This window comes from Choloepus didactylus, chromosome 13, assembly GCF_015220235.1.
Source record: "Choloepus didactylus isolate mChoDid1 chromosome 13, mChoDid1.pri, whole genome shotgun sequence".
In the NCBI taxonomy this organism is placed as follows: Eukaryota; Metazoa; Chordata; class Mammalia; order Pilosa; family Megalonychidae; genus Choloepus; species Choloepus didactylus.
In genome coordinates, this window is record NC_051319.1 from 55,790,113 (window position 1) to 55,862,201 (window position 72,089).

The 72,089-nt window shown below is 39.9% G+C and overlaps 1 protein-coding gene across 1 annotated transcript; it reads right to left on the reverse strand.

Annotated features, from left to right (window-relative positions):
- Positions 1–12,752: 12,752 nt before the first annotated feature.
- On the reverse strand, positions 12,753–50,297 carry TICAM2 (toll like receptor adaptor molecule 2). The gene is made up of 2 exons (XM_037801159.1): positions 49,836–50,297; positions 12,753–15,430 (listed from the first exon to the last, which is right to left on the reverse strand). Exon 2 carries the CDS (start codon positions 15,370–15,372, stop codon positions 14,665–14,667), a length of 708 nt encoding a protein of 235 aa, XP_037657087.1. The 5' UTR covers positions 15,373–15,430; positions 49,836–50,297; the 3' UTR covers positions 12,753–14,664.
- Positions 50,298–72,089: the final 21,792 nt, after the last annotated feature.

The window sequence follows — 72,089 nt, forward strand, 5'->3', positions numbered from 1 at the left end:
TGGCAAAGATCAAAAAGTGTAAAGACATACTGTCGGGACAGATCTTGGGGAACAGGCACATACAAAATTGATGCAACCTTTGTGGAGAACACTTTGGCAATATCCAAAAAAATTTCATATGCACATACTCTTTAAGTCAGCAAGTTCATGTCTAGGTACGTAACTTATTGATACAGTCATTCATATATGTGCAAAATATCACACATAATAAGCTTATTTGTACAGCATCATTGTAGTAACAAAAGATAGGAAACAATCTAAATGTCTATCAAGAGTGCCTGGTTAGGTTGAAACTGACTGTGTTTTAAAACTTCAACTTCCATATGAGACCAAGGGAAGAGATATCTATTTGGTACAGGATCTAAATTTTCTAAACACTACAACTCTACAGTCGATTTGTTCAACCACCACAATTGCATGGAACTTTGAATAGGAAGTGAAATACGGTAGGTTAGTATAGGCTGGAGTGAAATAGTGACACATCCCAGAGTAATTTGGGCAGATAATAAAAAATATATTTACAGCCTCCCCCTCCCCAGCCCTGAGGATCCAGGGGAAGGTGCATATGTGTTGGACATCCTCACCTGGACTGGTGTTGATGTTGTCACAAACATCGGGACTGGCGGTTTGATGTGCTGAGCCCGTGATCATAGGACTTGCCCTTATGAAGCTCGTTACTGCAAAGGAGAGGCTAAACTTGCATATAATTGTGCCTAAGAGTCTCCTCCTGAGTACCTTTTTGTTGCTCAGATGTGGCCCTCTCTCTCTCTAACTCAGCCATCTCGACAGGTGAACTCGCTGCCCTCCCCACTAAGTGGGACCCGACTCCCAGGGTTGTCAATCTCCCTGGCAATGCAGAATACGACTCCTGGGGATGAATCTGGACCTGGCATTGTGGGACTGAGAGTATCTTCTTGACCAAAAGGGGGTTGCAAAATGAGACGAAATAGTTTCAGTGGCTGAGAGATTTCAAATGGAGTCGAGAGGTCACTCTGGTGGACATTCTTATGCATTATATAGATAACACATCTTAGGTTTTAATGTATTGGAATAGCTAGAAGTAAATACCTGAAACTACCAAACTCCAACCCAGCAGTCTGGACTCCTGAAGACAATTATATAATAATGTAGATTACAAGGGGTGACAGTGTGATTGTGAAGACCTTGTGGATCACACCCCCTTTATCTAGTGCATGGATGAGTAGAAAAATGGGGATAAAAACTAAAGGACAAATGGGGTGGGATGGGGGGATGATTTGGGTGTTCTCTTTTCACTTTTATTTTTTATTCTTGTTCTGGTTCTTTCTGATGTAAGGAAAATGTTCAGAGATAGATTGTGGTGATGAACACATAACTATGTTATCATACTGTGGACAGTGGATTGTATACCATGGATGATTGTATGGTGTGTGAATGTATTTCAATAAAACTGAATTTAATTAAAAAAAAAAAAAAGAGTGCCTGGTTAAAATAAATTATGATACCTTGAGACATGGATGACATGGATGACCTCTGAAACAGATAGGCATAGATAGATCAATGTATAATATATGCAGATATGCACGTGTTATTGATTGTATATGCATAGAATCTCTTTGAAAGAACCCACAGGGAACTGGTAATATTAATTTGATTTGAGAATGGAAATTGGATTGCTTCATGGTACTCTTTCAATTTTAAAAAAATTTAAAAATGGCTCTTGCAACCATAGAAAATAGCTTTGGTCCTAATGAGATAGTCCAAAGAAAAAGAAAAGAAATATGTCAGCAAAGGGCTAATAACCAGGACCTATTTTTTCCCTAAATCCCATGATGTCAGGTAATATGAATTATCTACTTCCCGAGCCAACCATGCACCAACTGATAACAGAATTTCCCCAGCAGCTGAAATCAGGCCGACAGCTGCCCTCACCTCTCTCTTTTCTTGACACCAATGGAGAAGCTGCTTCAGCACACACTTGGAGTGACTAATGAATGAATGGATGGGACCCTTCTAGTTCATTAGCAACTATAAAATTCAGTGAAGTAAAGAAAGTACCGGGGTTGCTGGGGTCAGGGACACTACAGTTCCTTATGTCACTTCTCCTTTAGAACACAACCTCTGAGTTCTCTTCCTTGGCTTTGCGCCTGTAACTGGATGTCTGGCAGCATCAGTTAGCCAGCTGTGGCTAGAAGGAGGCATATAGATGAGGCCCACCATAAAGTGGAGTTCATCTTTGCAGACAATGTTTTTTAGGTTAAAAGCAATAAACCTATTCTTGTTTAAGTAGCAGATGGATTATTCTTGGCTTATCAAACTTATCAGAGAACAATGAACCCATATGGTCTAGAAAAGAAAAAATAGGGCAACTATCAAGACTCAGATTAAATTGCTTAGCAGTCAACCATGAATAATGAATGGGCAAGGTCAAGATGAATGTGACTTCCTAGAATGACTTACTCCCCCTGGTTTAAGTTTTCACAACAACTCTAAGAGGTAGTCATTATTATGATTTCCATTTTACAGATGAGGCAACCAAAGCACGGAGAAGTTAACTAATTTGCCCAAAGTTATCCAATCAGAAACTAGAAAATTGTGATTGAGCCCAGATAATATGTCTCCACAAGCTACACTCTCATCAAACACACGGCACTCTCTGTCATAGTCATTTTACGTGTAGTATGACCTAAATCTTGAAAAATATTTTTTGTTGGTGCTATCCCTTCACAAAACGAATGGATCAGAGTGTAGGGGATGTCTATATTTGTTTCCCATAGTCAATGTTTCATAGATTGCTGAACAACATTTTTGTTTTGAAAATACAGAAGAACACATAGTTACATGGATCCTGGAGTTTTCAACACTAATTTTCCTGAAATAAACACTATTCCCACTTATTCTATCTACCCTGATTTTCTTCCTCCATCTGAATCAAAGCAGTATTCTATTTAACATTTATAACATCTAGTGTGAGCAAAGAAGGCAAACAAAACCAAGCAAAAGAAAGCAGAAGTCCTAAGCAACTCTCTAAATTACCAAGCTTATTGGAATTCTTGTTCAGAGCTAAATACACTTCCATCCTCTTTTCACCCTACACCTTACTAAGGCAGCATCATGTTTACAACATAGACATTTCCAAAAGTCATGGAGTTGGTGAAAGAGATGTGTTGAGTAATGCTTATTCAAAAGCTTAAGTGAAGAAAACACAATGAAAGAAGGAAAGTGTTTTAGAATTGGTAGAGACTTTAGTTCTTAGAGCTCAAAAATAATCATATGGCTTCTCAATTAGGAATTGCTATTGTTTTGTCTTTGTACTACCGACCTCTCTTAAGATTCTCCACCGTGGAAGAGGATCACCGAGAAACAGCATTATGGAGCCCAAGACTCACCAGGCTTTGGAGACAGACCACTGGATAGTCTATTGACTCCATAACTACCAGCCCGTGATCTCAGGCATATTATTTGTGTCTCCAGCTTCAATTTCCCAGGACTAATATTGGGCATGATAAGACTAATCATGCAGGAATTTGGGGGAATATTGGAGATAATTTAAGGTAAGTGCCTGACACAGTAGTTGCTCAAAGATGAGATCTATTATCAACAGCATATGTATTAGTTAGGGTTCTCTACGGAAACAGAATCAATGAGAGGTGTCTCCGACTATCAAATTTGTAATAGTGACTCACACAACTGTGGGTATGCAAGAGTCCAAATTCTGTAGGGCAGTCAGCAAACTGTCAACTCCAAGGAAGATGTCCGATGAACTCCTCAGGAAACGAACCGGCAACTTTGACAAACTCCTCAGGAAACGCTTCACTGGGCAGCCGAAGAAGAAGTGAAGGTCCTCTATCTGTCTCGCTTATAAGTTTTCAACTGATTAACTGGATTAAATCCAGCCAATTGCATTCTCTCATTGTGGAAGACATGCCCTTTGGTGAGTCGTCAGTCACAGCTGCGATCAATTGACTGATGATCCAATAAACCTGCCTGTTGGTTTATTAACCAGCCTCAAATGTCCTCACAGCAATTGTTAGGCCAGTGTTTGCTTGACCAGACAGCTGGGTACTATCACCTGGCCAAGTTGACGTATGAACCTAACCATCACAGCATATTTTTGCCTCTGATTGATTCATCTGTTGACAGTTTTCCTATTTTTTCATTCCTAAAATCACTGCACAGGTAAGGAACTTCCATAGCACTTAATATGACTATAAGGGTATGCTGACTTAAAAAATGATTATGAAATATTTCAAACACATAGAAAAGCATGAAGAATAATAAATCATCACCTTTATATGTATACGTTAAAAATACCGTGCTGTCTTTTATGTTTTTAAACTTTATATAAATAGTATAAAATTGTCCATATTATTGTGCAACTTGCTCCCCCACCTCCAGCATTATGTTTTTGAGGTTAATCCTTGTTGAAATATGTCACTCTAGTTAGTTTTTTATGCTCTATGATATCTGATTGTATGAATACACTATATTTCTGCATTCTCCTATTAATGAACATTTAGGTGGTTTCCAGTTTTTCACTGTCCTCCTCATGTGTGCCTCCTCAGGTAACTGTGAGAGACTTTCTCAAGGTAGAAATCCAGAGGAAGAATTGCTGGGTTCACAAGATATGCCCGTCTTCATCATTACTAGCCATTGCCAAATTGCTTTCCAAATTGCTGTGATACTATTTTATTGTTGTTTGTTTTTTTGTTTCTTTTTTAGATTCATTCTTTTTTTAAAAAGCAGTTTTAGTCACATACCATATAATCCATCCACAGTTTACAATCAATGGCTGTCAGTATAATCACAGAATTGTGCTTTCATCACCACAATCAATTTTAGAGCATTATCATTGCTCCAAAAAAAGAAAAAACCCAAATCCTCATATCCTCCTACTGACACCCAGCCTATTATTGACACTGGTACCTTTGTTACAGTTGATGGAAGAATATTATAATATTACTGTTAACTGTAGCCCATAGTTTGCATTAGGTGCATTTTCCCCGTATACCACCCTCTTAACACTTTGTAATAGCGGCATATGTTTGTTCTAGTTCATGGAAGAACATTCTTATATTTGTACCAGAAATCATCGTTATCATCCACATCAGTGTTCACTATATGATACAATCCCATGTATCATCCTTTAGCTTTTCTTCTAGTGACAAGCACGATCCTAAACTTCCTCTTTCAACCACAATCACACACTTTTTCAACCACAATTCAGTGATGTTAATTACACGCACAATAATGTGCTACCATAATCTCTCTCCATTTCCAAACGTTTACAATCAACCTTATTAAAAATTCTGCACAAATTAAGCATCAGCTCCCCATTCCCTAATCCAATTTTATCCCCTGGAAATCTATATTCCGGATTCGAACTCTAGAAGTTTACTTATTATAATTAGTTCATATAAGTGAGATCACACAACATTTGTCCTTTTGTGCCTGACTCAATTCACTCAGTGTAATGTCCTTGAGGTTCATCCATGTTGTCACACACATCAGGACTTCATTCCTTTTTACACCTGAATAATATTCCATTGTGTATATATCTCACATTTTGTTTATCCATTCATCAGTGGATGGACACTTGGATTGTTTCCATCTATTGGCAATTGTGAATAGTGCTACTATGAACATTGGTTTGCAAATGCTTTCAGTTCTTCTGAGTATATACCAGTAGCAGGATTCCCAGATCCTACAGCAATTCTACACTTAGCTTTCTGAGGAAGTGCCAAACTGTCTTCCACAGTGGCTGAACCGTTTTACATTCCCACTCGCAGTGAATGTGTTCCTATTTCTCCACAACCTCTCCAACACTTGTAGTTTTCTGTTTGTTTGTTTTTTTTTAATAGTGGCCATTCTAGAAGGTGTGAAGATATCTCATGTGGTTTTGATTTGCATTTTCCATAGCTAGTGATGTTGAGCATCTTTTCATGTGTTTTTTAGCCATTTGTATTTCCTCTTTGGAAAACTGTCTATCCAAGTCTTCTATCCATTTTTTAATTGGGTTGTTTGTCTTTTTATTGTTGACCTAGGATTTCTTTATATATTCTGGTTGTCTTTTCACTTTCATGATAAAGTCCTTTGATGCACAATAGTTTTTAATTTTGATGAACACCCATTTATCTATTTTTTTCCTTTTCTGGCTTGTGCTTTGGGTATAAAATCTAAGAAACCATTGCCTAACTCAAGATCCTAATGATTTCATACTGTCATTCAATTCCCTGAGACCCTGCCCAAATTTTCCCGTTCTTTTCTCTATATGTTCTTTTATCTGCTTGATTTTGGATATCCTGTCTTCTAGGTTGCTAATCCTTTCTTCTGCCTGTTCAAATCTGACGTTGTATGCCTCGTGTATTTTTAATCTCATCTATAGTGCCTATTATTTCCATAAGTTTTGTTACCTTTCTTTGCATGATTTGAAATTCTTCTTTATGCTCACCCAGTACCGTCTTAGCACCTGTTATCTCTTTACCCATATTTTTCTTGCTCTCCTTGAATTGATTTAGGAGATTTGAACATCCTTGATTGGTTGTTTCAAATTCTGTGCCTCCAAATACATTTTAATGTGTTCCTTTGACTGGGCCATATTTTCCTGTTTCTTATTATGGCCTGTAATTTTTTACTGATATTTGGGCATCTGATTATCTTGATGAGATTCTTCTGAAGGTTGGTTTCTCTCTCTTGCCTAGGATTTTGTTATCAGTTGGGTTTGTGTTAAAGCTCTTCTTTGACTGTCAGTTTGTCAGTATCTCCCTGCCAAAACAGGGTCAGGGACCCATGCTGCAGGCACAGATCAGTTCCAAAGGGCCCTGGGGAGAAGTCAGGAAAGAGGCCGAAAGTATTTCAGCACCCCAAAGGTGCGCTTTCCTGTCCTACCAAGCAGATGGCAGTCTTTGGCAACCTATTCCCTGCAGCTCTAAGAATGCAGGGTATTGTTAGCCCTCTGGCAGCTCTGTCTCTAATGTGGGTCTAGACAATGGCACAGTGGGCATCTGTCTGGGACAGGCTAAAGTAGCAGGACCCAGCAGTCTAAATTTGCTGGCCGATAGCTGGATCAGTACTGAGCCGTGTGCCCCTCTATTCTTGGGGAGGAGGGCTTCCATGGCCCTCTCAGTCCACAGCAGTCCTCCAGGCAGGGACCAGGCCAACTGGAAGTTGCTTGCCTTGAGGGTGGGGGGTGGGCACCAGGAACCTCAGTTGCATGAGTTACTCACAGTTTTTCACCACAGTTTCTCAGTCTCTTAGTCCCACTCATCCCTGGGTGCTGGGCAGTACTCCCCTGGTCTCCAAGCCCTAGAACAGTTGTTTGGACTGTTTCTCCCTGTCTATTAGCTGTTTTTGAAAGAGGAGTGAGCCCTGCAACTCCCTATTCTGCCATCTTCCCAGAAGACTGTTGAGTCTTTATTGAGATCTATTTCACAAAAATTTACCTATTTAATGCATGCAATTTGATAGTTTTTAATATATTCTCAGGGTTGTACAAGCCATCACCACAACCTAATTTTAGAACCTTTTCATGTGATGGTGTTTTATTTATAAATATACTTAAGAAATCTGCAAAACTACTTAAGTGCCTTGTTTCAATTATACATGGAAACTCCATGGGAGGAGCTAGTTTGCAGAGATTTCCTGGTTTTAAACCTGCTGTTTGAGTAAGTAGCTGAAAAGAACATTCTTAATTAGATCAGAAAATGGCTGGAAAGTAGGTTCCTGTTATTTGCTAATAAAAGCATCCCTATTTATTTACTTCAGAGTAAAATGACTCAGAGCTAACTCTATTTGAAGAGAATGGGAGGAGCACTATGCCAAATAAAGTCCCCAAGAACAATTCTTGCCCATGCCAGGAAGGAAGGCAGGTGTGAATGAGTATAGATTTTAGAGTAAACAGTTGTAAGAGCCAGTGCACTGACAAAGGAGAAGAAACAGCAACCATCTTTATCTTTTTTTTTTTTTCACAAGTTAACTTATTGAGCTTTTTGGCATATAATTTTCATGCTGAGATCTTAACTGATGGCACTTTCAAGCACTACCTACCCCAATTCAAACTTAATGATTTAATTGACAGCTAGGGTTGCCAAATGTATCTTAGAGTAAAAATTTATATAAGGTTATTGTTCTTATGCAGTCACCAATGCTCAAAATCTAGTTAGGTTTTCTACTTGGAATGTCTAAGGAACTCTAGGTTCATGGATAACAACATCTACCAATCAGCTCTCCTGTATTAGCTCATTCCTTTAAAAGTCACTGGCTTAAGGATGTCAATTTTCAGATGCTATGGTTTCATTTCCCCAGCTGCTTGGCAGTTGTCTGGAATTCCCTCCGTGCCACTCAGACCATTTCACCAGTGCCAAGGGTACAGTCATGTTCTGTGTTGACCCAGCAGGTGCCAAAAGACTGGGAGGAGGAGGAAAGGCACAGCTGCAATGCTGACTGCCCAGGACGAGTACACTAAATCCCACCTCCCCAGAAATGCAGTCATAGCAACAGCTCCTCACAAGCCCCAAGTGCAGCACCACCCCAGCCACTGGTCAATAGGCCTTACCTAAAGCGGGAAACAGTCTTACTCAACAGTGAAGTGTGACATGTGATTTCTTTACCTGCACTGAGATGATTCTCCTGAATTGGATATTTATACTGAGTCACCCTAAATCCTCAGCAGCATTGGCCCAACTCAGATATCTCTGCAATGTGTTTGTGAAAACTCCTTTGACCTCTTTGTTGCAGGGTCCTCTGCTGTGCATGGAGATGGCTTGGCAAAATCACATCTATGTATGTATGAATTTAGTATTTCCTGCCTGATGATGAAATGATTGGCTTTTTTAGGCTTTGAAACAACCCCAACAATCAGCAACTAGGCTTAGATTAGGGATGAGCTATAGTAGAGAAGACTAAGGGTACTCGTTTCTTTAACTAGTTCTGTCATTCAATACACAGTGAGATCTGGGGCCTTTAAGGAGGTTTTGCTTCCACCCCTAAACCCCACTAATACCTTCCATCTGCCAAGGTGAAGGACAAGGAACCGAAGGAGAAAATAACCCTGACTTGAATGAGAAAGGATTAATTCCAGAAAGAACCTGTTGAATTTGGGGTAGAAATCAAAGTTAAGAAAGGAAGGAGAACAGCAGATTAGTGTTTCTCTTACTGCCCTCTACCCTGACCCCAAGCGGGAACAGTCTCACTAAACTTCATCCAGCCTCTACTCCTAGATGAAGCAAAATTATCTGGGAGTTGCTGAGTCCCAGAATAGGGATGAGTTAAATGGATTTCCCCCCTCAAACTCAAATGTATGCCAAAGTAAGATAAGAATCCACCACTGCAGAAGTCATCCACAGCTGGGCCACTCCCTGAACTGGCTACAAGACTGGGGCTCTTAGACTCTGCTTTCCTGCTTTTCTAGTTTATGTCTCAACTTTCCTAACTCGTTAGAGTAATGGGGCTATACTCTTGCATCCTCCCACCCATCAGCTCCCTCTGCATCCACACCCACGAGTAACAGCTCATGCATCTCTTGCTGATCAGAGGGCTCCTCTCACTTTTTTGGAACCCTGATAGAAACTTCTGCACATGGAAACAAGGACCAGCATCCTTTTTTCTCTTTGTTGAAAATCTATTCTCTACAAGTTGCAAGGGTTCCAAGAATAGGGTTGTGGATAAGCTTGACTTGCCCTCTCCCCCATCCCATGTTGCTGATTAAATGTGTGTAGGCAACAATAATAGTTTTAGTAGCATAAGGATGTAATAGCTGTGTGTGAGGCACAATTTGAGCACTGCACATGTATTACCTCATTTTAATTCTCAAAATAACCCTTTTAGGGAGGTATTATTATTAACACTATTTTTAAATGAGGACACTGAGACACAGAGTTAGGAGTCTTGCTTAAAGGCACAATTATAGAGGACAGAGACGGAATTCAAATCTACTGATGTAATTCAAATCAGACTCCACAGCAGCAGTGTTCAGGGGGGTGGGTTGGGGTGACTGTAAGAGAAGACCACCTTGAGTGCAGGTAGAGAGAATTTAAAAAAAAAAATAGAATCAACTAGAAGTCAGTTGCTGTTTTATTATCACCAGGTATCAGCAATTTTACATAATGAAATGAAAAAAACTATTTTTCTCTACTAGGGTAGGCAAGTCCAATCATCTTATTATGCTGGACACTGTCATGTCTGTATATAGTGCCTGACACTGAAGCAGCCGTGGCACAACTCCAGTGGGCGCTCAACTAAAACCCTAAAGTTGGCTGATCAGAGAGACGGAAAGAACCTGGGATTTTAGTGCACCTTTGAGCCTCTATACCTTGGGAGACTTCTTGTGAAGTGAGATAATATTATGGGTTGACTTCTGTCCCTGAAAAAGATATGTTGAAATCCTAACTCCTGGTACCTGTGAAAGTGTTGTTATTTAGGAATAAGATCCTTGCAAATGAAATTAGTTAAGTTAAAATTAGGTCATACTGGAGTAGGGTGGCCCTTAATCCAAAATAACAGATGTCCTTGTAAGAGGGAATTTGGACACAGACAGGCAGAGAAAATAGCCATGTGATGACAAATGAAGCATTTCAGTTATACCACAAGCCAAGGAACACCAAAGATTGCTGGCTGTAAGCCAGGAGAGAGGCATGGAACCAATTCTCCCCTACAGATTTCAGAGGGAGCATGGCCTTTCCAACACCTTGACGTTGGATGTTTTGACACCAGAACTGTGAGACAACAAATTGCCATGGTTTTAAGCCACCCAGTTTGTGATCAGTTGTTATGGCAGCCCTAGGAAACTAAGACAGATAATGAGTTTGTGTTATGTTTTAGGCCATGTGGCATTGGGTTTTCTATATTTTACGGCTGAAAGCATCTGTTTTCATTTCCTTGTTGCTAAAGCAAATACCATGCAATGGTTCGGCTTAAGCAATAGGAATTTATTGGTTCACTGTTTTGAGACCAGGAAAAGTGCTAATCAAGGCATCATCAAGGCGATGCTTTCTTCCCAAAGACTGGCATTCTGGGGCTGGCTGTCAGTGATCCACGGTCCTTGGCTTTTCTGTAACATGTCAGCACACGTGATGGCATCTACTCCTTTCTCTTCCAGATCCCGTTGACTTTGACTTCTCATGACTTTCTCTTTGTCTGAATTTCATTCTGCCTATAAAGGACTCTAGCAATGGGATTAAGAACCATTCTGAGTGAGTTGGGGCACACCTTTACTGAAGAAACCTCATTAAAAGGTCCTTCTTACAATGGGCTCACACCCACAGGAATGGCTTAAATTTATGGACATGTTTTTCTGAGGTCTGTAGCTCTGAACCACCACAACATCCTAACCACTATGTAAGGCACAACTCAGATTCTTCTGTGTGCAGCTCCAGGGTGGGCATTAAGGCCCATAGAGTATTTAAAATGGAAGCTCCTCAGCATGTGGCACAATTTTCAAGAATTTCCCCCATGTTTCTGTGTGTGTGTTTTGGTTATCTATATTATATACATGTACATATGTACACACACACAAACACATGACTAAGCCCACACTTTTACCTCTCATCACTCTCAGTTTAACTATTTTAGTAATACCCTGCTATAGTTATTCATTTCAACATATGCAGTTATTCAGGATTTAAGATTTTTCTTTGTCAAAAATCTTGAACTCCATTTTGGGCAGAAAATTAAAAAAATTATTCAAAGTCCCCTTGAGGGACTGGGGGGAAATGTGGAAATATTAAACTTCCCCTCTTGGGGAATTCCTGATATTCTTTCAAGCATTAAGGACTCCGAATTTAATAAATCAAGCCCTTGATCTTGGGGCTTGCCCTTATGAAACTTATTCCTGCAAAGGAGAAGCTAAACCTACTTTTAATTATGCCTAAGAGTCACCCCCCTAGAGAGCCTCTTTTGTTACTCAGATGTGGCCTCTCTCTCTCAGCCAACTCTGGAAATAAACTCACTACCCTCCCCCATACGTGGGACCTGACTCACAGGAGTGTAAGTCTCTTTTGCAACGTGGGACATGACCCCAAGGGATGAGCCTGACCCTGGCATTGTGGGATTGAGAAAGCCTTCTTGGACCAAAAGGGGGAAGAGAAAATGAAACAAAATAAAGTTTCGGTGGCTGAGAGATTTAAAATAGAATTGAGAGGTCATTCTGGAGGTTACTCTTACGCATTATATAGATATTCCTTTTTAGTTTCTGGTGCATTAGAATAGCTAGAAGGATACCTGAATCTGTTGAACTGCAATCCAGTAGACTTGATTCTTGATGATGATTGTATAACTATATATCTTTTATCATGGGGCTGTGTGATTGTGAAAACCTTGTGTCTGACACTCCTGTTATCCAGTGTGTGCACAGATGAGTAATAAAATAAAGACAAAAAATATTTATAAATTATGGGGGTGGGGGATAAGGGGTATGGAATGTTTTGGGTGTTCTTTTTTAGTTTTCTTTTTATTTTTTTCTTTATCTTGGAGTCATGAAAATGTTGTAAAATTGACTGTGGTGATGAATACCCAACTATATGATGATAGTGTGAGCCACTGATTTATACTTTGGAAGGATTATACGGTATGTGAATATATCTCAATAAAATTGCATTTAAACAAAATATATCTAACTCCAATTCAGGTGAGACATAATGTCTTGTGCTCTGTGGAGGAGTACATATTGATGCTTCTTTTCAAAACAGTTTTTCATAATCTTCATTGGAGCTAAAATAATTAAGTTTAGTCAAGGGTAAGGAACAAAAGCATTTATTTTAAAAAATACTATCCATCCTCAATTGCTTCCAGTTTGGCAGACATGAAAGGTGAGTAATTTAATGTTTTATTAGTACACAAGATTTAAGATACAGGAACATTATGGCAAAAAAAAAAAAGAATATTTATTATTTAAAACTGAAAAAGAAAAGTCATAGCAAGCTACAATGACAGAAAATAACTTGAGGTCAAGAAAATGTAACATGCAATAAAAACAATCTCCTTCATTAAGAAGAACTAATAGAGTACAAGGTTTTAACTTATTTACAGGATTTGTGGAAAGTGTTCCTCATGGAACATTTTGGCACATGGCTATTAAGAGGTGGACAGCAGAAAGATGTGTGCAGACCCCAATACTTGTAGGATAAGAAGTAGGGATGAGGGGAAAGAAATGGTAGGGAGAATATCTTTGCTCAAAGTTCCTTCTAAAAATGTATTCTTAAAAAACCTAAGTAAGCATGTATTATAATTCTTTTCTGAAACAATAAGATTGTAATGGACAGGATTAAAAATCAACTATGCTGTTAAATACATAAAACTAACATTTCATTGTAAACATATAAAGCCTCTTGCCATTATCATATTATATATCACATTATACAATTCTTTCCATTTTGCTTGTTCCCTTTTCTGGTTCCTAGTTTTTCACATTCTGGGAGAAGACAAAGGCCCTCAGAGAGCCATCAATCCAACCCTTTCATTTCACAGATAAAGGAGAATAAGTGGCTTGTCCACAGTCACATTCATCCTCAGTGGCAAAGATTGGACTGGAATCAGGTCTCCTGACCCCTATCAGGTGCTTTTCCCATTACAACATAATGTGACTCACACTCCATCCCATCCCCAAACTGTACTTGATGGTGTTCTCAATATCAGATGGGGCAAAAGGACCAGCAGGGAAAGGGACCCTTCTGACTTGTTATGAGTCTGGGGCACTAGAAGAGGAGGTGATAAAACACATTGCCTACTTCTATCTCAAGTCTTTAAAAAATAATCCACAACACACACACACACACACACACACACACACACACACACACACACACACAGAGTCAGGCTATTCTAAGAACCTAGATGGGAAATATTTCCTTGGTAGACCATTGTGTGTGAGAGAGACTTCTTAAAGGTTGCCATAATAAGAGAAGTTATTGATTTTAAAGGAGAGCATCTGGCTAATCATACACAATCACACACCTTTCACAAGCTCTGCAAATAAAGCCCTGGCTACAAAGATGACTAACATAGAGAGCATCAGCCTCCAGGGGACATTTCAACACCACTCCTTGGAATCCCTAATTTATAGGCTATAAAACAGGCTGCTAATCAATGGTGGGAATTGCCTCTAAATGTGTAAATTCCAGCAGAAAAGAAAACACTTTTGACTGGGTTCTTTTTAAATGCCCAACATCCTAAACTCTACTTCTGATTTCAAATTCATCAATATTCAGTGTTCTAAATTTCATTTCTGGCAATCCATATTTCTGAGTGCCTATACCGGGAATACTTTATTGCAACATTGATGAAAGGCTCTTCAAGAGGAAGGGTGGTCAGATCTCTTGGCACCATTTTCTCCTGCATTTGCTTTGAGAAGAACAAAATTCAGAGATGGAAAGCATTATCACAACTTAAAAATGTTTTTGTTCAAGGTTCAATACAAGACATATCAATTGATTATATCCTTTGCCATATCCATAAACTATGAAAACTGTGAGAGGAAAGTCCTCGAAACTCCGACAATCTTGAGTTTACTGAAACATCAAAGAGTACCTCAATTTTACTGGTTTTCTTGCAGAAATGTATCTTTCCTTTGTTCTGTAAGTTTCTGTAAGAATAAGGCCGTTATTTAAACATTTCCTAGAAATTGCTATCTCAAGTTAAGAAAAGAAATGTATTTTACAAAATAAGAGCCAGCCATGTGTCGGATGCGTCATCTTAGCCAATAAATTGCCTTTGCACCATATTTCTTGTCTCTCTCCATATAGTTTGTTGTGTCTTATACACAGACTCCTGAAAAATTCTTTCTACTTGGGTAGGAAAGCCACGACTTCCTTCCTCCAGGGCATTGATGGTTCGTAGCGCAAAGGGAGTCCTCTCTCGGGGAAGGGGATTGTTCCGCGGCCGCAAGGGTATAACCGAGTTGTACTTGTGCTGCCTGTTAACAGAGTTCATTAGGGACGTATAGAACTGGAACTTACACCAGGTATCTCTTAAAAAGTTTTCAGTCAATAATAAGATTGTCCACGCAGACCCATTTACAGCATCATCTAGATTTTGTAAATGCTGTCTACCACAGGGCATCTCAGCAAAGATTATCCCAGGTTTGACACCAAAGTCATTTTGTAGCAGATCCTGAACCCTGAGGGCTTCATTTATGTCATCTTCTGCATGCAATATCACAAATTTGAGAAACACCTCGTCTTCTGCTTCCTCCTCAGGCATCTCTTCCATTCCTTCATGTCCCTCCTGCTTTCCTGCTGGCTCCTCCGTTGTATTGTTATGCTTGGCTTGATCATGCAGGGAAATTTCTTCAGATTTCTTGGAATCTGACTTATGATGTCTTTGACTTGCATTCACACTGTGGTTTTTACCCCAAGAGGGGGAAAGAGGGCATGGATCTATTTTAGATTTCCCAACACCCATGATAAATATCCAAGTCACAAGAGGAGTGCTTTATTTATTTCTCAGCACTTGTTTCATTCTAAAAGAAGAAATAAAAATAAAGCAGATGAATATTGTAATTTTAATTTGTAAATATAATCAAAACATTAAAAATGGAAACTTTCATTCAACCTGAAAAGCTCAAACAGATTATAATATAAAGGTCCTAAGAAAGAAATGCTGAATAGATAACTGGAAAGCCAAATCACTTGTCTTTTGTGAGCCTCACAAGGGCTACCACAGGCATTCCAAGGTAAGTTAAACAGAAGACCCAGTTTAACATGACAGTAGACATTTGGAAAATTTAAGTATTATATTAGCATTATAAACCTCCAGCTTAAAATAAATTACTTTGGTATTTTAGTGAAAAGGTACCATACCACTCTATCCCTATGGAGTTTAAACCCAACTTCTCCATTAGCAAATGATTGTGTAGAGTAGAAACAAAAAACATCTAAAGAGACAGCATATTTAAATATCAAATATGATTTTTTAAATAAAAAACACATACAAAACAAAATAGAAATACCCTAAAGATGGCTGGCAGCAGCTCTATGGACTCAGCATAAAGAAAAGATCCAAAATGTCAAATGAAATGATGTGTAGGGTTTACTGGTTCAGAGCGTTTTGTTAGTCTGGGGTCAAGCAGTGTTGTAGGATGGGGGCTGGTGAAAAAGAAATTATAAGGGTGTGTGAAAAGTTAGAAGTATCTTTTCCAGATAATCCTGGAAAAACTGAAGAAAACATATGTTAATCACCTAGGAAAAAATTAACATCTCAGTTTAGAAGTGAATTCTGGAAACAAAGGCTTGTGATTTTCTCTAGTGAAACCAACAAAATATGATTATAATTACTCATTCTTTTATTTTAAAATTTCTAAATTCAGAGTTGAAGAATTAGATCAGCTGTAGAAGAAAGGTTCCCTGGGTGAATCTAATTTAATAATTTTCAGATAATGTTGAAGTGTTGCTAATAATATATATTATTACCTATGAAATATGCAGTTTCCAAGAGGGACTCTTATCAAAAGACAGAAAATGTAGAATAGATAAACACAGGTTCCATACTTTCATATATGTGTCCACAGTCTATATTCCAGAGCATTTTATGTATTGTTTATGAACAGTAACTAGAGTCCAAGAAGACTAATTATGATGACATAATTAACATAGCTACAGCTACATGCCTAAATAATTCAGGTTAGGAAGCTGTTCAGCAAAAGTGGTGAGAAAACTTGTGGGAAGAAAAGATAAGGAAAAACATGTAGAGAATTTCATTCTAACATATATAAGGGATGAAAGGATTTGCTGATGCATCTGAATTGTGAAGGAATTTTTGGCCACCACCTGTCATTCATTATGCCTGTGCTTTAGGTTCCAGCTCCAGGGTATATTGTGCTAGTTACCAAAAGGTATTTTAAAGCATAATAACTCTAAAATGCTACATTCATACATCTCAAATATTAAAAGAAAATTAATTTGGGCTCCCTTCATTGGTGGCCATTTGGTTAGGAATAACTGCTGACTTTTGTTATTGCACTATGAGAAAAGGTTTTGCCCTGCAAAGTTGCAGAATGAATGCTTCCTCTGCATTAGAAAACAGTTGTTAAGCCATTCAGAGGCACCTGTTTACTGTTTCAATTAAAATAATCTTCACTTATTCATTGAAATAGGTTTGTTGAATCAATGTAGCCTCATTATCTTAATCGCCCGCTGGAGAAGATAAGTGCAATTGAGATAGTGTAACAGATATTCATAAAGTGTCAAGAATTTCTGGGGTAAAATTGTGTGTCAAGCCAGATCACAAATCTTTTGAAATAAATAAAAACAAACACACAAAAATAAAGAATTACATTATGTCTTATTTTTCTTAAATAACAGTCAACAAAAAAAAGCAAAAGATTCTACAAATCTATGATGTGCTGTTCTAACTTCTAAGAATTCCTACCCACTCCCACCCTAATCATACCAGAGGGAAAAAAATTAGCAACAATGTCTGAAAAACTTCACTATAGCTTTCTTATTTGAAGAGAGAAAGGAAGGGTATAGCCAAGGGAAAAAGATGAGGAAAACCGTGTGTTACAATATCTGCCTTTTCCACCATGTGATGGTTAAGTTCACAAGTCAGCTTGGCTAGGTTATGGTGTCATTGTTTGTTTAAGCAAACACTGGCCTGATTGTTACTGCAAGGGTATTCCATAGATGGATTTGTATCTATAAGCAGTTGATTGCATCTGTGGCTGATTGTATCTACAATCAACAAATGAGACTGTCGGTAGCTATGTGAGGAGACTCCTCAACCACTCAGTTGGGGATCTTAAAAGGCGGAATTTAGGATTTCAGAAGTCAGAAGGAAGACAAATTCAATTTCACTTCAGCATTTTCAATTTCACTTTCATTGGAATTTCCATCTCACAACTTGCCCTACGGAGTTTGGATGTGCCAAATTTCACTTTATTGGAGTTTCCAGGCTGTGGCCTGCCCTGAGGAATTTAGACTTGCCAATCCCCACTGTCACATGCACCAATTCCTATAATAAGTCTCTTAATTTCATATCTATATCTATATATATACACATGCACATATATATATAATTATATATAATAAAATATATAAAATAAATATATAATGATATATACGTATATGTCTATATATCCTGTCAGTTCTGTTTCTCTGGAGAACCCTAATATATACCACCAGAGTGATTCAGAGATGGGGAAATGGCCAGGATTCTTCACTGTGGTTCTTGGGGCTGAGAGAAGTTGAGAGACTTATGAAATATCACGTTCACTCTCAGCCAATTAACTCCATCAATAAAGAGGGCTTTACTAGAACAGAAGAAAGGTATGGAATGTTGGTGAAAATAGGTTGGGATGAGGGCAAAAAAGAATACTGGAAAGCTTCATTCGAAGTCCTCTTACCCATCAGAGATAGCACCAATGTTAAAACATTTAGGCTTCAACTCTTTCTTCTTTTCCCTAAGCTAAATGGGAGGAAAGAGTGGCAGCTGCGGAGAGCCCTATGAAGTCATTGTTCACAAAAACAGAAACATGTGTATATGCATTTTCCACTTACTTTTTTAGAAAATGTAATGGTTGAATCACCTAATAATTATGAAAAGATCCTATTGAAAAGTCTCATTCCCACCCTTGTCCCCATCCATCCTGTCACTTACCCCCATGAACTGCTACTGGTAACCTCTTTTATTAGTTTCTCCTATATCCTTCCAGTGTTTCTTTAAGAATATATATTCTTTTTTCCTCTCCTTTCTTTCAAAGGAGGTAGCATTATATAGATATACCAAACAACAGCAGAGTGTGTGTGTGTGTATATGTATGTGTATATATATATATATATATATATATATATATATATATAAATATATATATATATATGGAGAGAGAGAGAGAGAGAGATTCCTTTTTACTTTCATACTATAACCTCAGAGCCTTCCGTATCAGCATATACAGAACTTCCTCATTTTAGTTTACAACTGCATAATCTTCCAGTGTGTGTATGTACTGTAACCATGCCTGTTCTTAAATATGTGAGTTGTTTCCAGTTTACTACTAATATGAACAATGCTGTGATGAATAACTTTGTACAAAAGTCATTGTGAAAGTTCATATGTAGTATAATCCCCCCAAATGGGATTCTATATCAAAAGACAAATGCATTTTTAATATTGATTGATTTGGCAAAATTTCCCTCTGTAGGGCTTGACCAATTTTTTTGCTTTTAACTAGATGGAATGACACACATAACTTCCACCTCCTACGTCCAAAAAAGGACTAAGACCAAAGCTACCAATTATTGACCACAGTCCAATAGAGCTACTCATATTCCCCCAGGCAACAGGAATGTGGAAAAACATAATGTATTAGAATGAAGCCCTTAAATTATCATCTGAAGGGAAGAACAACAGGTCTGAGGTAAGAAGATTACAGACTTTATCCACTTTATATCTAGGCAAAAGAGAGTCCCAATAGAATTCCCCTATTAAACAGGAGTGAGGTTAGAAGAACAGCATGGTAAATGTGCCATAGCAACTATGCAAAAATATTACATGAAATAAAAAGGAGGAAACATAGCATGCAAAAGATGAATAGAAAATTCCATCTTCATTAAGACTATGCACTCTGGAATCAGACTGCCTGTTTTACAACTGAAAATCCCAGACTTGCTATAAATAACTGTGTGACTTCATACAAGTTACTGAATATCTTTGTGTTTTGATATAATAATAGTACCTACCTTTAGGGTTTTTATGGAGATTAAAGGGTTTAGAACACTGGTACTTAGAACACTGCTGCATAAAAAGCTTAGCACATAGTAAATGATCAATAAATATTATCAGCTATTATTAAATTCATAGCAAAGAAACTGAAGAAAAATTTACACAAGAATGGCTTATGCTTTACAACAGTGCTACTCAAAGTGTAGCCCAGGCACAGGTTGCCAGTCTGTGAACTGTTTGTTGAGGTAAGGTATTGCTGACAGGGAGACGCAGGAATGAGACACGGACACAAAGCTAAGAATTAAGGGAGCAGGGGGCCCACTTGCATCTTGTGCTAAGTGGACTGTGGAAAGCCGCCTCCCGAATCGGGCCTAGCGTATGCGCTGCAGCCTGCTCTAGAGTTACCCCCGCCCATCGAGTGAGCCAAGATGGCGCCTGCATCCTGTTTCCGCATAGTGACGCATGTATCCGCCACCCGCTCCTACCAATCGAAATCCTGTATACGCGATACTAGCCTAGAAGCTTATTGGTTGTTAATTGTGTATAAAAGGTCTTACCCGGACGGGGTAGGGTGAGACAGCCCACAAGGAGCCGTGCCTGACGGCCACATCGAGGCTGCTCTCCCACGAGGCGCCGTGCCCCGTGTGGGAACCAGTAACACAGAATGTTCATCTAGCTGTAGTAAAGGGCTTGCTTTCACAACTGCCGTGTGGTTCGAGTCGTGATTCATGACCAGGTTAGTTCGCGCAGTCTGCATCTCTCTCTCTCCTTCCCTGTTTCCCCTCGCCGGCCGGGAACCGGGGACCAAGCGGGGCAGCGCCGGACAAGTGGTGGCCCGTACGGGGAAGCTCCTCCTCCTGCCTCGCTCTCGACGGTCCCTCTGTGAGGAGAGCAGCGCTGCGCGTCGAGCTTACGGCGGACTTCCCGCGCCTGATCAACGCGAGAAGGTGAGTGCGTCTTATTACATGATAGTTAGGGCCCGTGGGTTTTCAGGTGACCCCGGGGGACTCGGAAGAGCTCTCCGAGTGACTGAAGTATAGTGCCGACTGCAATCATGGGGCAGTCCGGAAGTTCACCTCTCTTAGCTCCCTTAAAGAACCTTTTGAAACAACGGGGTATCTCGGTCAGGAAAAGCTCCCTTCAGCATTTTCTTGATGATGTTGATACTTTTGCCCCTTGGTTTGCCTGCACCGGCAGCCTTAGCCTACCCTCTTGGATGAAGCTCGGTCGCGACATAGACCGAGCGCGCCAGACGGGCGTGTGTATGGACCCGATTCTAGTACCCATATGGGAGACCGTCCGTGCGGTCCTTGAACTAGAATCGGCTACCGGCCTAAGCCCGTCCTCTGTCTTGCAAGAAGCACGGTGCGCGCTCCAAGAAACCCAGTCAGTTTCGTCAGCGGACGGCTCCTGTAAGGGCAAACCGCCGGAGTCCAGTGACTCTGACTCAGAGTCAGATAGCGATACTGACGAGAAGGCGGAAGCATCCCCGCTAATTGAGTGGGAGGAGCCTCCCGCCACACCCGTGCGGCCTTCCGCCCCGCCAATGTCTACCGCTGCACCCCCAGGGACACCCCAGCTCCCAACTGACGCCTTGGGCGGTCCCACCAAAGGACCTTGCCGAGAGCTCCCTCTAGTGGCCATGCCCAGTAAATGTAATTATCCTTTGCTGCCAGACCCGGAAACCCCGATGGGTCGGTCAGGGGAGGGGCAACCTTTGCCGTACCCCCCGCCCGAGTATACAGGCCCTCAGGACCCTTTGCCATTAGGTAGTGGTGGGAGACATTTCTGGAGATGGAACCCTTTCACAACATTTAGACCTTTTGGCATGCTGGGTGGCTACCAGCCACTTGAGCCGCAGCCAGTCTCAGAAATGTACCCGGTTATTATCAATCCCCAAGGTGGCAATCGGCACGAATCATATGATTACAAACTATTGAGGGAATTGAGGCAGGCCGTCCATCAGTATGGCCCCAATGCCCCTTATACCTTGAACATGATCGAGAACCTCTCTGCTCTAAATCATACACCCGCAGATATTTTTCAGCTAGCCCGTGCTTGCTTGCCGTCAGGCCGATTCATAGATTGGAAAGCATGGTTTGAGGAGTTAGCTGAAGAGCAGGCCGCAAGGAATGCGGCGGGGAGACGTGGCGGGTGGAATGCTGACATGCTGTTGGGGAGAGGCGCCCATGCCCAGAACCAAACGGGTTTCCCACAAGAGGTCTATGCCCAGATCTTCCGCTGTTTTGTGGGTGCCTGGAAAAAGCTAACAGGTGAGGGAGAGGCTCAGGCCTCACTCAGCAACATACACCAAGGCCCCACAGAACCATTTGCGGATTTTGTAGCCAGGATGCAAACCGCAGCTGAGAGAATCTTCTCAGATCCAGGAGTAGCAGAGACTGTGGTTAAGCAAATGATTTTTGAGCAGTGCAACAAGGAGTGCAAAGTTATCCTGGCACAAAACAGAGCAAAAAATTTGACAGAGTGGGTCAGGCTCTGTAGAGATGCTGGCAGCCCTTTAACTAATGCAGGTCTAGCTGCCATGCTAGCCAGCTCCCTACAGGTGGCTACAAAAAGCCCGAGAACCTTAGGGGCAAAGTCTAACGGGTGCTATGGCTGTGGCCAATCAGGGCACTTTAAGAGAGATTGTCCCAATAGACGTCAACCCCCTGCCACTCAACGGTTTGGCGAACCAGGTGCAGCAACCAGGCCGTGTGGCCGTTGCCACAAAGGCCCCCACCGCGCAGAAGACTGTAAATCGGTTTTCGATGCGCAGGGTAGACGCCTCTCTGGCCGCCCCGAGCAGATTCCAAAAAACGGGAAGAGGGGGTCCGCCCTTTCGACGGACCCCCTTGCATGCCATTCGACAACACAGGATCCGATCAAATTCGTGCGTCCCCCGGCTCAGCAGGACTGGACCTCTGTGCCACCTCCAGACTCGTACTAACCCCCTCCATGGGTGTCCAGTTAGTAGGGACCTCCTTCAAGGGGCCCTTACCGGCTGGTACTGTAGGGCTCATATTGGGAAGAGCATCCACGGCCCTGAAAGGATTAACAGTTATACCAGGACTTGTAGATTCAGATTTCACAGGCCGTGCCCAAGTTATGGTTCAATCTCAGCGGGGCACCTTAGTCATTGCAGAAGGTGATAAGCTGGCGCAGCTCCTGCTCTTACCCAGCTTACATGCAGTCTTTCCAAGCAGAATCAGACAGAGAGGGGAAAAAGGGTTCGGATCCAGTGGAGCGATTTTTGAGGGACTCCATATGTCCCTGGAGTCTCGACCTATGCTAACCATTAAGGTGCAAGGCAGATCTTTCTTGGGCCTGCTCGATACAGGGGCCGATCGGTCTATCATAAGACAACAAGAATGGCCCCCCACCTGGCCAACGAGCAGGGCGGAAGAGCCCATTAGAGGAATAGGCCAAATTTCAGCGCCCATGCTCAGTGCAGCTGCCCTTCATTGGGCCGATGAAGAAGGACACCAAGGCAGTTTCCAGCCTTATGTATTAGCCCTGCCTGTGTCTTTGTGGGGAAGAGACATTCTGACCCAAATGGACGTTACTTTAATTAGCGGCTACTCCCCAACCTCTAAGCGACTGCTAAAAGAAATGGGGTATACCCCCGGCAAGGGTTTAGGAGCTTCACTGCACGGACGTGCGGAGCCTATACAAGCTGCCCCCAAGTCTGACAGACGAGGCTTGGGTTTTTCATAGGGGCCACTGAGGAGAGATTCCCACCCACACCTATAAAACTAAAATGGAAAACCGAGGCTCCGGTGTGGGTGCCTCAGTGGCCCTTGCCACAGGAAAAACTTGCAGCGTTGCACGCCCTAGTATCAGAACAACTAGAAAAGGGCCATATCGCCCCTTCCACGTCACCGTGGAACACCCCTATATTCGTAATAAAAAGAAATCTGGTAAATGGAGACTGCTACATGATCTAAGAGCTATTAACGATTGCATGGAGCCTTTAGGGCCCGTTCAGATGGGACTGCCCCTCCTCTCGGCATTACCGGAGCACTGGTCGATTTTCATCATAGATCTGAAAGATTGCTTCTTTTCTATTCCGCTCCACCCTGAAGACACCCCTAAGTTTGCCTTTACTGTGCCCTCTAGTAATCAAGAGGAGCCCTGTCAACGCTTTGAATGGACAGTCCTGCCCCAAGGCATGGCTAATAGTCCTACCATGTGCCAGCTGTATGTCGCTGCGAAGCTAGCTAGCACTCGGCAGCAGTTCCCTCAAGTGAAAATCATCCATTATATGGATGACATTCTCTTAGCCCATAGAGACACAGATCTTCTTAAAACAGTTTTGTCACATTTAGTCCTTAGTCTTAGAGAAGCTAACCTAGAGATTGCCCCTGAAAAAATCCAAATGACTGACATTACCACTTTCCTGGGGGCGAAAGTCGCACCCACTCATGTTTCCCCCCAAAAGGTGTCTCTCAGGCTAGACAATATACACACTCTCAATGATCTACAAAAACTCATGGGGGATATCAATTGGATCCGTCCATACCTAAAAATACCCAATGTCAAACTAACACCTTTGTTCGACCTGTTGAAGGGGGATTCTAATATAAACTCACCTCGAAGCTTCACTCCAGAGGCAAGGCGAGCACTATGCCAGGTGGAACAGGCGCTCAGTGGCGCTGCATTGAAGAGAATAGACCCTGATGAGCCTTTTGAAGCCTGCGTGCTGCCGACAGAATTACAGCCCACTGCGGTACTGTGGCAGCGGGGGCCGCTGCTCTGGGTCCACCCTGGAGTTTCCCCCAAAAAAGTCCTAGAGCACTATCCTACAGCGGTTGCAGACTTGGCCCTAGAATGCATTAAAAGGGCTGTGCAGCATTTCGGTCAGCAGCCCAAAAATCTCAGGGTGCCTTATTCTTCCCAGCAGCTTGAGATACTCACCGGATGCATAGATCAATGGGCCATTCTCCGGTGTACATTTCTTGGTCCCATTAACAATCAGTTCCCTAAGGCTCCTCTCTTGCAGTTTGTCACCCGGCACCCAGTGATTTTTCCCAAAGTAACCTCTCCTAGGCCACTAGCAGGCGCCCCCACCGTATACACGGACGGCTCCAGCTCCGGAACAGGGGCGTATTGTGTGGAGGGGGACACTCCTAAAACAGTGCTCTTCCAACCACAAAAGCCTCAATGGGTAGAACTGCAGGTTATCATTGCAGTCCTGGAAAGCCTTTCCAAGCCCTTAAATGTCGTCTCGGATTCTGCTTATGTTGTGAACTCTGTACAAATTTTAGAAACGGTGGGCATTGTTAAACATTCCTCTACAGTAAGGACGTTCTTTGCCAAACTACAGGAGGTTATATGGACCAGGCAACACCCTTTTTACATAACCCATATTAGAGCCCACACAGGTTTGCCTGGCCCTATGGCCCAGGGGAACCATAGCGCAGATGTAGCCACTCGACAGCTGCACATCTTTCCGACGCTGGTACCGTATCAACAAGCCCGAGAATTCCATGCCAAGTTTCACATCAATGCAGGTACCCTAGCTAAGCGGTTCAGCATACCACGTGCAGCTGCTCGAGATATTGTCCGAGCCTGCAACAATTGTGCAGAGCAGAGAGCAGTCCCCTCGGTTGGGGTCAACCCTAGGGGTCTCACCCCAGGGGATACTTGGCAGATGGATGTCACTCATCATTCAGAGTATGGTAAGATCAAGTACTTACATGTGTCGGTGGACACATGCTCCCAAGTTTTATTTGCCTCTGCTGAACCAGGAGAAAGAGTCTCCCACGTCATTGCACACTGCCTTGCTGCATGGGCAGCTTGGGGTAAGCCAAAGACGTTAAAGACGGATAACGGGCCTGCCTACACTAGTAAATCCTTCCAAAAATTTTGTGACAACATGGATGTCCAATTAAAACATGGCATCCCCTATAACCCTCAGGGGCAAGGAATCATTGAAAGAGCGCACAGATCTCTCAAAGACTTGCTTAAAAAACAGAAAGAGGGTATAGGCCACGGCCTGTCCCCAAAAGCTCGACTGTCTGTAGCCTTGCTCACATATAATTTTTTAAACGAAAATTCACAAGGAATGACACCTGCCCTGCAACACACCACCCCGAGTCCTCCGCATAGAGGTCTAGTCCGTTGGAAGGATGTCCTGTCGGGGCAGTGGAAAGGCCCTGACCCGGTGCTCAGCTGGGCCAGAGGCTCTGTTTGTGTTTTTCCCCAGGAACCAGGACGTCAACCAGTGTGGGTTCCGGAAAGACTGGTGAGAACCGTGACATCACCTGAAGAAGCCAAGGAACAGCTGTCAGAAACGCCAACGAATATACAACCTGAACCATTAGACCAAGCCTCCGACCCTGCTGATGATGGCGACGACCGACAAGACGATAATAGTAGGACTGACCACCCCGCGGTTGCCCAAAGAGAGGATCGGTAACTCTGTTCTTTGCTCTCCTATAGCAATCCTTCTAATCTGCCTTTTTCTTTTTAGTGGAACTGTGGTAGCGCAGGAGAGTGGTCTTTGGGGCCTGTGGCATCATCCCCCGACCCTGGCCCCATTCTCTGCTGGGTCTCCCGCTTCTCCTGTGTTTTTCACTCGTACCCTGTCTCTAGGTCTCCACCACCTGCCTTCTGACAGAAATATTTCCTCCACAAGCTTCAACGAGTCCTTCCCCCTCACCAATGACACACTGATCCTCTCTTTTGCTAACCTCTCTGTCAAGGTTGTCAACACCACAGTTGCGGCGAATGCTACTTGTGAAACTGGTAATGGCGAGTTAAGTAAGGGAGTCTTGCTTGAATTTCTTAACGTTACAGGGAAGAGCCGCCAGTCTTGTGAAGGGATCTTGAGTAAAAAGGAGACTCAAAGGTGCCTTTTCCTTCCAGGGCTTGCTCCTACAGTCTGCAACCGTTCCAAAGACCCGGATGCCTCGCCGCCCCGCTATCCTAGTGTATCGCCCAAGTTATGTCTGGCTCCCCGTCAAGGCAACCGACTGGGTTGGCCCTGTTTCTCAATTTGTTTCACTTAACAATATCCCCTTCTCTAAGTCTAGGCGTCCAAGAGGCATAAAAGAATGGCTATCGAATGCTGCCAGTGTAGCTTCCTCTTTGTTTGTCCCAACGATCGGGCAGGCTGTGCTACAAGCATGGACAGATCGGCAGCTCGCCATAACGATGGAAACGGTAAATGGCTTGGTCAACCTTACCCGAGACGTGCTACGCCGCCACAATCAGATGCTGAACTTAAATTTCCAGGCCATTCAGAAACTCCAAGCGGAGATAGATGAACTTGGACTGGAAATAGATGGACTCTGGAGAGTGCTTCAGCAAACATGTGACACCCGGTGGCTTACGGTTAAACTCTGTGTCACTCCTGTCAGGGCCAACGTGACCGGAAGCATTTCCAGAGTCTCTGATTGGCTGAAAAGGTCATATTTTCCTGAATTTGTTAATCTCTCCCAACAGGTGGAATCTAGTTTAGACACAATTGGGGGGATCAAGTTAAAACCCGTTAAAGTCGATCTCTCCGGGTTAGGCGAGGTTCTACAGAAACTATTGCACAGTGTTTCTTCCTGGTTCTCTTGGCCCAATTTAACTAATTGGATCCTCATTGCAGTGGGATTATTGGTGGGATTAGTCGTTGTTAAATGTTTGCTAGAACGCCTGTTTCAAGCGCAGCAGCAATTGCGTGTTACCACTATGATGGCTATGACTCCCACCTCTGTTACCCCCGATAGTGACCGATTTATTAACCATACCCCTTCCTGGTCGCCTCAGGTGGGGCGCTTTGGAGCAAAATTTGTAGCGAATCGCATGGCTGTTTCTCGGGTGTAAAAGGCGACACCAGTAGTCATAATTTTGTCTCAGGTGGGTCTCTAGGGCAGAGTCCTAGTTGTGGCCAGACTGGACCCTAGCCATTGCACAGAGACACCTAGTGACACCCCCGACTCTGGTTACTGCTGTTCCTGCCCCCGTCGTTGTTCCCCAGTTGCCAGGCAAAGCACTGCAGGGAGAGTCACGTTGCTTCCAGCTTACGGACTCTCCGGTCTCCATATGACGTGAGCATTCTGGTTGGTGCTAGAGGCTCCGCCGCTGGATGGCTGAGGCCTAGTCCAGACTCCCCAAAGCACCAAAGAGGTTGTGAACCATTTGGGTTCACGGGAGCACGCTCATCACTGGAGACACTGGGTCAAAAATAAATAAGAAAGGGGGAGATGTGGAAAGCCGCCTCCCGAATCGGGCCTAGCGTATGCGCTGCAGCCTGCTCTAGAGTTACCCCCGCCCATCGAGTAAGCCAAGATGGCGCCTGCATCCTGTTTCCGCATAGTGACGCATGTATCCGCCACCCGCTCCTACCAATCGAAATCCTGTATACGCGATACTAGCCTAGAAGCTTATTGGTTGTTAATTGTGTATAAAAGGTCTTACCCGGACGGGGTAGGGTGAGACAGCCCACAAGGAGCCGTGCCTGACGGCCACATCGAGGCTGCTCTCCCACGAGGCGCCGTGCCCCGTGTGGGAACCAGTAACACAGAATGTTCATCTAGCTGTAGTAAAGGGCTTGCTTTCACAACTGCCGTGTGGTTCGAGTCGTGATTCATGACCAGGTTAGTTCGCGCAGTCTGCATCTCTCTCTCTCCTTCCCTGTTTCCCCTCGCCGGCCGGGAACCGGGGACCGAGCGGGGCAGCGCCGGACAGTGGACAACAATGCAGCCTTGCTCTAGCTATTTATTTCAGAAGATCAGGTGTATATGCTAAAGGTGCTCAGGTGGGGGAGAGCCCACCAGATACCTATGTTTACATCAGGTGTATACAATCTAGGTTTACATCAGGTGAATACAATCTAGGTTTAAGACAATGGAAGTCACAAGACACACATCTTTACAGGGCGGACCTGCATGGCATTCTATGCAGGCCTGAGGCTCAGCATTCTAAGCCACCACCCCAGATATGCCTCAGGCAACATGGAAGACTCAGTTCGCCACAGTAAGGAAATTATGCCAGGATGTAAACTGACTACATCACTAAGCATACTGTTTAGTTCAGCTGCATTTTTTTTTGTAAGCAGACATTCTCAATGAAGGAAGCAGAATGGTTTACATTTTGGTGCATGCTTCTTACATAATCATGGACAAGCACTTTGAGTAACACTGCTCTAGATGACAGTAAAGAGAATATGTAACCGATGAGACACAAATATAAAAATATCAAAGATGACATAAGATAATAGAATTAGATGAAAAGGGAGATTGCAGACAAATTGAGTAACCAAATACCACCATTAGTAAAAAATAAAACAGCAAAGAATGGAATAAACTTGATCCAAAACCAAATCAGTTAAGCATTGTAGAAAAGTTTAAGAAAAATCAGAATATGCAAAGGAAAAAAAAAAAGACAAAGAAAATAAAGAAATTTGAAAAAAGATACAGCAAAGGACATCAAAAAACAACCTATTTATGGAAAACTGATGCCTCTGAAATAGAAAGTCCAATGAATGTAACAAAAAAATTCATAGATGTAATAGACTCACCTTAACTCAGTGATCAATCTTAGTATCACTGATACAACCAGACATCATGTGCCTCCTGATACAATGTATACAGCATAATATATGAAGTATTCTTGCCAAAAATGTTCAAATTGACTCTACTCAAGTCTTTAGATATAATTTCCAGTTTAGAGAAACAAAGAATAAAAAAGATGTCCATCAATAGGTGAATAGAGAAAAAAAATTGTATATACTGTGGAATACTACTTAGCAATAAAAAGGAACAAAATATTGCTAGATACAATAACAGATGAATATTGAAATAATTATGTTGTGTGAAAGAATCCAGACACACACAAAAAACAGTAAATACTATATGATTACATGTATCATTCTGAAATCCAATCCAAAATCCCGAGAATGCAAACTAATCTACAGAGGAAGAAAGCATTCTTTTAGACATGCTTAGGAAGCAGCTGTATCACTTCTCTCACTTGCAGCATTTATATTTTTTTAATGTGACATTCTTGAGAAATAATTTGTACTTTATTTTTAAAAATCCACATTACTTTTAGATCTACGTTCTGTTGTGGTTCTCCTGAATTCTAAAATTCAGATTGAGTTGGGATCTAAAAAATGCAAGCAAGGTCCTTGCATAGGTGCCTATTTTTCTTAAGAATGAAAGAAAAACATCTAGCTTGATAAGCAGTACTAAAAAAGGCACCATCTGAATTCACTCATTCAACACATATTTTTTGATCACCTTTGATGTTCTAGAAGCTGAAGTTCAGCAGTAAACAAACCAGAAAATTATCTTTGTCCTAAATTCTGGTAGAGAGTGATAGACAATAAAAAAAGAAAATCATATATTATCTAGTATCTTATATAGTATGCACACACACACTTATATACTATATGAAAAGGTGGTGTTATGTGAAAAAAAATAGAGCAGAAAATGGTAATAAGGACTTAAGGGCCATAGGAGAGAAGTTTTGTTTGTGTGTTTTTAAATTAGGTTCTCAGAGAAGGCCTCAATAAGGGTTGACATTTGAATAAAGACATCAAGGAAGGGAGGAAGGAAGCCTTGCAGATATCAGAAGGAAGAGAATTCTGGGCAGAGAATAACACATTCACAGGCCCTGGAGAATGTCTGGTGTGTCTGAGGAACAATGCCAGGTGTGGGTCACACTGGAGCTGGAGTGAACAACAGGTAGAGTGGGAGACAGGGGAGAAGAGCAGCCATGGGAGAGTTTTGAGCAGAGGGGTGAGATAATCTGACTGGAGTTTTCATAGGATCACGCTGGCTGTTGTGTTCAGAATAGACTGAAGAGGGACAAGGGTAGAAGCAGGAACACTAGATAGGAGGCTGTTGCAAAAACCCTGTGGGAAAATGATGGTTGCTTGGTCTAGGGAGACAGCAGTGGAAAGTGGATTTGGGATGTATTTTGAAGGTAGAATTCACAGGATTTGCAGATAGATGTTGAGTAGGTATTGAGTATAGAATCTGGGGTGTGGGGGAGAGGACCAGCCAAGAGATGTATATTTGTATAGATAAAGGAACATAAGAAAGAAGGCAAAACTAAATCGGTATGGATACGAGTAGATCGCAGGATGTGTCAGTGGGCGCCTGCAGAAGTTCTCTTCTGACTGCTTCACTTTTCTCGGTAAAGGAAGCAAGACCTAAGGACTGGAGCCAGTGGGGTGACAGCGTGCCGACAGCCTATTATTCTTTCTCAGACACAACACTGATTAGTCCCTGCTGGTCTTTACCCCAACAGAAGACCTCTGTGATGACAGGAAAGCGCAAGAGAGCACACACAGTCGGTCCCATCCCAGACCCGCCTCTCTGCCTGCAGAAATTTCCCAAGAGGTTCCTCTGGTATGATTACAGCCACCAGCTCTCTCATCCCTGTTCATACCAAAAATGAAACATCAATGTGAATTTCTCTTTAACAGTAAGTTTATTTTCCTCACCTAGATGCTCCTTAAAAGTTTGTTGTGCTAGAATTAAGAGAAATTGGTTGCATTTTTTAAAGATGAAACAGTTGCATTTTTAAAACATGTTGACCACCAGGGAAGAAAGGCTCCCAAGCGGTAAGTAAAATAATTATCAGTAAAAATTTGGTAATAGAACACATATACATATACCATTTTTAGCCTGTCCATGTGTTTACCACAGAAAAAAACTTGCATATTTTATTCATTGCCTTTGAAATGCAAATTTAAAATCATGGCATCTAGCCCTCATAACTCTTCAGCCTTGGAGAGCCTTTATATTTTCTTTCATATTTGAACAGCACCATCTTGTGGCAAACACAGGTAAAATCAATTAGTTTTTTCAATCGTTAATTGTTTAATACATACACAGATTTTGTTCTCATTAATAAATAAGTTTTGTTGAAAAATTACTCTGCCCCATGACTTTCTAGGTTATAGGGATGTGAAGCCAGCATATGTAAAAAGACAGTTATGACTCATTGCACTGGTGCTTTAGGCAGAACAGGCACCATGAAAGCCCTCGGGAGGGGCACCTGCAGCAGGGAATACTTTGCACTAGCAAGGCTGAGAGAGGCAGACATTCTCCAGGCAGTGGGCACAAAGTTTGCAAAGATACAAAGGTACCAGAGGGTAGGATATGTTAGGATCATTTTTCACTGAACATGTATATGGCTCAAGTCCATGCATGTGGGAGGGGAGAGGGATAGTGGTGAGGATAAGGATGGAGAGGCAAACAGAATTAAGAAAGCTTAAGAGGCCTAATATATTATGCTCAGGACTTTGGGTTTGATTGTGTAGGCAAAAATAGAGAGACCCTGGCAGGTGCTAAGTGGGGAATGACATGATCTGACTTGTTTTAGACAAGCTAAACTGGCAGTTATTAAGGAGACTAGGTTAAAGGACAGCAAGGCCCTACACTGAGAGAACACTAAGTTGGGAGGCTGTTGCAGTCATGTAGGCGAGAAAACAGAGCCCTGAAAGAAGGAACTGATAGTGGAGACAGGGATATATGTAGGGGACAACAGGGGTAGGGGGTGGAGGGGGTGGAGGTGGTGACAAAGAGGGAAGAGTCAGAGATGCTTCCCAAGCCCGTGCCTTGGCGGATGGTGGTGTCACTCACCAAGAGAAGCAACATAAGGAGGGTAAGAAGGAGATGGCGGTGACCAGTTAATCCAGTTTTGGACATATGGAGCTTGTGTCTTTGGCACATGGACATGTAGTCTGGGGTTTAAGAAAACATCTTAGATGGGGGCTAAAAATTTGGCACAGCTTAAATCATAGGACCACCCAGGAGACTGGGCAGAGAAAGCTGAAGAGAGAACCAGTGCCAGAGGGGTATCTGGAGGGAGCAGGACCCATTAAGGAGAGGAAGGAGTGGCAGAGGAGCAGCAGGAAAATCAGACCCAGAATGGTACTGGGAAGCTAAGGAAGAAGAGTGCTTCAAGCAGTGGTCAGCATCCAGGGCTGACTAGGGGTCAGTGCCCACTGTATTTGGCACCTGGAGAGTCATTGGAGCAGTTTCAGAGGAATGGTGGGGGCCACCAAAACCAGTAGGTAGTGTGCTGAAGAGTCAGCAGGAAATGAGGACCGGGTAGGGGATTGGGGGAGAAAAAGGAAAACAGAGGCCAATAGCTACAAATGAATATAGGGTCCCAGAAGAAGATTTCACTAAAAGAAGAGATGCTCAGAATGTTTAGAAACAGAAGGGAATTCACTAGTAGAAAGAAAGAAGATGGGAAATACGGGTAGGAGTTTCTGAGAGTTGGGCTGTTATCCTGTTGGTCAGTTGGCAGTCTTTGTCTCTCTCCCCCTCCCCCTTTCCCTATGACAGGGGAGAGGCCACTTAACTCTTGAGTGTGCTAGGTCTCCAGGTAATGTTTGTGACAAATACTGCAGAACAGTGACCTATGGGACTTTGGGTTTCACCTGTTAGGGAGATGGTGAGTGCACTTTTGTTTGTATGAGGGATAGTTGCGTTATACTGGGAAAGAGCATACTGTTGCTATTGTTGTTGTCTGGAAATTTAAGCATGGAAAGCAGGGGTTTGAAAATGTTAAGTAGCCAGAGGGGTGTTCTGTAATGGATACTGCAGATTGGTTCACTCAACATATATTCCAACCTCTTTTTAGTGTACCTTCCTATACTGCAAGAGGTTGGAAAACTAAAAAGAGTATTTCCCAGTTTCTCTTGAAGCTAGGATTCCAGATGCAATTTAACTTCCACCAATCAGATATACTTACATGTCTGAGTTAAATATAAAGGGAAGCAGAGCATGAAGCACCTATTTTGCTGGTTAAAACCCTAGCAGAGTTGGCATGGTTCAGGGACAGCCAGCTTCCTTGATGTGGCAGGAAGATTCCTGGGTGTGCCAAGAGCCCCACCTCCAATGTACCCGTTAGCTATGTGGCTTTGAGAGGTGTTTCTGGAAACTCAACCTGGAGTCTAGGTCTTCTACTTTTCCAATGATACTGGAAGGCTTTCAATACCCTGTAGTATATACCTTTTTGCTTAAACTAGCTAGAATAGATTATTTGCTGCAACTAAACACTAATTAATATAACATCAAATTCAGGATAAGAAACTTTAGCAGAGGTCAGCAGCAAAACATGGCCCACTACCTGTTTTTGTAAATAAAGTTTTATTGGAAGACAGCCAGACTCCTTTGTTTATGTATTGTTTAGGGCTAAATTCACACTACAGAGGCAGAGTTGAGAAGTTGCAATAGAAAACACATGGCCCAGAAAGTATAAAATATTTACCATCTGGCCCTTTACAGAAAAAGTTTGCCGACCCCCATACTACATTGGAGGGCCAAGCTTTGCCAGACTGCCAGGACACAATGAAACAGACCTGTGTCACCCAGATAAAGAACATGTGGACTTTTCTTTGACTTCTCTGTGCTGGAAATGTTTAAAAATCCCAACTAAACAAACCCATGTTTATGGGTTGAAAGATTCAAAAAATGGCAAAAAAGTCAATTCTTTCTGATTCAATGCAATCCAACCAAAATCTCAACAATCCTTTTTTGTTGTTGAATTTTACAGGTTCAGTTCCAATATATCTATGGAAATATAAAGAGTCAGTGTAGTCAATACACTCATAAAGAAGACTATGGGAGGACTTGCTCAATCAGGTATCTTTCCTTAGTATAAAGCTACAATAACAAAGACAGTGTATTATTGGCACAATGTTAGACAAATTGCTATTGGAATGGGACAGACAGTCCCCAAACAGACACACCCAAATATGCTCACTTGATTCACAACAAGGGCAGCAGTCAGAGTAGTGGGAGAAGGATAGTCTTTATAATATATAGTGCTAGGAAAAATGACTGTTGACCGGAATAATGATTACATGGAAGTTTTCTTTTTTATTTATTCAACAACATACTTTGTTCTGTGTAGCTTTCTATGTAATATAATTATTAATATATTTTACAAGTTATTTTTTTATGTCACTATGATGTTTGACCCTCTTCTCTTCCACCATGACTCCCAGCCGTTTTACAGCTCTGTAACTTCACACATGCCTGAAATGTGTTCCCTCCGATTGAAGTGATCTGCTTATCCTTTTTTTAAAAACCTGCTAAAATTAAAATACATAACAATATTTATAGTATAATCCCAATTCCGTGTTAAAAAAATTATGGACTATAGTTAATAGTGCAATTATAAAAATGTTCTTTCATGAACCGTAACATGTACCACATTAATGCAAGGTGTGAATAATGTGGTGTTTTATGGGAATTCTGTATTTCATGCATGATTTTTCTGTAAACCTACAACTTCTTTAATAAAAAAACACTGAATATATTTACATATGTTTGCTTAAAGGGTGTGTGTATGTATACATATATATTCATACACAAATATCTAGTTTTGTGCTGTCCTATGCAATATCAACTCATGAGAGCAGTTTGTCTTAGATGTTCTTGTAATATATATATTCATAAATACATATACATATATGAATATACACACATACATACATATGTATATATGTGTGTGTTTAAATCTGTGACAATAACAAATGTCAGAATTGTTATACATTTTTTCTCTAGTGGATCAATCAGGAGACTCAGCTCTACCACTGGCTCTCAGCCAATAAGCACAAACTTGTCTAATTTACTGAGCTTTCCTCACTCTGAAGGCAACTTGACGGGACTTTTTACTTCTACTGTGTGCCAACATCTTCTTCTCTGGCAAACAGTGTTGACACATAATGACTGATTAAATTAGTACAAGTGATAGTGCTGGACTTGATGCAAAGAAATATGATGGATGTTAAAACCCAAGTTTTTGGCTTCTGGATGACCAAGAGAGCAGCGTAAGATGTCCCGGGTACTGTTCCCCCACAAAATCTTTGAACAACAAGCAAAAACTGGCAGAGCCAGTTCCTCAAAACTCTGGAATACAGTTAAAGGAAGGGTTGAAGTAACTGGGCAAGGGCTGAAACAAAAAAAATGGAGCTTTAAAAATTCTTCTCGCCAATGGCACCCATGCTGGCCCTCTTCCCTCTCCCCAGCATGATGTAGAACCAGTCTTCACTCCTACTGCAGGTCCCTGGCCCTGTTCTGGAGGTAGCAGAGTAACCAGTCTATTGGGTTTGCCCTCCCAGGACTTGCCCTGCAGGCAGAAGTAGTTTGTGGACAGCTAAAGAGCAGTACAAGAAACAATTAAGGCAAAGTGGCCTGGGAGAAAGGATTACTGCTTTAAGTTACACAACAGAGTACCCCAGAGAGGGAGACAGCCTATTTCATAGAGAGAAGAGGGGGCATTTGAATTCCTATAAATGGGGGAATTCCTAAGGCCAGAAGTAGGCATGAGCCCTGAACAAGAGGCAGTCTCAGAAATACTGGAGAGGACTCTGCACTTTGTATTTACTTGGGCTGATCTTCTTGATAGGAGGACTAAACTCTGAAAGAGAGCACCAGCCAACACAGAGCCAATTTACAAAGGCTGTGAAAGGTGTTTTTTATTTAATTATTTATTTATTTTGCATTGATTTTTTTGTTTTTATTAGCTCCTGACAGGAAATCTCTGTCATCTCTCTAGCTGGATACAATTTAAGGAACAGACAACTCAGGGACTAAATCCCAGAGTTAACATTTTAAAATACTAAAATGTACAGTGGCAGAAAAATATTACAAGACAAACAAAGAAGCAGGAAGTAATGGTCCATCCAAAGGTAGAAGACAAAAATCCAGAAGCAATCAGTGAAGAATACCACCAGACTTTGGACATACTGGACAAAAACTTTAAAAAAATGATCCTCAGTATGCTCAAGGAGATGAAGGAAAACACAGAGAAAGAACTAAAATATATCAGTAAAACAATGAATGAACAATATGAGAATTTCAGTAGAGACAGAAATTTTGAAAAGAACCAAACATAAATACCAGCATCAAAGACCACAAAAATTGAAATGAAAAATTCCGTAGAGAGTTTCAATAGCAGACTGGAACTGGCAGAAGAAAGAATTCAGGACCTAAAATAAAAGACAATTGAAATGATTCAGGGTGAGGAACAGAAAGAAGAAAGAATTTTAAAAAGGGAACAGAGCCCAAGAGAGATATGGTTCACCATCAAGAATACCAATATATGTATTATGGGACTCCCAAAGGAGAAGAAAGAGGTAAAGGGGCAGAATGAATATTCAAAGAAATAATGGAAGAAAACTTCCCAAATTTAATGAAAGACATGAATATGAATATTCAAGAAGCTCAATGAACACCAAACAGGCCAATCTCAAAGAGAACTATGCCCAGACACATAGTAGTCAAACTGCTGAATGCCAAGAGAAAGAAGAGAGTTCTGAAAGCTGCAAGAGAAAAGCAATGTGTTATATACAGGGAGTCCTGATAAGATTAAGTGCTAATTTCTCATCAGAAACTATGGAGGCAAGAAATCAGTGGGACAAAGTATTTAAAGTGCTGAAAGAAAACAATTGCCAACCAAAAATTCTGTATCTGATGAGCCTGTCTTTCAAAATGGCAGAGCAATTAAGACATTACCAACCATTGATTTATATATATATATCGCTGATAATTCTACACTGTCTTAGTTAACCTATGTCTATTGTAAGTCTTAAAATTGGGTAGAGAGCAATGCTAGTGGTCAATAAGAAGGCAAGGTAAGGGGTATGGGATGTTTGGGGTTTTCTTTTTACTTTTCATTTCTTTTTCTGGAGTAATGCAAATGTTCCAAAAATGATCATGGTGATGAATACACAAATATGTGATGATACTGTGAACCTTTGATTGTATAATTTGGATGGATTGTATGGTGTGTGAATACATCTCAATAAAATTACATCTAAAAAACATTTTAAAGCCAAAAAAAAAAAAGACATTATCAAATAACAAAAGCCGAGGGAGTTCATCACCACTAAACCTGCCCTACAGGTAAGGCTAAATGAAGTTCTTCAGGCTAAATGGGAAGGAGAGTAGACAGTGGATCAAAGCAGCATACAGAAATAAGGATCTCCAATAAACGTAATCATATGGGTGATTATAAATGACAATACTACGCACTGTATTTTTTTGGTATGCAACTCCACTTTTTATTTCTCACAGATTCTAAAATACAAATTAATAAAAAGTAACCACAAATTCATAGCTTTAGACATATGATGTTAAAGATATAATCTGTAACAAGCACAACAAAAAAAGGTGGAGGGGTAGAGGCATATAGGAACAGTATATGTGTATGCTATTGAAGTCAAATTGGTATCAAATCAAATGTGATTGTTATAGACTTAGGATGTTAAATTTTAGAACCAAAGTAACCATGGAAAATATATGAAAAAACATATACAGAAAGAAATGAGAAGGGACTCAAAATAGTAAAATACAAAAATTGAAATAGTTTTTATTTAGGAAGTAGGCATTAACAGAAGAGTTGAGGGACAAAAAGGCATAAGATTTATAAAGACCAAATAGCAAAATGGCAGAAGAAAGCCCTTCATTGTCAGTAGTTACTTTAAATGTAAATGGATAAAACTCTCCAGTCAAAAGGCAGAGATTGGCAGAATGGATTAAAAAAATAAATAGCATAACTATATGTTATTTACAAGAGACTCACCTTAAATTCAAAGACACAAGTAGGTTGAAAGCGAAAGGATGGAAAAAAAAACATATCATGCAAATGTAACCCAAAGAGATCTTAGGTAGCTATATTAATATCAGATAAAATAGACTTACAGTAAAAAACTGTTATGAGGGACAAAGAAGGTCACTATATTCTGATAAAGGGGTCAATTGAACAATAAGATATAACAATTATAAATACATAGGCACCTAATGGCAGAGCCACAAAATATATGAAGCATATATTGACAGACTTAAAGAGAGAAATAGATGGTTCTAACAATAATAGTAGGAGACTTCACTACACTACCTTCAATAATGGATAGAACATTTAGACAGAAGATCAATAAGGAAATAGAAGACCTGAACAGTACTATAAACCAACAAGATCTAGCAGATATCTATAGAATACTCCATCCAATAGCAGCAGAATGCACATTCTTCTCTAGTGCACATGAATCATTCTCCAGGATAGACCATACTTTACATCACAAAACAAGTCTCAATAAGTTGAAAAATATTGAAATCAAACAATGTATCTTCTCTGTCCACAAAGGAATGAAGCTAGAAATAAATAACAGAGTGACAACTGGAAAATTCATGAATATGTGGAAGTTAAATAATGTACTCTTAAACAACTAATGAGTCAAAGAAGAAATCACAATGGAAATTAAAAAATATCTTGAGATAAATGAAAATGAAAACACAACACACCAAAACTTATGGGATGTAGCAGAGGCAGCACAAGAGAAAAATTTATAGCTCTAAATGCTTACATTAAAACAGAACAAAGATCTCAAATCAAAGACATAACCTTAAAACTGGAGGATATAGAAAAAGAAGAGCTAACTAAATCCCAAGTAAGCAGAAGGAAAGAAACAACAAAGATCAGAGCAGAGGTAAATTAAATTGAGAACAAAAAACAATTGAGAGAATCAACAAAACCAGAAGTTGGTTCTTTGAAAATATCAATAAACTTGACAAACCTTTAGCTACACTGACAAGGAAAAAAGAGAGGACACAAGTAAAAGAGAAAGGAAAGGAAGACTTTACTACCAACCTCACAGAAATAAAAACAGGATAATAAAAGGATAACGTGAATAAGCGTATGCCAACAAATTAGATGACCTAGATGATATGGACAAATTCCTGAAAACACACAACTTACCTACACTGAATCCAGAAGAAATAGGAGATCTCAAGAGACCAATAACAAGAGATTGAATCAGTCATCAAAAACCTCCCAACAAAGAAAAGTACAAGACCTGATAGCTTCACTGGTGAATTTTAGCAAACATTCCAAGAAGCATTAACACCACAAGAAAATTACAGACCAATATCCCTATGAATATAGATACAAAAATCCTTAACAAAATATTGGCAAACTGAATTGAATAGCACATTAAAAGAATTATACACTGTGATCAAATGGGTTCTATCATAGGTAAGCAAGGGTTCAACATAAGAAAAGCAATTAATGTTAAACACCACCTTAATGAATGGGGAGAAAAACACATGATCATCTCAATCAACACAGAAAAGGCATTTGACAAAAGCCAGCACCTCGTCTTGATAAAACAGAAAACTAGGAATAGACGGAAACATCCTTAACATGAAAAAAGGGCATATATGAAAACCCACAGCTAACATTATACTCAATGGTGACTGAAAGTTTTCTTCCTAAGATCAGGATCAAGACAAAGATATTCACTGTCACTGCTGTCATTTAATACTGTACTGGAATTTCTAGCAAGAGCAATTAGGCAAGAGACAGAAATAAAAGGCATCCAAATTGGAAAGGAGGAAGTAAAACTTTCCCTATTTGCAGATGACATGATCCTATATACAGAAAATCCTGAAAAATCCACTACAAAGCCCCTAGAGCTAATAACTGAATTCAGCTAAATGGTGGAGTACAAAGTCAATACCCCAAAACCAGTAGTGTTCTAGACACAAGTAATGAAAATCAGAAGAAAACAGAAAAAAATCCCATTTACAATAGCAACTACAAGAATCAAATATCTAGGAATAAACCTAACCATGGATATAAAGGACTTGTATACAGAAAATTAGGAAACATTGCTAAAAGAATCAAAGAAGACCTAAATAAATGGAAGGACATTCTGTGTTCATGGGTTAAGAGACTAAATATTGTTAAGATGTTAATAATACCCAAAGCAATATACAGATTCAACATGCTGCCAATCAAAATTCCAACAACCTTCTTTTCAGAAGTGGAGAAAACTATCATCTAATTTACACAGAAGGGTAGGGGGCCCCAAATACCCAAGGCCATCTTGAAAAGAGCAAAGTTGAAAGAACTTACACTTCCCAATCTTAAAACTTATTACAAGGCCACAGTAATCAAAACAGAATGGTACTGGCAGATGGACAGACATGTAGACCACAGGAATAGAATTGAGAGTTCAGAAATAACTTATGGCCAACCGATTTTGACAAGGGGGCAAAGATCATTTAATTGGGAAAGAACAGTCTCTTCTACAACTGGTGCTGGGAAAATTGGATCTCCATATGCAAAAGAATGAAGGTGAGTCCCTACCTCTCACCACATAGAAAAATCAACTCATAATGGATCAACGGCCTAAATATAAGAGACAGAATTATAAAACACCAAGAAGAAAAGGTAATGAAGGAAGCATCTTCATGATCTTGTGTTAGGCAATGTGTTAGACTTTACACCCAAAGCACAAGCAACAAAAGAAAAAATAGATAAATGGAACCTCATCAAAATTAAGAACTTTTGTGCCTCAAAGGACTTTATCATAAAATTAAAACAATGACCTACACAATGGGAGAAAATGTTTGGAAACCACACATCTGATAAGGGTTTAATAGCCAAAATTTATAAAGAAATTCTACAACTCAACACCAAATAGACAAACAACCCAATTTAAAAATGAGCTAAAAACTTGAATTTATAATTTCTCTAAGAAAGTAATACTAACTGTATATTAGTGGCCAAAAGGCACATGAAAAAATGCTTAACATAATTAGCCATTATGGAAATGCAAATCCAAATGACAGGGAGATACCATTTCACAACCACTGGAATGGCTACTATTAAAAATTAAAAAATAGGAAGTATCTGAAATGATGGATGCAGCCCTGATTCAGTTTTGCTCTTGTTTCCAAAAGGAATTTCCCTCTTCAGATTTTTGCTTCCAGCACCCCTGGCTCTCTGCACTACTCTGACATGCTTTCTAATGGAGGCTGGGCCACAAGAACAAACACAAGTGGCAAACACCATATTGGGCTTTCTTACCGGGTCAAGCCAAAGTATCTGGTTTATAACAGGTACTCAATAAGAGCTTGTAGGATGGCTGGATGGCTGGATCAGTTAATCTGTCAGTCAATTAATCTTTCCTCCTCAATCTGCTCAGCCTCAGATCTTCCAGATCTTAGAATAATAGTAACATACTATTCACCTACCAAGAAAGAAATCAGTAAATCATTCTTACATTTTCCCCCCTCATTCAAACCAATCCCCTCACACTTCCACCCAACTAAGCATTAAGTCCTAGTAATTATTGTTTCCTAAACTCTTCTCATATCTTTCCCATTCTCTCCATGCCCCTGCCTTTCTCTTAATTCTTCATCTCTTCTTTCCTTCTTAGATTACTATAAATCCCGTAAGAATTTGGGAGAATTCATTGCCTCCCAGAATCCTTCCCTCTGCACTATCTCCAGAGAGATCTTTTTGCAATGGAAAACTGATCCTGTCATTATTTTGCTTAAAGATCGCCTTGATTTTACCCTATTCCTTCAAGAAAAAATTCAATCTTATTAGAATAACATTCCAGGCCTCCTGTGATCTAGTCCCTTCTTTTACAACATCTGCCTCTACCAGATCCCCATGTATGCTCTTCAGAGCTTTGATATCCAAATATGTGCAACTGTCAAGATATTTCTTACCTCTGTGTTCTACCTGCTTGGAATATACTCCTCTCTACCCCAGCTGTCTAAATCAATAGCTCCTTTTATGTTTAAAACACAGCTCAAGGATCATATTTGTCAAAAAGCATTTCCTTTTATCTCCAGGCTGAGTTATGCCCTCATATGCCCAAAATATCTCACAGCACTCTTGTCTGCTTTGCTGACCTGTAGCTTCAGAAGGCTTCCACCTCATTTCCCCAGACTTCTCCAGCTCAATAAATTGGCCAAGTTACTACAACCAGAAACCTGAGACATCACTGACACTTCCTCTCCCTCTTCTACCGTCACTTCTCAGCTATCACCAAATCTGGTCTATTTCAACCTCCAAAACACATCTCGAATTGTTCCACTTTTCCTTTCTACCACATTTCCACCCTAAATTGACATCTTTCACCTGTTCTACCACACTGCCTCCTAACTAGTCTCCTATTTCCATTCTTAGTCAGTGTAATCTATTCTCCACTCAGCAGCCAGAATGATTTTAATACATACATCTGATCAAGTTACTCCCTTTTACAACTCTTCATTGGCTTCCTGTTATACTTAGAATCAAAATTTCTTAATTATGACAAATAATTCCTTTCATGATCTGTCTCCTTCAGCTCCAATCTCATCTCATGCCCTTCTCCTCTTTGCTCCCCTGCTTTCCTCTCAACATGGGTCTTCATGGATCTTTTTTTAATTTTTCAAACTTGCTCAGGATTCTCCTACTACAGGATCTATGGAAAAATTCTATTGCAGTTTTGAAGTATGTGTTAGATGACAATCTTTTCTTATTATTAGAGAACTTGTACGTAGTATCATATACTAGCCAAAATTCTAGTTGATGGACAATGGAAATGCCCCCAAACTGGGGAATAACAACATATGAATCATAGTCATGTGATTGATATGATTGAATCCTATGAAATCATCAAATATAATGAGTAATTTTAATGACATGATAAAATACTCCATAATAACTGAAATAGTAGATGATACAACAGCAAATATAAAATGATCTCAGCTTTGTAAAATAATTATTTTTATTTGCTTAAAATATACATTTTTAATGATTCCATAATCATTATAGAAAAGGATATATATATAGGTATACACATATATACATTCTTATACATCTATCATCTGCTCATAACTAATTGCTACCTTTTTAGTATACTTCTTGCTACTATACTTCTTTCTAATCTGTCTTCTCTATACTTCTCAGTACCTACAACAGGTCCTTGAACATAGTAAATGTTTAATTACTAAGGAAAAAAAAAAAAGAAAGCAAAAACAGGACAAAACAAAACAAAAAAGAATGAGGGGGAAAGTGCTTCTATCAGGTAGAAAAACACAAATACACAAACGGAACCTCACCTGGCACTTGCTTTTTTATCTTGCGGTCCCCATGTCTCTACCTGATTGCCATGAAGATAGGGTTAATGAATGCTCTGCCTTTGGCCAACATACATAACCTTATGGTAGGTATTTAATATTAACTTAACTCTCCTACTCTTTATCTTCCCTTTGTTACATATTTCAAATCCACTATTTATTTTACTTATTTTATTTTACTTAAACTTATATTGTACATATTTAATTGAGCATCTTAAATCCCAATTCTGAGGTGATAAGAATTTTTTTTTCTTTCTTTTTAAGGAGGGGGAAGTAGTACATATGCTACTGATAACATAACAGAACCAGTTCCTAGGGAATAAAAAGAGAAATTAGCCTTCTAAATTAAACAGCTTTTATTCCCCAAACAGCTTTTCATGAAGATGAAAATACTGTTTTTCACTTCCATTCACACATATTTTAAAAAAGAGAACTGAATCTTGCTATAAAATTTTGACAATTCTGATAATAGTTTTAGTCACTGTACAGTTTTAAAAACTGTAGAATATTCTTTGAACCAGCTCCTTAGTTTTTCTTCTTCCCATTTACACTGTAACTGGTATCATTCAAAAAGTCTCCAAATAGAGGACTATTGCTTTGTTAACGAATTGCCAAGAAACCCCAATTTACTGCATAGTCCTTTCCGTAAACTGGATGATATTTTTCTTTCATTTTCTATATTTAAAAATGAGAACTGGGTGGAAATCTGGGTAGCGGGGTATGTTGGAGTTCTAGGCATTGCTTTTTTTTTTTTTTTAATTTTTGCAAGTTTCCTGTAAATTTGAAGTAATTTCAAAACAAAAAGTTAAAAAGAGAGAGAAAAATTAAAAAGAGAAAGAAAGAGAGAGAAAGAGGGCAAATTTTCTTCAAATCAGGAAGAGATTTTATAAAACATACAATTTAAGGGCAAACTGTATATGTTATCAAAATGAGATTCAAGAAAAAGATGGTTGTACATTTTTAAAATTAAATGGTTCTAACAACCAACAACATTTTAAAGGGGCCATAAACTACATGGTATACTAGAGAAGGCAGTTAGTATCTAACAGCACCCCACCCCAAACAGGACTATGGCAGTAAAGCTGGGCTCAGCCACGAAGTGACGTGTCAGTACACAAAGGTCCTGTAATCTGGAGTATTTAAGTCAGTCTGATACATTTTGATGAGTCAGCATGACTGTGCTTCTCTCCCTCCCCACTCCCCACCACCACTTACCTCCTTTTTTCCCCTTTCTCCTTAGCTTTCTTAAAATATGTGTATCTTACCTCATTCACAAATCCTCTGAAACAGATTACAAAAAGAATAAAAATACACAAGTGAGGGAAACACAGTGAAAGGAAGATAAGGACAGAAAAATAATTATGCTAGAGGTTAGATTAGCATACAAATATGTTTGTCTCGAAGTCCTTTATTGTCACCTGACATGGGCTGCAAATTGGGCTCTATAAGCTTCTTAGGAGCTAAAGACTAAAAGGGCAAGGAAATTGGTTATAAGATTCACAGGGCACAAAAGATAAAAACAAACAAGCTATTTAGGAGCAGCACAGCTTTTCCTGCAGGGAGACCTGGAGACTACCACACCCATCTTAGTATAGAATGTATCTATTCAAAGGTCCTCCCTTTATTTCTATACATTTCTGGCCTAAATAATCTATGATCAAATGATGGTGATCACAGGATCCACCAACTTTAAATAAAAATTTTATAATGATAGTTTTTTAGTTATATCTGACTCCATATTTGAGGAACACTAAAATAAGGAAATAACACTTTTTTTAGCACAAAAAGAAAAGAAATGGGAAGCTTGCCAAAGTATTAGATAGAACTACTCATGAGTCAATTTCCACATTCTCTATGAGGCCATCTATGATGGCCTTACTCCCTACTCTCCACTCTCACCAAACTCAACGGCGACTCAGTTTTATCCCCAGGTGCAATCTCTGAACTTTTTGTTATCACACTTTTTGATTCCTATTTATAAAACTTCTGATATTTGTATATTTACTTAAAACTTGTACTAACGTACTAATCCATTAAATATTAATCATCCTCAATTTCTTCCTCTTTTTTTTTAAGGTAAAAATTAGAAATGGAGGTTCTATTTTCTTCCCTCAAGCCAGTGTCTCATTGTGGAGATCCGTGTCCCAAAGCACCACAGACAGTACCTTGCACATCGTGAGCACTCAGTATACATTGACTGACTGAAAGACTGCTGTGTGGCATTTAACGTTCACTCTACATGGGCCAGTGCAGCAGGGAGGGTTCCCCTCTAATCATGAACTTATCAGAGTATCACACCCCCCCACATCTTGAGTTAGGCATGGCTGTATAACTTGCTCTGGCCATTGAGATAATATGAGTAGAAATGACATGTGTCTCTTCTGAAGAAGTCTTCATGTACCCTCCCCCTTTGCTACAAGTAGTTTCACTTGAGTTGGTGGAGCATCCATCATCCAAAGTCTCAAAGTGAGGGCAAAGCGGAGCAGAGGCCCCACCTATCCATGGTAGACATTCAGCATGAGCAAGAAATAGATCTGTTGTATTCTAAGCTACTGAGATGACAGGGTTATTTCAAGAGCACAATTTAACCTACTTGACTGATAAACTCTCCTAAAGGAAAACAGGCAAATTACATATATCCCTTTATGCATAAAGATGTTCATTCTTGTGTTTCATTCTGACAGCGTAACAGAACCTCCATATCCAACAATAAGAAAGTTTAGAAAGGGTTTATAATATTACGTGAAAAAAGGCAGGCTCTAAAACTGAATGTACAACATCGACATTACTATAGAATAAACAAATAACAAATTATCTACAGCAGTTTTCTTAAGGAGGGGAATAGGACTCAAGGGATTTTTGTTTTGTTTGTTTCAATTATCTGGGTTCTTCCCAACCTAAGTTCTCTACAGTAAGCATAAATTCCTTTTGTGATGCAATAAATTAAATTTAAAAGCAGATGGTCTTGTTTCTACACAAGTTACTTGTATTCCACAACACCTTACTAAAATAACTTGTTTTGCTTTATGTTAGTCCAGTGTGGAAAACCACAGAAAACCACATCTCCTTCACAGATGCAAAAACTCAGGTTTTCCTCCAGGCAGCATAACGAGTTTATCATAGTGAGACTTTCTGATTACCCCATCGTAGGAGCAGTATCAACCGTGAAAAGCACATGAGCTGTTTGTTTGAGTAGATTTGTATGTTATTTATAATGTATTCATGACTCTGAACCCCTACACTCCCCAGTTCTTTCCTTTGATGTTTCTGGCTTCTGTGGTTTCTCAACAGCCCAGCAAATAGGAGGGTTCAAGGCAGAACAAGTGCTGAAGCAGAAATCTGGAGATGTGAGTTCCAGCCTGGGCTTTGTCAGGGATATCCTCAAGATCTATATCTGTGAAATGGAAGAAGTAAGTCCCTATTTCCCTCACACTTGAACTCTGGTATATATTATTATAGCACTCTACTTATCCCCCATGACACCTAACACAACTGCAATTAAATAACTTTATTTAATTATTTCTTTCATTACTGGCCCCTACCCTTATATTAGGCAGGGTCTGTGCTGTCTTCTTTGCTGTTATACTTCTAACATCTAGCATTATAAATATTTTATTGATTCAACAAATATTTACCAAGATCCTAAAATATGCCAGGCACTGATCTAGGCAATGAGGATACAGTAATGAACAATCCACAGTCCTGTCCTTATAAATCTTACATTCTAGTGGGAAAGACAGACAATATTTAATATATCAGAAAGCAATATGTGCTAGTAAGGAAAATAAGAGGGCTTGTTGTTGGTTGAATAATGGCCAACCAATGATATCCAGTCCTAATATCTGGAATTTGTAAATGTTACTTTATTTGGAAAAAGAGTCTTTGCAGACGTAAATAAATTAAGGATTTTGAGATGAGGAGATTACCCTGAATTATCTGGATGGGCCCCAAATGCCATCAAAAGTGTCCTTATAAGACAGAAGGAGATAAGAGAACACACACACAGAGGAGGCTATATGAAGACAGCAGCAGAGATTGGAAGGTTGTGGTCATAAGCTCTTGAATGCCAGAGCAGCCACAGAAGCTAGAAAAGGCAAAGAATGGATTCTCCCCTAGAGCCTCCGGAGGAAGCATGAACCTGCCAACACTGTGATCTTGGGCTTCGGGTCTCCAGCACTGTGAGAAATAAAATTCTGTCATTTTAAGCCACCAAGGCTATGGTAATTTGTTAGTGCAGCCTCAGGATATTAATACAGAGCTAATGGAACAGAGAGGGAACTGGTGGGGGGGAGTTAAGGGTGCTATTTTAGATAGGGTGGTCAGGCAGGGTGCCTCTGAGGAGGGACGAGAACAGGGAAGTGAGGAAGTACACCCTGTGGTGGTCCAGCAGAGGCCTGCCACAGGCAAGAGAACGGAAGCAAGAGCAGTGTCGCTGCAGTGGGGTGAGAGAGAGGGAAGGTAGGAGATGAGATCAGAGAGGTAGTCAGAGGCTAGATCATGGAGGGCTTGTAAGAGTTTTGTTTTTATGATTCTGACGAAAAGCCACCAGAGAGGTTTGAAGAGAAGTGAAAGTAATGATTATGTTTGAAAAAAAAAATCACTGTTGTTTGGACAAAGACTATAGTGGAGCAGCGTAAGGGGCAGAGAGAATAAACATGAGATGTTACAGTCATTTGATGAGAGGGGACTGTGGTATGGGTAAGATAGGGTGGGAGGTATAGTCAAATCTGAGATATCTTTTTAAGTTAGCATCAACAGAATTTTCAGGATGTTTGGATGTGATGTCCGAGCTAAAAAGAGGAGTCAAGGATGAGTCCTTGAATTTCAGTCTGGTTGAATGATGGTAATGTTTTTGAGATAAGGAAAGTAACAGAGGGAGAAGCAGAAAGGAGGAGTGAGTGGGTTTGGTATCAGTAATTTTGTTTTGTACAAATTAAGTTTTAAATGCTTATTAGATTTCCAAGTGTAGATGTTGAATAAGCAGTTTGATATATGCATCTGGGATTCAGGAGAATTGTAAAACTAGAGATAAAAATTTGGAAGTCAGCTTACAGATGGCATTTATAGCCATGGAATTAAGCATGGCGTATGGCCTAGGGAAAAAGTATGGCTAGAGAGAGAATATGGCACTCTAACCTCTGGTGGCTGAGAAAAGCCAGGGGACACAGAAAGAGAGACAAGTGAAGTGGAAGGAAATGCAGGAGGATGTGGTGAGAAACCAAGTGAAGGAAGAATATCAAGGAGCAGGGAGTTATTAACTGTGTCAAATGGTCCTGAGGGGTCAGGAAAGATGAGAACTGGATACAGACACTGGATTTGGCAAGATGGTCATTGGTGACACTGACAACAACTGAGGGGTAATGGAGACAAAAAGCCTGAGATGAGAGGAAAGAGGAATGGATAAGCCTAGAGAGGCAAGTCTTTCAAAGAGGTATTTCTCTAAAAGGGAGCAAAGAAATAGGGTGTGACCTTAAGGGGATATGTGATCTAGGGGGGATTATTTAAAGACAAGATTCATCAGCAGATATTTATTAAATGAATAAATAAAAAATTCCATGAGGGCAAATGACTCAATAGTATTAACATGGTTTATACTTCAAGTTCCATACAAAGGGACATATAAGTAACATCATTTTCTTTGCTTCAAAAGTAGGTAAGTCATTCTAGTCATTCTACACCTGCTCATCTATTTCCAGATTTGGGGATAAAGAATTTTCTTCTTTACTATTAGAAGCAAGATTTTTTAAAATGAGATATAAAATGAAGTCAACTCCATTTACAAACCATATACTGCTTATAGAGTCAAAATGTAAAGACCATGCTTTTTAAACTTTTTTTTTTTTTTTTTTTGGTTTACTGCTGTGAAAATCTGAAGAGGTCCTAACTAATGTAATACTAAAAGTAGCTCACAGGTGTCAGCCCAAATTAGCTTTTGGACAAGAAATCAAACAAGACATTCAAGTCAAAACCTTCAGCATTGGTTCTGCGTGTCTGGCTGAGGCTCATGGAGCACTTTTAAGATACTTAAGACTCGGGGCTATTTGCTTACGGTTCTGAGGTTTCTTTAACAAAATAGGTTTTCTAGTCAAAATGAAACCTAAGAAAAATCAGATAGTTGCCTGGATTTTCCCTTCAGAGCATGGCAGCTGACTAAAAGGATGAAGGTGGGCCTGCCCCAGACCCTCTTAGACAGCAGCGCCCTCCGCGCGGGACCTCCGGTGCGCCAGACCCTGGTCGCCTGGATCGGGTTGCCTGGGGATACCCCGCCCCTGAGCCCACCTGCTGATAGCGACCACCGCTCCCGCGCAAGCTCAGGGTACTTGCCTGGAAAGCGGGCGGCGCGCGGTCAGTCCCGTGGCTTTTCTTCTTCCCTTCCACTGAGCGAACCCAGTGGGTGTGTGACTTCCCCCAGGCGTCGGGAGGCGGGGTTGTCCACTATGTGCTGAGCCGCCAATCCCGTCCCAGCAACCACAGCCCCTTGTGCTGACTGTCCGACAGGCCAGGACGCGCGGAAGTCGGGGACTGGCGAGTCCCCCACCCATTGGAGACGCGCCGACACTTAACCCTCCGAGGTCGCCGCTCGCCAGGAGACTCGCTGCATCCGGCCTGACAGGCTCCGCTGCTCCCGAGGGGATGCCACCAGTCAGGGCGCAGCGAGACTGCAGGCTCGGCCTGAGACGCCGCGATGAGGGTGGAGGCGGTCTGGCGGGTGCCAGTCAGAGGTTAACTTGGTTGGACTGCTTTCCGCATAAGGAAGAAGCCGGGCAAGAAGGCGGAAGAAAGGATATCGTGATGGGGCACTGTGCACGGAAGGAAATGTGGGCTCTACAGAGCTTCTTTTTTGTAATGTCCCTCAGAAGCCCCGACTTCGAGGCCCAGTGGGGAAAGGAAATCCACTGTGCTTCGCCTTACAGACCTGGGTGCAGGGATAGGGGACTGCAACCTCCGCGCCTGCCCGACGCCTACCAACACCGGGCGGGCAGCAAAGCCCGGTTTGCTATTCGATAGTCCTCCAAACTCTGCAGGGAAGGAAGCAGCCAGGCTTACCCAAACAAACACTAAACCCTTCCAACGTGTTTCCATTTTTCCGGTTTCCCAGGATGGTCCCTTAGGCTGTCACTGAGAACTGCTGTCAACCACACCCCTGGCTAGGGGTGCAAGGCGCATCACCCCTTCGAACAAAAAGCCTCCCTGAGAAGGATCCCTTTTCTCAGTTTTCTACTCTCTTGTCAAAGGTGGGGACTTCAGAGACCATGGATAATAAAATTGTATTGAAGGTCCATACCCGGGTCTTAGTGACAAGTTATTTACTCCTCCTTTCCCGCCACCAGGAAGGATCATTGGAGATAGGCACTGGCAAATAGTAATTACTTGGTGAACCCGTTTTGTAGTGAAAAATACAGTGCTAAGCATTAGTATTAATAGCATAAGTATTAAGTATTAAATAAATGTCAACACTTCATTATCCACTGACAGTTGGTTTCCCTTTATCTCACCTTCCCAACAATTCCACTTAAATTTCCTCTGTGCTGCTAAATCCAATTAATGCTTTTGTTGCCCTTATTTCCCTTAGGGATCTCTCTTTGGCAACTGACAAAGTTGACTGTTGCCCCTCCAAATAGTCTATTTCTTTGATGTAAGTAACCTCATTTTGCCTTTACACTCATCCTACTTTTTAAAATTCTTCTCTTTCACACTCATTTACTTGTTCTTCTTCCTCTAGCAGCCCTTCAAATGAGCACTTTTCAAACTTTTGCACTACTCATGTACTACACATGAATGAACCTAAAGACACTAATGTCAAGGGCAAATTTATTTGAACTGTTCCATTTTATCTTTAAAATTCATCCAAATTTTGCATTGTTCTTCATAATATATTCATGTGTTGTACTATAAAAATATTTTAATTGGTTGAGTTAAATTACTTAACATTTCCTCCCTAAATTTTTAAGTATATATTTCAAAAAAATGCACCAATTCCTTAATCCATGAATATCTAGAGTGCCACCTATGTGCTAGGCATAGGGATATAATGTGAACAAGATAGATGTGGTCCCAGTACTCAGGAGTCAGACAGTAGACATAAAAAGGCAAGATAATTTCAGATCCATTTGTTGATAATGAATGATAAACAAATGGATGAATGAATAAATGAATGAACCAAAGCAAAGAAAGTGGGAACAGTGCAAATTGAATTTTAGAAGAGATGGATTCTCTGAGATGTAACATGTTTTTTCCTGTGGCTTCACGCCCTTGAAACCATAGCCAGATTATTTCAAGGTCCTTATCTTTGGTCCTCTTCAGCTTATTCTACATTTTCCCTGGATATGTTACATATGCCTAAGCAGACAAATAATGCAAATCAGTAAGGATATAAATGACTTGAACATGATTAATGAATTTGACCTGCTTGACATACATAACCACAGCGAACACAATTTCAGAATACATACTCTTTTCAAATACACATGGAACATTAACAAAATTTGACTGTGTTTTTGACCTTAAGGCAAGTCTCAAACAAATTTCAAAACTGAAATACTACAGAGTATGTTGTCTGACAGCCTAGGGATTAGGCAGAAAGTAAAAAACAAAAAGATACCTTTAAAAATCTCCTAAATACTTGGAAATAAAGAGACACATTTCTAAATAACCCATGGGTCAAGAATAAACCACAACTGAAATTAATAAAATATTTTGACCTGAATGATAGTAAAAACACTACATATGAAAACTTGTGGAACATAGGTAAAATAATAATTAGAGGGAAATGTATAGTCTTAAACATATATTTATTTTTGATTCTCAGAAAACAAAGTCTGAGAATCAATTATCTAAACAGCCACCTCAAGAAATTAGAATGAAAAAAAATTAAATCCAAATAAAGTAAAAAGGAGGACATAAAAATAAGATCAGGAATTAAAGAAATAGAAAAAAATTAAAATAAAGACCAACAGGAACACAAACTCTCTCAGAAAACTGAAAAAAGAGGATATACTTCTAAACTTTTATAATGAAGCCAGCATAACTTTGATACCTAAATGAGACAAGGACATAAGAAAGATGCCACTTATGAACATATATGCAAAAATCCTTAACAAAATATTAATAAATCAAATCCTGTCATATATTAAAAGGATATATTACTATCAAGTTGTTCCAGTTTGCTAATGCTGCTGGGATGCAAAATACCAGAAATGGATTGGCTTTTATAAAGGGGGGTTATTTGGTTACACAGTTACAGTCTTAAGGCCATAAAGTGTGCAAGGTAATGAATCAACAATCAGGTACCTTCAGTGGAGGATGGCCAATGGCATCCAGAAAACCTCTGTCAGCTGGGAAGGCACATGGCTGGCATCTGCTCCAGAGTTCTGGTTTCAAAATGGCTTTCTCCCAGGACATTCCTCTCTGGGCTTCATCTCCTCAAAAATGTCACTCTTAGTTGCTTTTGGGGCATTTGTCCTCTCTTAGCTTCTCCGGAGCAAAAGTCTGCTTTCCAAGGCCGTCTACAAAATGTATCTAAGCTGAAGCTCCTCTTTCAGCTCCTGTGCATTCTTCAAAGTGTCCCTCTTGGCTGTAGCAAGCTTGCTCCTTCTGTCTGAGCTTTTATAGTGCTCTAGTAAACTAATCAAGGCCCACGCTGAATGGGCAGGACCACACCTCCATGGAAATTATCCAATCAGAGTTATCAACCATATTGGGGTGGGGCACATCTCCATGGAAACAGCCTAATCTAAACATTCTAATTTAATCAACACTAATATGTCTGCCTCCACACTATTGCATCAAAGAAGATGGCTTTTTGGGGGACACAATACATCTAAACCAGCACACAAGTTGAGCTTACTTTAGAAATATAAGACTAGACTAGGAACCCAAGAGTACCTTCTTAATTGGATAAAAAGTATATACAGGTAAATGGGTATGTTGGAATGTATCTAATACGTGCAACTTGTTCAGCCACCTCCCTGCAGTATCCCTGAAAGAACGTAAAGGACACTCCCTTCATTATGTATTGGTTGAAGATGGGACATCAGCATTTTGAAGGACTTTTCCCCATGTAGGCTGGAGATAATGGGGATGCTGTAATAGAATTGGGTTCCTTGATCCCAGCTAAGGGGGTGTTGAGAGGTAAAGAGCAGGTGGCAGCACTTAACCATCAACAATAAGGGGGGCAATTATTTTATAATAAATAGCAGGCACAGAATACTGTTTTAACCTCCAATAATCTGTGGTGAAAATGTTGACAGTCTCCAGAAATGAAACAGATGGAGAGCCGGCTAAGATGTTGCCTGTAATTGATATTAGGAAATACTGAGGACCACTGGGCAGAAACCTAACTTGAATGACCTCACTGGGAATTCATGACATTTTCCAGTTCTTGGACCTAAGCCAGTTTACAGACCTGAAGCCCTGGATAGAGAGGGAGGCTAGTTCCTTTGATGAAAGACCCCGAAAGGCAGTGGCAAAATAGTTGAATTTTCTTCTGTGTGCAGTTTCTCCAGAGTGCCCTGCAGCATTTTATCAGGATACCTATGCATAAGGAAAGGAAAATACCCAGGCCTTCCAGAGGTAATTATATATTGGTTTTGATCTTATGCTGATCTCTGGAGACTTAATAGAAGTTTATGGATCCGGGGTAATAGAAGATTGACCTAAGTCCATCTAACAGTGGGCTCAGTAGCACCACACACCCATCCTGTAGTTATTTCCCCATTCACTCTCAAAATACAGTAGGAATAGATACACATATTGGCTCCATGATCCATGAGTAAGCGAAAGGCCCTGGAAATATTATTTCTCCTGCCCAAGGTAGAACTCTCAGGATCAGTACCAACATTAAAGACCTGAAATATGAAGGGTGATGTGATGATTCCTACCACATACCAATTTAACTTGCTTATTTGGCTAGCGCAAAAAAAAAAAAAAAAAAATTACTGGACAAGTACAGTAATTGTTGCACTTAATTAGGTGATGTCAATTGCAGCTATGATTTTGGATGTGCTATCTTTAGTGGAGTTATAAAGCTGTTGACAGGTGAAAATTTTTCTTTTCCTTTTTACTCTCATCAGTAAAGGAAGCAATCTGCATTTATAGCAGGACCACCACTCTATAACTGTACTATCTTCCCCTAGGGCTATGCCAATTCTTCTGCTCTGTTTTAATGATTTTAGAGGAATCATGATCATGTTTGAAATTCCATAGAACATCATGCTGGTCCATTTTGCATTGATGCCATTATGCTAACTAGATCTGGTGACCACAATGTAGCAATCACCTTGGATATCTCAGTGAGGCATTGTTCTAGTTTGCTAATGCTGCCAGAATGCAACACACCAGAAATGGATTGGCTTTTATAAAAGAGGGTTTATTTGGTTACACAGTTACAGTCTTAAGGCCATAAAGTGTCCAAGGTAGTGCATCAACAATCGGGTACCTTCACTGGAGGATGGCCAATGGCGTCCTGAACACCTCTGTTAGCTGGGAAGGCACGTGGCTGGTGTCTGCTCCAGGGTTCTGGTTTCAAGTGGCTTTCTTCCAGGATGTTCCTCTCTAGGCTTCAGCTCCTCAAAAATGTCACTTTTAGTTGCTCTTGAGGCATTTGTCCTCTCTTAGCTTCTCCAAAGCAAAAGTCTGCTTTCAAAGGCTGTCTCCAAAATGTCTCTGTAAAGCTGAAGCTCGTCTCTCAGTTCCAGTGCCTTCTTCAAAGTGTCCCTCTTGGCTGTAGTTCCTCTTCAAAATGTCACTCTCAGCTGCACTGAGTTCCTTCTGTTTGTCAGCTCATTTATATGGCTCCAGTGATTTAATTTAGACCCAACCTGAATGGGCAGGGCAACACCTCCATGGAAACTATCCAATCAGAGTCACCACCCACAGTTGGATGGGGTGCATCTCCACGGAAACATTCAAAGAATTACAATCTAATCAACACTGATATGTCTGCCCACACAAGATTACATCAAAGATAAAGGCGTTTGGGGGGGCATAATACATTCAAACTGGCACAGGTATGTATGTCAGAATGTGGGAGATAAATCCTATTGAATTATCCCCTTTAAAGCAAGATAAAGGTTGCTGTACCCATGGCCTTATGAAGAAGGAGTTCATTATAGCCAGTTAACAGAGCCTGCATTATAGATTTACACAGTATGTGAACAACAGCCATAAGTAGACAGCCACAGCACTACAACCCCACTCATAGATGGTCCTGAAAGTGGTGGGGGGATCCTCCCAGGGGACAGAACTTCTAGCTTTGTATCTGGTTTTCAATGTCCAAGAAAGGAGGGATGGTCTGAGGTATTGATGTATATTGACTCATAGGCAGTGGCCTATGGATTGTGCAGCTGTTAGTTACCTGGAAAGCATAAAACTGGAAAATTGGAGAAACGGGGTCTGTTGGTTAAGATTTATTGATGAGTCTCTTGGAATGATCAGACTGTGAGATATTCATGCCCCACATTAAGTGCCTACAAGGGGGCGTGGAGGAGGGTTTTAATAATAAAGGGGCAAGATGAACTGTCTGTGGATGTCAGCCAGCCTTTTTCTCCAGCCACGCCAGTGCTGGGTTAATGGGCTCATGAATAGAGACTCAAAAATATGGTCCTCCTCACCGCTACGCTATTTGGCTACCACACTGCTGAGTGCTGAACCTGCCAACATCATGGGGCAGGAATATACTCCAAGACTGGGCCCCTGATTTGGCACCATTCCCACTGGAACTTTCTGGCAATCTGATAGTATATGAATTATATCAGGCAACTTCTATAATGGAATGAGCAGCACTTTGTCTTCACAGGGATAGATTCACATTCTGGGTATAAAACTGCATTTTCTGCTTGAAGTGCTTCTGCCAGCATCAATATTCTTGAACTTACCAAGGGCCTTATCCATTGAATTGGAATCTCACAAAACATTTCTTCCAACCAGGTGAGTTTATGGCAAAGGAAGTGAATTCACTGATCTTAATATACGCTCCATCACTCAGAAATAGCTAGCTTGTTAGAACAGTTGAGTGGCCAAATAAAGCTCAGTTACAGAGCCATTTGGGAGACAATATCATGAAAGACTGAGGTGCTGTCTGTGTTTATAGGATGTGATATATTTCTTTAAACAAGCAGTCAATATATGGTGTCCCCCCTCCCCTAATTGCCAGGATGCACAGGTCTGGGAAACAAATTAGGGAAGAAGGGAGGGACCCTTCTCACTATATCTTGGAATCTACCTGAATTATCTTTGCTTTCCATTTCTACAGTGTAGGGCTTGGTGGATTTTGAAGGTCTAGAGCCTGAGGGAAGCACAATTCCGTGAGGGAACAGTCATATTCTTATGAATTAGAAGCTGAGATTAGCCCTGGCCTTTTGAAGTCTCTCATGCTATTGAACCAACAGAAAAGGAAGTCAATGGACTGCCTAGGACAACTGTTTAGTTACCAGAGGAAAACTGTGTCACTCATATACGATGGAAACAAGGACTATGTTTTGAAATAAGATTCACTGCAGCATCTCTCATTACTCTCTTCACCAATAGCTCTAGTTAATGGAAAACTGCAGCTACCCAATAAAGACAAGCCCACCAAGGGCTTGATTCTGTAGAAATTAAAGTTTGGGCCACCCTATCAGGTAAAGAATATCATCTAGTCAAATTCCTAGCAGAGGGCAAAAGGAACACAGCATGTGATAGAAGAAGGCAGCTGTGATTACTAACATAGGCTTTGTGACTAGCTACAGAGCAAGGATCATAGCAGCTGGGTTTTACTATAGCACTTTTCTTTCTACCTCTTTTCTGAACCTTATACAAGAAACACCAGTGACAGCTAACATTTTAGGTTTCAGGGAGTATGACCAAATTGAAAAGATGGATGAAAACTTTCCAAGTGTGATAAAAAATATACACTCATAGATCCGAAAAGCTCAGTGAACCTCAAGCACAAGAACATGAAGAAAGTTACACAGCAAGACACATCATAAACAAGTTACTCCCAAACCAGTGATAAAGAGAAAATCCTAAAAATAGCCAGGGAAAAAACACATGTTGGGTGCAGAAGAACAAAGATAAGGATGATACAGATTTCTCAAAGGAAACAATGCAAATGAGAATGCTATAGAGTAACATCTTCAAAGTACTGAAAGAAAATAAACTATCAACCTGGACTTCTGTGCTAGCAAAAAGACTTTCAAAAATGAAGGTGAAATATGGACTAGCAACAAAGTGTAAACTCAGAATTGAATCTTAGAGCACACCTTATCAGGGGAACAATTCTTGTAACGGTCCCTAGATTGTAAGCTCTTACAGCACTCACAACTATTCCTGAATTGTAATGGCTATCTCAAGTTTCTGAGATGCTGATCCCTTTGTGTGTAACCTCATCAATCCCTGGAACTTTGGGTATTGGTGTGACAACTGAAACTCAGAACTAGAACTCGGCAGATATGAATCAGTATCAGCGCATACAGCAACTGTTAAAAAAAGAAGCTGAAAAAGAGCCCAGACTTCAGTTAGAGATATGAATGAACCAGATGTGGTTAGGACTAGGGCAAATTGGGCCAAAGGGTAAAGGTCGATACTGACTGTGTTTTAAAACTTCAACTTCCATGTGAGACCAAGGGAAGAGATGTTTATTTGGTGCAGGATCTATGTTTTCTAAACAATTTAACTTGTACAGTTTGTTCAGACATATAATTACATGGAACTTTGAATAGAAGTGAGATCTGGTAGGTTTGTATAGGTTAGTGTGAAATAGCGACACATCCCAAAGTAATTTGGGCAGAGAATAAAAATATATATGCAGGGCTCCCCTGGGAAGCTGGGGGAAAATGCGGAAGTGTTGGACTTCCTCACCTGGATTGTTGCTGATGTTCTCACACTGAGGACTGATGGTTTGGTATGCCAAGCCCTCTATCTTCGGGCTTGTCTTATGAAGCTCATTACTGCAAAGGAGAGGTTAAACCTGCTTACACTTGTGCCTAAGAGTGTCCCCCAAGTGCCTCTTTGTTGCTCAGATGTGGCTCTCTGTCTCACTAACTAAGCCACCTTGATGGGTGATCTCGCTGCCCTCCCCGCTACGTGGGATCTGACTCCCAGGGGTGTAAATCTCCCTGGCAATGCAGGCTATGATTCCCGGGGATGAATCTGGACCTGGCATCATGGGATTGAGAACATCTTCTTGACCAAAAGGGGGGTGTGAACTGAAATGAAATAAAGTTTCACTGGCTGAGAGATTTCAAATGGAGTCGAGAGGTCACTCTCATGGGCATTCTTACACACTATATAGATAACCCTTCTTAAGTTTTAATTTATTAGAATAGCTAGAAGTAAATACTTGAAACTGTCAAACTCCAACCCAGTAGCTTTGACTCTTGAAGACAATTGTATAACAATGTAGCTTACAATAGGTGATAGTGTGATTGTGAAAACCTTGTGGATCACACTCCCTTTATCCAGAGTATGGATGGATGAGTGGATAAATGCGGACCAACACCAAATGAAAAATAGGGTGTGATGGGGGGAATTATTTGGGTGTTCTTTTTTTACTTTTATTTTTTTATTCTTATTCTTTCTGGTGTAAGGAAAATGTTCAAAAATAGATTGGGATAATGAATGCACAACTATATGAAGGTACTGTGAACAGTTGATTGTACACCATGGATGGCTGTATGGTATGTGAATATATCTCAATAAAACTGAATTTAATTTTAAAACAAACAAACAAAAAAAGAAGGTGAAATTCCTCAGAAAACTAGATATCGAGTTACCCTATGATCTGGCAATTTCACTTCTTGGTATATACCCAGAAGATCTGAAAGCAGTGACATGAACAGACATTTGCACACCAATGTTCATAAAGCAGTGTTCACAACTGCCAAGAGATGGAAATAATCCAAGCATCCTTCAATAGACTAGTGGATAAACAAAATGTGGTATATACATACAATGGAATAACACAGCAGTAAGAAGGAATAAGACATGACAACATGGATGAACCTTGAAGACATAATGCTGAGTGAAATAAGTCAGACACAAAAGGAGAGATATGCTATGTTAACACTAATGTGAACTCTCTGAACAATGTAAAATCAGTCTTACAATGTAGAATATAGGAGCCCAAGAGACATAGAAGCTAGTGAGGGGGAAATGATAACCTAATATGTACAGATAAGATAATGAGGGTGAGCTTAGAGGGATGAGAATGGACAGGGGTGATGATTGTTCATTAATGGGATTATAAGTATCAGTGTTGCATTGAAAGCAAACATGATTGAAAGTGGTTGTTTAAAGGCATGTATACCACTGATTAGCACTACAAATATGAATAAATATTTGCATGATATACTTCTAAGGTATGACACTGGTACAAAGAGTCAACAACAGAGTGGTATATGAAAAACTACCCATTACATATTATGGACTATATTTAATAGGAATACCTTACCCGTACTACACTAAAACTAGGGATGAATAATTATGGGCTGATAAGAGCTTTGGGGTGATTGTGTTATGATAATTGTTTAAAATTGAGAGTGATGATGATGGTGCAACTAAGTGAAGATAATGTGAGATACTGTTTACCTTGGACAGAATATATGTTATATGAAATTAGGAACCGCCTACTTAATAAGTCAAGCCCTCCATCTTGAGGCTTGCTCTTGCAAAACTTATGGCTGTAAAAAGGAGGCTAAGCCTTCCTATAATTATGTCTAAGAGGCACCTCCAGAGAACATCTTTTGTTGCTCAGATGTGGCCTTTCTCTCTCTAAGCCCAAATCGGCAAATACATTAACCTCCCCCCATGTGGGACATGACTTCTGGGGGAGTGAATCTCCCTGGCAACATGGAACACAACTCCCAGGAATGAGCCTGGTCCTAGCACAAGGGATGGAAAATGCCTTCTTGACCAAAAGGGGGAAAAGAAAGACAATAAAATAAGGTGGCTAAGAAATTTCAAATAGAGTCAAGAGGCTATCCTGGAGGTTACTTATGCAAGCTCCAGCTAGATATCCCAAATGGCCACAGTATGCCAAGCCCTAAGCAACAGCAGTCCCAAAACACCTAGGTCCCTATTTGAGACTCTATAAAATTTCACTAAGTTTATTTGTCAGAAACTTATAGCCACCAGAGGGTTCCCATGCTAGACAAGTTCTAAAACCCAGAGACAACAGCCTCTTTAAGAACATCAACCAGATGCAGCCCCCTTCCCCATAATGTCAGCACCCCTTTTTAACATGAACAAGTTAGGGTAGCCACTGCCTAGAAATGCCTGAAGAGTGAGAAAGTGATTAAACAAGAGGAAGGGGTAGCAACAGACAAGATAGGATTTAAGACAGGATTACGAATACTGAATCTTCATATATATATCTTATGGTATTAGACTAGCTAGAAGGAAATAACTGAAATGGTGGAACTGTAACCCATAACATTCTCTGAAATTTGCTCTATAGCTACTCATTAAATTGCACTTCAAAAGTTATCACTTTTCTGTATATCTATTTCATAATAAAGAAATAACTGAAAGTGTGGAACTGTAACCCATAACATTCTTTGAAATTACCTATATAACTATTTGTTAAATTGTACTTTGAAAGTTATCACCTTTCTGTATGTATGTTATATATCACAATAAGGAAATAACAGAACTGTAACCCATAACATTCTTTGAAATCTGCTAACTACTTGTTAAATTGTGCATTGAAAGTTATCGCTGTTCTGTATGTATGTTAAATTTCACAATAAAAAATGTATAAAAAATGAAGATAAAAAAAGACATCTTCAAACATACAAAAGCTGAAGGAATATATTACAGTAGCCCCAAATACAAGAAATGAAAAAGGAAGTCTGTCAGGCAAAGCAAAAGGGATACCAGATGGGACTTCCAGGAAGCTGGGGGATTAGGAGAGGCAGAAAAACTTCTCCTCCATTAAGAAAACTAGATAAAGGGCAGAAAGCACCCCCAGAACAGCAGCTACACATTGTGATTGGCCAGAGGGACCTCTACGACACATAGTGGGGACTTGGATGAAAAAGCGGAGAAATTGGTCTGAAAGGAAGGGGTGAATTTATTCAATTGGGACCACTGCCAGGGACTGGCAACTGGAGTTGGCCACCAAGTGGAGGAGGGACTGGCTATGAAATCCCCATGAACCCATCTTAGCAGCTGGCTGGGGAGATAACCCTTCACAGTCCCCAGACGGGAGCTCCCATGAGGGAATTCGGGATTCAGCAGACTTGTGGTAACCACATTTACACTTCTTTACAGAAGCTCACCATGCACACAGGCAAGAGGCAGGGAGAGGTGAGGGTGCTGCACAGAAGCACCAGGCGCTCCTCCCTAATCCCAGAGGCTCATGGGGACATAGCAGACAGGGACCGTGGCACATTCAAGCTGGAGGGTGATGTAAGCAGCCCCACAGCCCAAGAGTGGTCCACTTGGAGCCCTGGGAACCACGAGACTCACTGTGCTCTTGAGCAGACTCCCTGCCAAACTGCACAGGGCCCACAATGCACTCACAGGGCTGCCAGTCCCCAGTGCACACGGAAAACTGGTGCGCTGATTGGACTTCCACCTGGTTTGGATCCCGCACAGTACACAAGCAAAGTTGAGGGAAAGCTGACTTGAGGGTAACAGGTGGCCAAGAGCACCATCTGCTGGGAAGATAGGGAAACTGTAGTTCAGCAAGCTGTAGCTCTGCCACATTATAAATAAATGTTCAAATAATCCTGCTTATCCAAAAACAACCTTATCAAGATAAGCAAATACCCCAAAGCCAACAGAAAATCCTAAAGCAAATGAAGACCCAAGGAGATATTGACAAGCCAAATGACTAAATTAAAAAGCTGGAGGAGACACAGAACCTGGAGCAATTAATCAAAGTAGTATATTCAAATCTCCAAAACAACTTCAGTGGGTTGGCTAAAGATATAAAAGACATCAAGAAGTGAAACCTGGAAGAGAAGGGAGAGACCAGCAGACCTCCCCAGCTGCCTTGCCATCTGACAGAGGGGTTCAGGATTGCCAGCAACCTGTCTTCAGGAAGGAGATGAGTCAACGAGGAGCTCGGAGAATTAAGTAATTTGCTCAAGGTCACACAAGGCTGACTGTTTGCTCTGAGAAGTAAGCCTAGAGACATTATGGAATGCCATTTTGAAATGCAACCTAGAAGCAAGCAGACACCAGCCATGTGCCTTCCAAGCAAAGGTTTTCCAGACGTCATTGGCCATCCTTCAGCAAAGAAGAAATGGAAATGTTCTCATATAGAGTGTGGTGGTGAATGCATAATTGTGTGTTATACCTGGAGCTATTGATTATTCACTTAGGATGGATTGTATGCTCTGTGAATAAAACTATGTAAAAAAGAAACAGAAAGATACAAGTGCTGGAGAAGATGTGGAGAGAGAGATGTACCTATTCACTGTTAGTAGGGAAGCAGAACAGTGCAGCCCCTCTGGACGGCAGTGTGGTGGTTCCAGGGAGGCTAAGTATAGGGTTGCCATATGATCCTGCAATCACGTTATTTTGTATATAACTGGAAGAACAGAAAGCAGGGACACAAATATGCATTTACACACTGGTGTTCATGGCGGCAGTATTCACAATTTGCAATGGATGGAGGTGGCCTAAGGATACATCGACTGATGAAGGGAAGGGTGAACTGTGGTTACACACACACACACACACACACACACACACACACACACACACTGCAGAATATTGAGCAGCTACAAGAAGAAATGAATTTGTGAGGCATGCAGCTAGGTGAATGAAACTCGAGGACATTATGTTGAGTGAAATAAGCCAGAAACAAAAGGACAAATACTGTAAGGTCTCACTAATATAAACTATAATGAGCAAATGCTGAGAATTAAATTCTAGAGCATAGGTTATGAGGCTAAGCCTTATTGTAAAGATTCCTAGATTTTAAGCTCTGACAGTAGTCACATCTATTCCTAAGTTTTAACTGTTATTTAAGAGATGTTTATTTGGTACAAAATTTATATTCTCTGTAGCACATGATCTAATTTAACCTGTATGGTCAGTTTATTTAAACAGCATAATTACATGAAACCTAGAATAGGAAATGAGATCTTGTTTTTCTGCACAGGTTAATGTAATACCTTGATACATCCCAGAGTATTTTTAGCAGAAAATTAAAAAAAAAAAAAAAAAAAAAGCATTTGCAAAGTCTCCTTGAGGGACTGGGGAAAAATGTGGAAATATTAAACTTCCCAAACCAGGGAATTCCTGATATTATCGCAAGCCTTAAGCACTCCCAGTAAATCAAACCCTTGATCTTGGGGTTTGACCTTATGAAACTTATTCTTGCAAAGGAGAAGCTAAGCCTGCTTATAATTATGCCTAAGAGTCACCCCCAGAGAACCATTTATGTTGCTCAGATGTGGCTTCTGTCTCTCAGCCAACTATGCAGATAAACTCATTACCTTCCCCTGTACGTGGGACATGACTCCCACAGATGAGCCTGGACCTGGCATCATGGGAACAAGAGTGCCTTCTTGACCAAAAGAGGAAAAAGAAATAAAATAAAAAAGTTTCAGTGTTTAAGAGATTTAAAATAGAGTTGAGAGGTCATTCTGCAGGTTATTCTTATGCATTATATAGATATTCCTTTTTAGTTTCTAGTGTATTAGAATAGTTTGAAGGAAATACCTGAATCTGTTGAAATGTAATGCAGTAGACTTGATTCTTGATGATGATTGTGTTACTATATAGCTTCAATCATGTGCCCATGTGATTGTGAAAACCTTGTGACTGATGCTCCCTTTATCCAGTGTATGGGCAGATGAATAATAAAATAAAGAAAAATATATATAAATTATGGGGGGTGGGTGGGAATAAGTGGTATGGGATATTTTGGATGTTCTTTTTTCTTTTTCTTTTTTTCTTTATTTTGGACTAATGAAATTGTTCTAAAATTTATTGTGGTAATGAATGCACAACTATATGATGATACTGTGAGCTATGGATTGCATAATTTGGATGGATTATATGGTGTATGAATATATCTCAATAAAATTGCATTAAAAATCTATACTTAAAAAAAAGACATCAAGAAGACTTTAGAAGAACATGAAGAATTTGAAAGAGTAAATTTAAAAAAATAGCAGAGCTTATGGAAAGAAAAGGTACTGTAGTAGAGACACATAACAGCAGATCTGAAGAGTGAGAAGAAAGAATAAGTTGTTTAGAGGTCAAGCAATTGAATGTGAATGTGCAAAGAACAAATGGTGAAAAAAATAAAAAAATTTGAAATGGATATTAAGGAAATGAAGACAACATGAAGCACACAAATATAAACCACTGGTGTCACAGAAGGAGAAGAGAAAAGGGCTAGGAAGAGTATTTGAGGACATGGTTGGGGAAAACCTCCCAACTCTTATAAACAAAATAAATATGCCTATCAAAGAAGCCCCATGAACACCAAATAGAATAAATCCAAAAAGACCCACTCCAAGACATACAAATCAGATTGTCAAATGCTGAAGACAAGGAGAAAGTCCTGAAAGCAGCAGAAGAGAAGCAATTCACCACATACAAGGGAAACAACATAAGACTAAGTATTGACTACTCAGCAGCCACCACGGAGACGAGAAGGCAGTGGTATGACATATTTAAAATTCTAAAAGAGAAAAACTGGGAACCAAGAATTCTTTATCCAGCAAAGCTCTCCTTCAAATTTAAGGGAGAACTTAAAATCTTCACAAACAAACAAATGCTGAGAGAATTTGCTAACAAGAGACATGGCCTACAAGAGATACTAAAGGGAGTCCTACCAGCAGAGAAATCAAGAAAGGAGAGAAAGATATGGAGAAGGATTCAGAGCTAAAGAGTTTTAGTAAGGGTACATTAAAGGAAATAAAGAGAGAGGGAAACAATATATCTGACAAATAAAAACCAAACGATAGGATGGCTGATTCAAGAAATGCCTTCACAGTAATAACATTGAATGTGAATGGATTAAACTCTCCAATTAAAAGATACAGAGTGTCAGAATGGATTTAAAAATATGAACCATCAATATGTTATTTACAAGAGACTCATCTTAGATCCAGAGACACAAAGAAATTGAAAGTGAAAGGATGGAAAAAAATATTCCATGCAAGCTACAGCCAAAAGAAAGCAGGGGTAGCAATATTAATCTCAGTAAAATAGACTATAAATGCAAGGATGTTATAAGAGACAAAGAAAGTCACTATATACTAATAAAAGGGACAATTCAACAAGAAGACATAACAACCATAAATATCTATGCACCCGTAGTGCTCAAGGCTCCCGGGAACGGCCTCGCCCCGGCACCCTCTCCACCGGGGCCAGCACCGCAGCGCCCGCAGCGGCCGCCAGGGGGCAGGCGCGGCGCCACAAACAATGGCCGCGCTCGGGGCGCGGGCGGCAAGCGGAACGGAGTTTTTGGAGCCGTGAGGGATACAACAATTTGGTCAATATTGTCTTAACATGCTTCAAATAAATCAGAAATGAATAAGATTCTTCTGAAATTCATATGGAAATGCCAAGGAAGTAGAATAGGCAAACATCTCTGAGAAAGAAAGTTGGCGTACTAACACACCAAGAATTATTATAAAGCTACAGTAGAAGCTGTATACAGTTGGCATTAAGATAAATAGATCAATGAAACAGGAATGTCCAGAAATTAACCCACTTACATAAATGATTTTTGGCAAAGCTATGAAGGCAATGTAGTGAAGAAAATACAGCCTTTTCCACGAATCATGGCCAAACAATTGGATGTCCATATCCAAAAAATGAAGTTGGATCCATACCTTGTACCATATGAAAAAGTGAACTCTAAATAGCTTATAGATCTAAATGTAAACCTAAAACTATAAAGTTTCTAACAGCAAACAGAAGAAAATCTTTGAGAACTTTGTTAGGTGGTGATTTCTTGGAAATGCAAATTTAGAAATTTAGAAACAAATTTATCAATAGTGACAAAAATCAGATCAGTGGTTTCTTAGAAATGCAAATTTAGAAATTTAGAAATGCAAATTTATGAATAGTGACAAAAATCAGATCAGTGGTTGCTTTAGGGTGAACAAAGGTTGAGCAGCAGTAGGAGAGAATTATAAAAGGACACAAAGGAAATTTTTGGAATGATGGATATGTTTTCACTTTTTTGATTGTGGTGAATGGTTTCATGTGTTTATACATAGGCCAAAACTAATCAGATTATACAATTTAAATATGTAAAATTTATAATGTCAATTGTATCCCAGTAAAGCTGCTTTGTAATAGTAAAAAGATGGAAAAATTATACCATGTAACCAGTTTTCATAAGTTGCCAGGAGTATCTGTATTAATAGTAGACCTAGCTAATTTTAGAATAAGGACTATTACCTGGGATAAGACAGCTGTTTCATAATGATAAAAGATTCAGTTCATCAAGAAGACGTAGAAATTTTAACCAATTATTATGTGGTTAATAACAACTAAAAAATATGCAAACTGACAGAACTAAGAGTGAAATGGACAAATCCACAATTAATAGTTGGAAATTTCAACACTCTAAATAACTGGTAGACTAAATAGACCGATTTGCATAACACTATGAACCAGTTTTTACCTAACTGACATATATTGAACACTTCACCTAAACACCACGAAATACACATTCTTGTCAAGGGTACATGGAACATTCACTAAGATTGACCCTATTTGGGCCATGTTTTAGTTTTCCACTGCTAAAGCAAATACCATGCAATGGGGTGGCTTAAAGAATGGGTATTTATTGGCTCATGGTTTTGAAGCTCACGTTTTTGAGAAGTACAAAATTGAGGTGTTAGAAGGTGATGCTTTCTCCCCCCAAGATTGTGGCATTCTGGGGCTGGCTGCCAGGGATGCTTAGGTACTTGGCTTTTTTGTCATGTGGCAGTGCACATGGCAATGTCCTCTCCTTTCTTCTCTGTGTTCTCTTGACTTCCAGCTTCTTGCTTCCTGTCTTCCATGTGACTTTTTTTTCACAAAGCATCCAGTAATTGGATTAAGGCCCACCTCATTCAATTGGGCCACACCTTAACTGAGAAATAACATCTTCAAAATGTCCTGTTTATAGCAGGTTCACACCTACTGAAATGGATTAAGGTTAAGAATATTAATTTTTCTGGGATGCATAATTCAACCTATCATAAAACAAGTTCCAATACATTTAAGAAGATTAAAAATATATAAAGCACATTCTCTGACCACAACAAAATTAAGCTAGAAAACAACAACAGAAATGTATCTGGAAAATTTCCAAATATTTTGGAATTAATACAATTCTAAATAGCCCAAGGATTATCAAAGAAATTACCAGGGAAATTGGAAAGAAATTTAAATGGAAAAAATCAAGCCAAAATTTGTGGAATACAGCTAAAGCATTGCTCAAAGGGGGAAAAATTGCCTATATTAGAAAAAAGAAAAATTTCAAGTCAGTGATCTAACCTTCTGCATTAAGAAACTAAGGTAAAAAAGAGCAAATCCAAAATTAGCAGAAGAAAGAAAACGATAAAGATGTGAGCAGAAATAAATGCAATTGAATATAGGAAAATGAGAGAACATCAAAGTAAAAGCTGGTTATCTGAAATACCAATTTTGGGATTGAGTCAGGAAAAAAAGAAGAAACCATATCAGGAATGAAATAGGGAACATAACTACAGATCCTACAGACATTAAAAAGATAATGGAATAATTCTGATGGACAAAAGTCCTTGAATGTCACAAATGACCAAAACTCACCAGAGCATATCTATTCTATATAGTTCCTTTATGTATTAAATTATGTTTATAACTAAATCCTTCCCATAAAGAAAACTCTGGTTCCAGATTGTTTCCCTGGTAAATTTGGCCAAACATTTAAGGAAGAAATAATACTATGTGTACACAAACTCTTCTAAAAAGTATGAGAACTTGACGGTGTGGATTAATATTGAAATGGTATAGTTATGCTTTGATTAAAAAGGATTACATAGTTTGATTGAGTTTCTGTTTTAAATGGGGTGACAGTAAGATAATGGAATTTTGGAAAGGATGATAAAATTAAAATTACTAGATTTTATACTTTGAAATGTATGTACTTCTCTTCAAACTATTCTTCCTGGAAGGGTATTGTTGCTCAACACATTTTTGGGGACCCTATTTTGGATTTACCTTGGCCATGTATATTATTAAGACCATGGAAGAAACCAGATTTGAAATTGGTCACTGTGATAAATAAAAAGCAACTTAACAGCATCTTCACTGCTGTGTTTTACAAAAAGGTATCACCTATGCTTTGGGTGATTGTATGGTATATGAATATATTTCAATAAAATTGCATTAAAAAAAGCAAAAAAAAAAAAAAAAAATATCTATGCACCCAATCAAGGTGTCCCAAAGTACATGAGAAAAACATTGGCAAAACTGAAGGAAGCAATAGATGTTTCCACAATAATTGTGGGAGACTTCAATACATCACTCTCTCCTATAGATAGATCAACCAGACAGAGGACCAATAAGGAAACTGAAAACCTAAACAATGTGATAAATGAATTTGAATTAACAGACATATATAGAACATTACATGCCAAATCACCAGGATACACATTCTTCTCTAGTGCTCACAGAACTTTGTCCAGAACAGATCATATGCTGGGGCACAAAACAAGCCTCAATAAATTTAAAAAGATTGAAATTATTCAAAGCACATTCTCTGATCACAATGGAATATAAATAGAAGTCAACAACCATCAGAGATTTAGAACATTCACCAATAACTAGAGGTTAAACAACACATTCCTAAACAATCAGTGGGTTAAAGAAGAAACAGCAAGAGAAATTGCTAACTATGTAGAGACGAATGAATATGAGAATATAACATATCAAATCTTATGTGATGCTGTAAAGGAGGTACTGAGGGGGAAATTTATAGCTCTAAATGCATACATTAAAAAGGAATAAAGAGCTAAAATTAAAGAACTAATGGAATAGAAGATGCTAGAAAATGAACAGCAAATTAATCCTAAACCAAGTAGAAGAAATAATAAAGATTAAAAAAGAAATAAATGACATAGAGAGGGAAAAAAAAAGAGAGAATAAATAAAACCAAAAGTCAGTTCTTTGAGATGGTCAACAAGATTGACAAGTCCTTAGCTAGACTGACAAAATCAAAAAGAGAGAAGACCCAAATAAACAAAACAATAAATGAGAGAGGTGACATTACTGCGGATCCCTAAGAAATTAATAAGTTATAAGAGGATACTATGAACAACTGTATTCCAAAAAACCAGATAATGTAGAGGAACTGGACAATTTCTTGGAAACACATGAACAACCTAGATTGACCAGAGAATAAATAGAAGACCTCAACAAACCAATCATTAGCAAAGAGATCCAATCAGTTATTAAAATAAATATTCCGTGTCATGGATAGGAAGGCTAAATGTTGTTATGATCTCAATTCTACCCAAACTCATCTACAGATTCAATGCAATTCCTATCAAAATTCCAACAACCTACTTTGCAGACTTGGAAAAGCTAGTTATCAAATTGATTTGGAGGGGAAAGATGCCTCGAATTGCTAAAAACATTCTAAAAATGAAAAACGAAGCAGGAGGACTTACACTCCCTGACTTTGAAGCTTATTATAAAGCCACAGTAGTCAAAACAGCATGGTACTGGCACAGAGATAGACATATTGACCAATGGAATCAAATTGCGAATTCAGAGATAGACCTCCAGATCTATGGTAGAGTGATCTTTGATAAGGCCCCCAAAGCCACTGAACTGGGACACAACAGTCTGTTCAACAAATGGGGCTGGGAGAGATGGATATCCATATCCAAAAGAATGAAAGAGGACCCCTACCTCACAACCCATACAAAAATTAACTCAAAGTGGATCAAAGACCTCAACATAAGAGACAGTACCATAAAACTCCTAGAATATAATGTAGGGAAACACCTTCAAGACTTTGTATTAGGAGGTCACTTCTTAGACCTTACACCCAAAGCACAAGCAACAAAGGAAAAAATAGATAAATGGGAACTCCTCAAGCTTAGAAGTTTCTGTACCTCAAAGGAATTTGTCAAAAAGGTGAAGAGGCAGCCAACTCAATGGGAAAAAAATATTTGGAAGCCATATATCTGACAAAAGACTGATATCTTACATACATAAAGAAACGCTACAACTCAACAATAGTACAAACAGTCCAACTATAAAATGGGCAAAAGATATGAAAAGACATTTCTCTGAAGAAGAAATACAAATGGCCAAAAACCACATGAAAAAAATGTTCATCTTCACTAGCTATTAGGGAGATGCAAATTAAGACCACAGTGAGATATCATCTCACACCAGTAGACTGGCTGCCATTAAACAAACAGGTAACTACAAATGCTGGAGAGGATGTGGAGAAAATAGAACTCTTGTTCATTGTTGGTGGGACTGTATAATGGTTCAGCCACTCTGGAAGACAGTCTGCAGTTCCTTAGAAAACTAAATATAGAGCTATCCTTCGATCCAGCAATTTCACTTCTTGGTGCATATACCCAAGAGAGCTGAAAGCAGTGACATGAACAGATATTTGCACACCAATGTTCACAGCAGCATTATTCACAATTGCAAAGAAATGGAAACAATCCAAACGTCCTTCAACAGGTGAGTGGATAAACAAAATATGGTATATACACACAATGGAATACTAGTGGCAGTAAGAAGGAATGAGGTCATGAAACATTTGACAACATGGATGAACCTTGAAGACATAATGCTGAGCGAAATAAGCCAGGCACAAAAAGAGAGAGACTGTATGTTACCACTAATGTGAACACTGTGAAAAATGTAAAATAAATGGTTTGTATTATAGAAAAAAAAAATTTTAATTTGTAGTTAAAAACATTTCCGCAAAGAAAACTTCAAAGACCAGGTGGATTCATTTTTAAATTCTAGCAAACATTTAAGGAAGAAATGTACCAGTACCATACCAACTCTTTCAAAAAGATGAAGAGGAGGAATTCTCCTGAATTAATTCATTCTATAAGGCCAGCATTACTTTCATACCAAAATTAAAGACATTAAAAGAAAACTACAGACCAACATCCCTCATGAACAGAGATGTAAAATTCTAAACAAAATTTTGACAAATCAAACCCACCAATATATTAAAAAGATAATACATCATGACTATATGAGGTTTATCCAGTAATACATATTGGTATGACATTCAAAAATCAATCAATATAATTCACCATATTAATAAACTAAAAGAAAAAAAGCCATATGATAAGCTCAATAGATACAGAAAAAGCATCTAACAAAATCCAACAGTCATTCCTGATAAAAATTACCAGCAAAATAGCAATAGAATGAAATTTAATCTGGTAAAAGTATCTAACTCACAGTTAATGGTAAAAGAGAATTCGTTCCCTGCTAAATCAGGAAGAAGACAGGGATATTCATTCTCAGCACTTGTATTCAACAAGGTACTGTACTGGATGTTCTAGCCAAAATAATCAAGCAAGTGAAAGAAATAAAAGGCATCTACATTGGAAAGGAAGAAGTAAAACTATTTAATCACAGACAACAAAAAACTACTAAATC

Coding starts and splice junctions, on each gene's coding strand:
- TICAM2 (XM_037801159.1), bottom strand. CDS start 15,372: ATGGGTGTTGGGAAATCTAAAATAGATCCATGCCCTCTTTCCCCCTCT.